This window comes from Miscanthus floridulus, chromosome 1 (genome assembly GCF_019320115.1).
Source record: "Miscanthus floridulus cultivar M001 chromosome 1, ASM1932011v1, whole genome shotgun sequence".
NCBI lineage: Eukaryota > Viridiplantae > Streptophyta > Magnoliopsida > Poales > Poaceae > Miscanthus > Miscanthus floridulus.
Window position 1 is genome coordinate 102,288,638 of NC_089580.1, and position 72,089 is coordinate 102,360,726.

A 72,089-nucleotide genomic window follows, 5' to 3' on the forward strand; every position below is an offset into this window, starting at 1 on the left:
CCAAGACAGGACGCAGAGCCCGCATGCGTGGTGGTGGGGGGGGGTGGGCTCATCCTCGGCAGGTCGGGCGTTAGAGGGTGGATGTCGCGGAACGTTGCGGCCTCCTCGTCGGCATCGTCGGTGCTCGGAGCCGAAGGCGTTGTCATCAGCGGCGGGGCTTGCGTTGGTGCTTGCTGATCATGCTGGCGCTCGAGCCTCACCGCGCCGGGCACTGCTGGCCGCAGTTCGCCGAGCCTCGTAGCGCCGGATCTCGAAGGGCACCGCACCAGATCCACGAGCTGGCATCGCTGGCCCCGCCCGAATCCACGATCCGACGTACGTCAAGCGGGGAACAGCGAGGTCGACGGTGCGGGGAGAGAATGCGGCGGCGGCACGGCAAGGAGGAAGAGGAGGCGGGGCTTGTCGCGGCAACCTCGATCCGACGAACGACAAGCTGGGGGATGTCGCGTGGAAGGCTGGTGGAGGATGTCCACCCTTTTAGCTCGTTGGTTTCAGACAGCCTAAACCAGCCATTCAACAGTGTTTTTCTCTCACAACAAACCAGCACCAGCCAGCCTAAACCAGCCCAGAAACCAACCAGCGAACATGCCGGTCGTTGAAGCCTAGCGACGTTGGAGGAAGGCCAATTCCTTGCGGTGATTGTGTCCTTTCCATTTTTACCTCCGCGTCGTGCACTTATGGTTGGGATTATTTATATATTTACCATCATTATGATGTGAGTGGTACAAAAAGTATCATGTCAGTGACTCAAGTGTAAGATACCATTCGTAATAATGGTAAATATATAAATGCCCCTCGTGTTTGTGGCCGAGCGGAAGGCGTGGTTAGTTTTGTTCTTTTTAGTTGCAGCAACGAGATTCAGTTCACCGTTGATAACTTCCTTTCAAGCAGAAGTCAGATGAAGAAACGACATTTGTGTTCTGCCCTAAATCTCCAAATGATGCTCAAGTTGATGAGGACATGGCACCTTCGGATACGAACAATGATTATAAGGTGCGCTCATTCCTACATTTGCATAGTGGCTTTGGTTATAATTCACTTGGTTCCACATGTACATGTCACTATTTGATTGTAGTTTCAAATGTGTTTCATAATAGAAGTTCATCAAAGTTGAACTTTCGGTTCGTCGGCAGCCCGACAATGCCTCATTGGGAAGGCCATAACTCATCCATCCGGAGTGCGATCAAGGTCAATGAGCACTTGATGGAAAGCTTGTTTGATAAGCTTTTAAATAGATCTAATCCCATCTCAATATCACGTCAGCAAGGCCTCCAAATCACCAATATATTATGTCGCTATTTCTAGCAGGAGCTACACTGTCGTCATGGGCTTGTTAGACATCCTTGGGACCTAGGCCCAAGTTGGAGCACACCCCAAAAAGATGGAGAACGCATAAGAGATGGCCTTGGACGTCCTCCTCCTTGGCCACCACCTTAGCAGGCCAGCAAGGACGTCCAAGCCAAGCCAGAGGCTCAGTCCAATCCGAGTTCGAGTCTGCCTCGGCCGTCAGGACCAGTCTGCAATAAAACGGACGCTCAGGACGTATCCAAATTTAGTTTTTGATGATCCACATATGGATGGAAAGATAATTTCATAAGGAAACCAATGGAAGTGGTCCCACATCAAAATTCCATCAGAATCAATGAGAATCGTCGAAACAAGTTGTCGTCCAGAATCTGTCATGGCGCTGCGTTGTCGTCTTTTGGGCCGTTGGGCCTTTGTAACGTGTTGGGACACCTTTAGGACGTGAAGAGGGATCCTTGGATGTCCCTTAGGCTATATAATCAGTAGCCACCACCTATATTAGGTTTTGGGTTTTGTTTTAGATCAATCTGTCATTGAACAGTCGTCGTTATCGGTTTGCAAGACCCCAACTTTGAGTGCTTAATCATTCATCTGCAATTGTCACTTCAATTGAGTTGCGTTTTACCTTGTTCTTGCTTGTGTTCTTCGATTCGCAGTAGGGATTAGCCTTCTTGGCGAAGTCAACCAGATTGTGACACGGTTGATAACCAGAGGAGACGTGGTGCTAAGATTGTAGGGTTTGGGTCTTTGTGATCTGAAGCCGGATCGGTGTGTCGCTCTCTGAATAAATCGTTGTTTATCTTGAACCTGACGGAAGATCGGGACCCTCGTCTCCATAAAGTGGTAATCAGAACTAAGGTATACCGTCAGGTTCACTTTTATCCCCTAGTTTTGAGTGCTTCGCATTCGTCCTATAGTCCAGTGTCATACTCGTTTTTCCTGTCCTAGAACCTTCCGCGCCATAGCCTTTGCATATTTCAGTTTCAGAGTCCGTCGTGTTGAGTTTGTGTCCTAGGTCAAAGTCTTGTTGCTGGTTTAGATTGTGTTCTTTTCTAGTTTGTGTTGATCCCTCCACCCGCCGCTATTCCGTATCACCATCGGTTTGCATCTTGTGTCCACTAAAACCTTGATTCGAGCAGCTTCCTTAAAACAGTCATAACTTTTGCATCCGAACTCGAAACAGGAAAAAATTTATATCTACGGAGAACACCAGAAAATTTTAGATCTATTTCATCCCAGCATAGCTGGGTTTGTAAAAATTAGATTTGCATCAGGCTTATGGGCCTATAGTTCGCTGCGGCACTAGCTCCCTCTTTTTCTGGGTATCAATACTTCAATATAAAATAGCTGATTTTAGCAGGCCATTGGTTTGCCCTAAGATTGAAGAGTTGGTGAAGTGCATTGAGTAGGTCCAATTTGACGATTCCCCAACTTCTTTTGTAGAAGAGTCCAATGAAGTTGTCGGGCCCTAGTGCTTTCTCATCTAGAGCCTCAAACACAGCCCGTTTGACTTTGTCCTATGAAAGTTGGTATTCTAGGTGCTAGAGGTCATGTGACAGCAATTCAAGGAGGTCCCATTGACGGATGTCGCTCTTGGTTGCATTATCATGAAGATCATTAAGTAGTAGTTGTAAAGAATTTAAGCCTTGTCTTGGTGTGCGCAGCTATGCGATCCTCGTGGTTTAGAGCCGGATGAAATTTTTCCATCTCCACCCATTTGCTCTAAGATGGAATGGTCGGGTGTTGGTGTAACCCAGCTATATTCTGACTAACTGCGATTGTGGCTGAAAGCATCTAGGCCCCTAGTTGGATTTCGGTGATTAATGTCAATACAAGATTACTATGACTAACGTGTGTTTTGCAGAGGCAATTAAGTTAGGTCATGGTAATGGAGATCGATTGGGCAATCGAGGTTGTCATGCCCCTACGATGGAAATCGTTTCGGTTTTCAAAGGATGGACGACAAGGTTAAGGATAACTAGTTCTAAGTGTCGATTGGAGTTGGAGAGACACTTAGAGTAGTTTAGGACTTTGTTTTTCCTTTGGCCGTACTATGAAGGGGGGTATGAACGAGTAGCTTGACCTAGTTGAGTCTAGTGAGTTAGGTGTGGTGCACACTTGTTAAAACTAGCTCTAGGTAGCTCCTATGAATGCCTAAGATCCTTTGGAGCAAACTTCATTCACATATGTTCGAAAGTTGAAAGTGAATGGAGGGTCAAACACTGACCGGACGCTGGCTCCGGTGCGACCGGACGCTGGCCGCAGGGTCCGGTCAGTTCGTTTGACTGAGGTGGTTAAGTCTGTTGTGACCGGACGCTGGAGGGTCGTGTGACCGGACGCTGAGAGCTAGCGTCCGGTCGACTCCAGTAAGGGTCCAGACTTGGAAAAGTGTGACCGGACGCGTCCGGTCAGTGCGACCGGACCCTGAGGGTTCAGCGTCCGGTCGAGTCCAGTAAGGTTCCAGTAAGGGTTTTATGCGACCGGACGCGTCCGGTCAGTGCTGACCGGACCCTGCCAGCGTCCGGTCGACTCTTTAAATACTGGTTCGCGGGTAGAACTGACCGGAGCGTCCGGTCATCACGACCGGAGCGTCCGGTCACCCCGCAGAAGCTCATAACGGATAGTTTTTCAGGCTGCCTTATAAATAGAAGCTCCACTCGTGAGTGGAGTGACTTTTGCTCATTCCAACAGCTGAGAAACACGTTTGTGAGTGCCAAGAAGAGCAAGGTCCTAGTGAGGTGTTTGTGATTTGAGAATCCAAGAGAGTAGCCTCACTAGCAAATCAAGAGTAGCAAAGTGTGCATCCATCGTCTCATTAGGCTTCGCGTGGTCAAGTGAGAGTTCGTGCTTGTTACTCTTGGTGATCGCCATCACCTAGACGGCTTGGTGGTGATTGGGAGTTTGGTGTTCACCCGGCGGAGCTTGTGGGTGACCCAACTCAAGTTGTGAGCGGCTTTGGGTGATTCGCCGCGACGGAGTGTCGAAGAATCAACCCGTAAAGAGCACTTGATCCTTGCGCGGATCAAGGGGGAGCTACACCCTTGCGCGGGTGCTCCAACGAGGACTAGTGGAGAGTGGCGACTCTTCGATACCTCGGCAAAACATCGCCGCATTCCTTTCTCTCCCTATTTACTTTGAGCACCTACTTTGAGTATTTACTTTGAGCAATTCAATACTTGTTTTACATCCATAGAATTGCTTGCTAGAGTAAGGTTGAAATATAGGTTGTGAGTTCGTTGTGCATTAGTTTGATAGAAACACTTTTCTAGGCACAAGGGGTTAATTGGGCTATCCGTAGGATTTGTTTATTGCAAGAGAATTTCGAATTAGCCCAATTCACCCCCCCTCTTGGGCATCTTGATCCTTTCAATTGGTATCAGAGCCTCGTGCTCACGTTTTTAAGCTTAATCGCTTAGAGCAAGATGTCTCACGGGGATGGTCCTCCTCCTATCTTTGAGGGAGATGATTTTCCATATTGGAAAATCCGCATGGAAGCATACTTAGAAGCTCTAGATATTGGAATTCTTAGAGCCGCCTCCCAAGGGTTCCCCGCACCTAGGAATGCCGCACAACTTCAAGGCGATGAAGTAAATTATGAAAAATGGAATGCAAAGGCTCGCAACACCATTTTTAGAGGCCTTTGCAAAGAGGTGTTCAACCGTGTAAGGAACCACAAAGACGCCCATGCACTATGGTCGGACGTTTGTGCGCTCCATGAGGGAACCAAGAGTGAGCGTGAGGAACGCTATCATCTTGTGATTAAAAAGCTAAATTCTTTTGAGATGTTTCCCAAAGAAAGTGCTAATGAGATGTATTCTCGCTTAAATGTTCTTGTAGAGGAAGTCAATGGGCTTGGACTTACTCAAATGTCACCATCCGACGTTGTGAGAAGAATCTTGAGTGTCCTCCCCATTGACAAATATGGGCACATTGTGACCGTGCTACATCAAGGTGATCTTTCCGCCGCTACACCGACACAAATCTTGGGAAAGATCAATGCTCATGAGATGTACATGCACATCACACCACAAGATGGCTCATCCTCTACAAAGAAGAAAGAGAAGGACTTAGCATTCAAAGCTAGTCAAGACAAGGGCAAAGCAAGACTTGAGTATGAGAGCTCAAGTGATGAAGATGATGAAGAAAGCCTTGCCCTCATGGTGAAGAAGACCACCAAGATGCTAAAAAGGCTAAATAAGAGTGGCATCAAGTTTGATGGCAAGAAGAAGAAGTTCTTCACAAGCTCAAGAAGAAAGCCAATCTCCGAGATGGATTGCTACAATTGTGGCGAACTTGGCCATCTAGCTCATCAATGCACAAAGCCCAAGAAAGACAAGTTCAAGAACAAGGGCAAGAAAGATGAGTCAAGTGATGAAGATGAAAAGAAGAAGAACAAGCCATACAAGAAGAGAGATGGCAAAAAGAGGGACTTCTACAAGAAGAAGAAGAGTGGCAAGGCCTACATTGTCGGTGATTGGCTCACGGACATTGATTCATCAAGTGGATCATCCGATGATGACAGTGACGATGAAAAGGTGGCCGCCATTGCTATTGATCTTGCATCTTCACCACCATCATCGCCATCATCCTCTACACACCTATGCCTTATGGCCAAAGGTGAACGCAAGGTAACTAAGAGTGATGATAGTAGTGATGATGAACATGCTAGTGATGATGATAGTGATAGCGATGATGATGACTCACCTACATATGATGATCTTGTCAAAATACTAAGAAAATATACAAAGATCATTAGAAAGAGTAGAGCTACAAATGAAAAACTTGATGCTAAAAATGATTCACTCTTAGCTAAGTGTGATACATTAGAAAAGACTAATGATGAGCTCAAAGAAACAAATGATTCCATATCATCCAAACTTAAGGAGCTCAAATCTTCTAAGAAAGAGCTTAAAGATAAAAATGATAAACTTGAGTGGGTGCACAATGAGCTTATCACTAGTCACAATAAGCTAAAAGATGAATATACAACTCTAAAGATCAATTATGATACTCTTATTATTGCACAAGAATTCTTACCAAATGAGCCACATGATGCTACTAACCATGTTGTTAAGATTGATATAGCTACCTCATGTGATGATTTAATTGATGAAAGCATTGAGCATGGATCTAGTAGCAAGGGCAAGCAAGTGGTTGAGTGCAATGACTATGATGAGTTTGTCAAGCTCAAGAGTGAAAATGAGAAGCTCATGAAAGATCTTGAAGAGATGAAAAGTCACAACACCATTGTGCTAGAAACTCTTGATCATGACAAAGAGGTGATCCTTGAGAATGAGAAGCTAAAAGAAGAAATCAAGAAACTCAAGGAGGAGAAGAACAATGATATTCTCAAGGAAGAGAATAAGAAGCTCAAGATGGAGAAAGAGCATCTCAAGGTGGGATTGAGCAAGTTTGCTAGAGGCAAGCATCTCCAAAGTGAGCTACTCATGAATACCGTCATGAAGATGGATAGAAGTGGCATTGGATATATGGCAAGTGTAGAGAAGAAGAAGGCTCAAGCTCAACACCAACAATCAAAGCCAAAGCCAAAGCCAAAGAGATGTTTTGAGTGTGGACAAGAAGGCCACTTTGCTCATGAGTGTCAAACTCCACCACCACAACCCTTGCCCAAGCATGCTAGACCCTTTGCCTTCAATGCTCACTACATGCTTAGAAAAGATTCGAGTGGAAAGATGAAAGTCATGTTCTTAGGTCCCCCCAACAAGAGTAGGCCTAAGAAAATTTGGGTGGCTAAGTCACTTGTTGAGAAGGTGAAGGGCCCTCAACAAGCTTGGATCCCTAAAGCTTGAATCTCTTGTGTGTAGGTGAACTACAAGACCGGTGGAAGTCATTGGGTTATTGATAGTGGTTGCACTCAACATATGACCGGTGATCCTCGTATGTTCACCTCACTAGATGAAAAGGTAGATGGACAAGAGAAAATAACATTTGGAGATAATTCAAAGGGCAAGGTTAAAGGATTGGGCAAAGTGGCAATATCAAATGATCATTCCATTTCCAATGTACTCTATGTTGCTTCATTGAGCTTCAACTTGCTATCCGTTGGGCAATTGTGTGATCTTGGATTTCAATGCTTATTCACCGAAAAGGAGGTTGTTGTATCCAAAGTAGATGACAATCAAGTGATATTCAATGGATTTAGATACAACAACTTATATCTAGTTGACTTCACCTCCGAAGATGCAAACTTGAAAACTTGCCTATTCACCAAAACAACACTTGGGTGGCTATGGCATAGAAGACTTGCTCATGTTGGGATGAGCTCACTCAAGAAGCTTATGAAGAATGATTTGGTAAGAGGATTGAAGGATGTGAAGTTTGAGAAGGACAAGCTTTGTAGTGCATGTCAAGCCGGCAAGCAAGTTGCAAACACTCATCCAACCAAAGCTTTCATGTCAACCACAAGAGTGCTAGAACTCCTACACATGGATTTATTTGGACCAACAACATACAAGAGTTTGGGAGGAAATCTCTATTGTCTTGTGATTGTGGATGACTATTCAAGATATACATGGGTGTTCTTCCTTCATGACAAATCCGAAGTTGCATCTTGTTTCAAGAAGTTTGCCAAGAGAGCTCAAAATGAATTTGAAGTGAAGCTAAAGAAGATAAGAAGTGACAATGGCAAAGAGTTTGACAACACAAATATAGAAGCTTATTGTGATGAAGTTGGAATCAAACATGAAGTCTCCGCAACCTATACTCCTCAACAAAATGGTGTAGTTGAGAGGAAGAACCGGACTTTGATCACTCTTGCAAGAACAATGCTAGATGAGTACAACACTCCCGAAGCTCTATGGGCGGAAGCAATCAACACCGCATGTTATGCATCCAACCGCCTATTTCTTCAAAAGTTCCTTGTCAAGACACCATATGAGTTGCTCAATGGGAAGAAGCCGGACGTTTCCTTCTTTAGGGTGTTTGGTTGCAAGTGCTACATCTACAAGAAGCGGCAACACCTAGGGAAGTTTCAAAGGCGTTGTGATATAGGTTTTCTTGTTGGTTACTCATTGAAGTCCAAAGCATATAGAGTATTTAATCATGCCACCGGCTTGGTTGAAGAAACATATGATGTGGAATTTGATGAATCTAACGGCTCCCAAGGAGCACATGAGAATCTTGATGATGTAGGTGATGAACCATTGAGGGAGGTTATGAAGAACATTCCGGTGGGAGACATCAAGCCAAAAGATGATGAAGATGATGTACAAGTCATTAACCAACCTTCTTCATCAAATGTACCACAAGATGGTGAAAAAGTTGGGAGAGTAGAAAATGAAGATACTCATATCTCCCATGAGCAAATGGTGGTACAAGCACAAGATGTTGATGCTCCACAACCTCCTCCTCAAGTGGTCAATAGAAGAAATACACCTCTCCTACAAGATCATCCACAAGATCTCATCATAGGGAGTCCAACAAAGGGGGTGATGACTCGATCTCAAAAACTTACTTCATTTATTGCTCATCACTCTTTTGTCTCTTGCTATGAGCCTACCAAGGTAGAAGATGCTCTTAAAGATCCGGATTGGATAAATGCCATGCATGAAGAGTTGAACAACTTCACTCGCAATGAAGTTTGGAATCTTGAAGAGCGACCAAAAGATGCAAGAGTCATTGGAACGAAGTGGGTGTTCCGCAACAAGCAAGATGATCAAGGTGTTGTTGTGAGGAACAAGGCAAGACTAGTAGCAAAGGGGTTCTCTCAAGTTGAAGGTTTAGATTTTGGAGAAACCTTTGCACCGGTTGCAAGATTAGAAGCCATCCGTATCCTTCTTGCATATGCATCACATCATGAAATGAAACTATATCAAATGGATGTGAAAAGTGCATTCTTAAATAGCTTTATTAATGAACTAGTCTATGTTGATCAACCTCCCGGGTTTGAAGACCCTAGATATCCTAATCATGTTTATAGGTTGTCCAAGGCACTATATGGGCTTAAGCAAGCCCCAAGAGCTTGGTATGAGCGCCTTCGGGACTTCCTCATTGAGAAGGGCTTCACCATTGGGAAGGTCGACACCACACTATTCACCAAGAAGCTTGATGGGCATATCTTCATTTGTCAAGTATATGTTGATGATATCATCTTTGGATCATCAAATGAAGACTCATGCAAAGAATTTGGTGAATTGATGTCTAAGGAGTTCGAGATGTCAATGATTGGTGAGCTTACATTCTTTCTTGGTTTTCAAGTCAAGCAAATGAAAGAAGGCATCTTCATCTCTCAAGAAAAATACACAAAAGATCTTCTCAAGAGATTCAAGATGGATGAATGTAAGCCAATCAAGACCCCAATGCCCACAAATGGACATCTCGACCTAGATGAGGGAGGTAACTCGGTTGATCAAACTCTCTACCGTTCTATGATTGGTAGCTTGTTATATTTAACCGCATCTAGGCCCGACATCATGTTTAGTGTGTGTATGTGTGCTAGATTTCAAGCAAGTCCTAAGGAAACACATTTAATTGCCGTAAAAAGAATCCTTAGGTATCTTAAGCACACACCAAGCATTGGCCTTTGGTATCCCAAAGGAGCTTTATTTGAATTAATTGGCTATTCCGATTCGGACTACGCCGGATGCAAAGTTGATAGAAAGAGCACATCCGGAGGGTGCCATTTGCTTGGTAGATCTCTTGTGTCTTGGTCCTCCAAGAAACAAAATAGTGTGGCTTTGTCCACCGCCGAAGCGGAATACATTGCCGCGGGTGCTTGTTGTGCACAAATATTATACATGAAACAAACTTTACTAGACTATGGAGTAGTTCTAGAGAAAGTACCTCTTTTGTGCGACAATGAAAGTGCGGTAAAACTTGCAAATAATCCGGTTCAACACTCTCGCACCAAGCATATAGATATCCGCCATCACTTTCTAAGAGATCATGTAGCCAAAAATGATATATCACTAGAAGGTGTAAGATCCGAAAATCAATTAGCAGATATCTTCACTAAACCGCTAGATGAAGCTACATTTTGTAGATTGCGGAACGAGCTCAATGTACTTGATTTTAGTAACTTCACAAAAAATTGAGCTTGTGTTGTCCCTTGCATTCATTGTAAAATACAACATGTTTAATTTGTGGCAATGCATATAGGGCTTGTCTAACATGGTTAAGATAACCGCCGAAAAGCGTGTGAAGAAGCTTAATCTTGGATCAAACTTGACAAGCAACTAGATTTACTTACAAGCATTACATATGCATGAATGTTGTTTTGTCGTTTTGTTCCATTTGCCCTCTTGTTGCCTACTTTCTTAAAAAGAATTATAGCCTAAGGCAAAATATTTTGAAAAATATGAGGGTTTGAGAGAGGTCACTCACATCAGTCCCAATTGGTGTTTATTTGGATCTTATTCAAGTTGGGACTTGATTGGGAACAGGTAGCGCGAAGGTATGTTGAAGAATTGCTGAAAAAGGTGCACCGGACGCTGCACCGGACGCTACTGTCCAGCGTCCGGTCAGTTCACAGGAGGTGAACTGCTGTTGAAGGAGTGACCGGACGCTGCGTCTGTGCGTCCGGTCAGAAAAGGGCTCAGCGTCCGGTCGATCGGAGGATGACAAAGTTGTACTGACCGGACCCTGCCTGCGTCCGGTCAAGGACCACCGGACGCGTCCGGTCGCGATTCCAGAGGATTTGGACCTCTCTGGAATCGACCGGACGCTGGGTGGTAGCGTCCGGTCGCTACCACCGGAGCGTCCGGTCAGTGGATCTCGCGCGTCTTAAGGACTCTTTTCCCGTTTCCTTCTCTGTCACGTGTTGGGGGTTATAAATCCGGATCTTCTTTTCTCCTTTGACCTCAGCCCGAGCCGCCGCCGTACCCCAGCCCACGCGCCACCAAGCCGCGCCGCCGCTGCCTCGCCGGAGCCGCCGCCGTAGCCACCTGCGCCGGTCACTTCGCGCCTCCGCGCAGCTGTGCCCTAGCCCGAGCCACCGTCGCAGCCTCGCCGCGCCACGCCTGCCCAGCCGCGCGCCACCACGCCGTGCCCTAGCCACGCGCCGCCACTGCCCAGCCGCGCGCCACCACGCCGTGCCCTAGCCACGCGCCGCCACAGCCCAGCCGCGCGCTACCGAGCCCCGCGCCAGCTCATCTCGGAGCACCGCCCGCGCCACCTCGCCTGCTCAGCTCCTCGCCGGTTTCCTCTCGACCAACCTCGCCGGTCACCTCGCTGCCCAATCGTTGCCCAGGGCTATCCTCCCATTTGATTGGTATGGCAATCTTTGTACTTCAATCTTGATCTCAAATTGTGATCTCGATCAATTCTAAATACATTGATTCCCCATTGCATTCAGGGCGTTTGAGTAACCCTAGCCGGTTCTGAGATCCCCCGCGTGACAACTTACCTCTTCTCGGTTCGCGTTTCGTCAGGTAGAAAGCCATACGATTCAATTTCGCATCTACATTGCTTTCTCTATTAGGATTTCGCATCTATTAGATATATTGTATTTATTTGTATATCCATCTATTCCATCGTGCAGCGAGTCGGTTCCGTTGTGTTTCGTCTGACAGTTGGCAGCAAACTCGGAGCCAAGCTCGCGAGTAAGGATCGAGGCCAAGCCTCGAAAGCAGCAGTATTGACAGTTGATCTTCATCAGCGGCAGTTCACCATCTTGTCAGCTCAGATGGCTCGCACCAAGAATGTTGGTGGTGGCCCAGGCGATGATGATTGGAGGCCCCCGCCTCGTCAGCCAGCCGGATCCAAGGGCAAGTCAACCAAGCAAGTAACATCCAAGAAGCGCAAGTACCCCGATGCCGAGACAGCGAGAGCAGCAGCTGTTGCAGAGGCCGCAGAGCGTGCAGAGAGAGGTGGTACCCGCAGCGGAGTTGTTATTGCAGATCAGCCAGTTTCACCCGCACTCAGAGCTGCGATTGAGGAGGCTGAGCGTCGTCATGGTAGTCCAGCTGGGACTGCCACGTTGGCAGGACGACGGGTTGCCATTGAGGAGGGTCCGTCAGCACAGCAGCAGCCCCTACCAGCAGAGCCTCAGCCAGCCCAGGAGACTCAGGAGAGTCAGGAGACCGAGCCGGCACCTCAGCTACGCCGCTCGAGTCGTACCAGTGCTACAGTTCCACCGAGGCCAGTTACACGGCGCAGGGGTTCACGTCCCCCGCTCAGACCAGAGGGTCCGCCTCCAGTGGTACACCTCGACTTGAGGGCCGCTACAGCCAGGCAGGTTCAGCAGCTGCGGTTTGTTGAGTTCGAGATCTGGTTTCCTCCGAGGAGGGATGAGAGAGCAGCTGAGGGGTTCTACACGCCACTGCATGAGGATTTCTACAATGCATATCTTAACAGTGGGGCAGTGTTCAGATCACAGAGGGTTTGTCAGATAGAGTCCATTGTGGCAGCAGCCGGAGAGGGCATTCGGCAATACTTGTCATATTTGCCAGGACTGTCAGATCTGATTGGACGGACGGGGATATATGTACCATCTTGGGTCCGTCAGTTTTATGCCTCGCTCTATGTTGATCCTCATCACAGATTCATTCACTTTGCCTTCAACGGCAAAGACCATAGAGTGACTAGTGGCAGAGCCAGGGAGATACTGAGACTACAGGAGCAACCCATAAAGATGCATGAGGTTTGCTATGGACAGCAGGGACCTCCCAGGCGTCCCCATGGAGGGTTGGTGCCCCCTACAGACTTAGTGCGGCATTGCTTCAAGGAGCCGTTTGGTGAGGGGTCGAGCAGGAACCCCAGTGACTTGACTCCTACAGCGAGGATACTAGAGGCCATCATCAGGAGGACACTGCTTCCCAGGTTGGGATACAGGGAGGGCCTGACTCGCTTACAGCTCTGGCTTCTCAATGCCATCATGCAGATGACAGTGTTTGACATCTGGGACCTCCTTCTTTCTGAGATGGAGGATACTATAGCTGAGGGATTCAAGGGTCGCAGGCAGCTTCCCTATGCTCACTGGATCACCTTCCTTATTCGCAGAGTTGTGATGGATAAGCCCCCTGGCATGATGGATGAGTATACAGGAGCCACCACAGAGTTCCCAGCTTACAACCTGTCACAGCGGATCAGACACGCCACTCCTCAGGCACCCAGTCAGCCTAGCCGTCGCCCCGACGTGCCAGAGTCTACAGCTCAGCAGGATGAGATCATCAGAGGGATTGCAGCCACTGAGGAGGCGGAGCTAGAGGCACAGCAGGAGGTGAGCGAGTACAGTGATAGCTCCGACGACGACTATCAGCCTATACCTCAGATGCCTCCACGCAGACACGATGCAGAGGCCGGTAGCTCCAGTTCTGCTCCACCTGCTCCACAGACAGACCCCGCTCTCATTGCTATTCTTGAGCGGATGCAGCAGGATCAGACACGACAGGCACAGGAGACAGCTGCCAACTTCGCACAGTTTCAGGCTCGTCAGGACGAGTTCCAGCGGCAGCAGCAGCTCCTTCAGCACCAGCAGCTACTAATGCAGCAGCAGCTCATGGGATTCATGCAGCATGTAGTGACAGCTATTGGGGTCCCAATGCCACAGCCTTCGCCCCAGCTTGCACAGCCTCCTACCACCTCGACGACTCCAGCAGTACAGCCCATCGGGCTTCAGAGTCAGGGACAGCCTCCAGTTCAGTTCACGTCACCTCCAGTACAGGTGTCCCAGTGGTTAGCCTCACCGGGTGTTGCCCCGCAGTTCACGCCCTTTCAGACGGGCTTTACACCAGAGCAGTCTTCCTCGCTGTTCGTGCCTGAGTCGTCAGTCTCCAGGAGTCTTGGAGCATCATTCAGCGAGTTGACCGGCATGCCTACTCCGCCTCACATGCATACTGCCGGTCCGTCTACAGCAGCTCCAGCTATCATGACCACTCAGAGGCTCCCCTCGTCTATCGCCTCGTCAGATCCTACGACAGACTTACTTGCAGCGTCACAGGCAGCACCAGCCCCAGCTCAGACCCAGACCGCTTCAGCGACACTTCCTGCTTCAGAGGGTCAGTCAGTTCAGAGCTCAGGATCTGATGATGATGGCGCCCAGTTCCATCTTGCTCCACGTACTTCAGCGCCCGACTCGTCCGCTGCAGCCCCGCCGTCCGACCCTTAGGTTTTGGTGTTTGACGCCAAAGGGGGAGAGGGTTTGAGTATGTAGACTTAGGGGGAGCGAGTTTTAGGGGGAGCTAGTTATCTAGTATTAGCCTTTTATATACATTTGGAGTTTTATTTGTGTGATACACTATTACTTATGCATTCGTGTGTTTACTTTCATGCATACTATTATATATATGTGATAGTGCTATCTACGTGATTGTGATATTTGACATGTGTGATTCCTACTTTGCTTTATCTCTATGTCATATCACTTGAGTAATGCTCATTTGCCCTTTGCTTCCGCGGTTATACTTCGAAGCAAATGAGTTTTGTTTTTTGTACTCATGCTTAATTCATATCCTTTGAGTACATTGTGTTGGCTTGGGTCATATAAGCTTGACTAACTATTTGTTCTTATTGACAAAAGCTTATATGAACCAAGCCCGTCAAAAACCTCACTCCATAACATACTCGAGGTAGTATTGTCATCAATCACCAAAAAGGGGGAGATTGAAAGCATCTAGGCCCCTAGTTGGATTTCGGTGATTAATGTCAATACAAGATTACTATGACTAACGTGTGTTTTGCAGAGGCAATTAAGTTAGGTCATGGTAATGGAGATCGATTGGGCAATCGAGGTTGTCATGCCCCTACGATGGAAATCGTTTCGGTTTTCAAAGGATGGACGACAAGGTTAAGGATAACTAGTTCTAAGTGTCGATTGGAGTTGGAGAGACACTTAGAGTAGTTTAGGACTTTGTTTTTCCTTTGGCCGTACTATGAAGGGGGGTATGAACGAGTAGCTTGACCTAGTTGAGTCTAGTGAGTTAGGTGTGGTGCACACTTGTTAAAACTAGCTCTAGGTAGCTCCTATGAATGCCTAAGATCCTTTGGAGCAAACTTCATTCACATATGTTCGAAAGTTGAAAGTGAATGGAGGGTCAAACACTGACCGGACGCTGGCTCCGGTGCGACCGGACGCTGGCCGCAGGGTCCGGTCAGTTCGTTTGACTGAGGTGGTTAAGTCTGTTGTGACCGGACGCTGGAGGGTCGTGTGACCGGACGCTGAGAGCTAGCGTCCGGTCGACTCCAGTAAGGGTCCAGACTTGGAAAAGTGTGACCGGACGCGTCCGGTCAGTGCGACCGGACCCTGAGGGTTCAGCGTCCGGTCGAGTCCAGTAAGGTTCCAGTAAGGGTTTTATGCGACCGGACGCGTCCGGTCAGTGCTGACCGGACCCTGCCAGCGTCCGGTCGACTCTTTAAATACTGGTTCGCGGGTAGAACTGACCGGAGCGTCCGGTCATCACGACCGGAGCGTCCGGTCACCCCGCAGAAGCTCATAACGGATAGTTTTTCAGGCTGCCTTATAAATAGAAGCTCCACTCGTGAGTGGAGTGACTTTTGCTCATTCCAACAGCTGAGAAACACGTTTGTGAGTGCCAAGAAGAGCAAGGTCCTAGTGAGGTGTTTGTGATTTGAGAATCCAAGAGAGTAGCCTCACTAGCAAATCAAGAGTAGCAAAGTGTGCATCCATCGTCTCATTAGGCTTCGCGTGGTCAAGTGAGAGTTCGTGCTTGTTACTCTTGGTGATCGCCATCACCTAGACGGCTTGGTGGTGATTGGGAGTTTGGTGTTCACCCGGCGGAGCTTGTGGGTGACCCAACTCAAGTTGTGAGCGGCTTTGGGTGATTCGCCGCGACGGAGTGTCGAAGAATCAACCCGTAAAGAGCACTTGATCCTTGCGCGGATCAAGGGGGAGCTACACCCTTGCGCGGGTGCTCCAACGAGGACTAGTGGAGAGTGGCGACTCTTCGATACCTCGGCAAAACATCGCCGCATTCCTTTCTCTCCCTATTTACTTTGAGCACCTACTTTGAGTATTTACTTTGAGCAATTCAATACTTGTTTTACATCCATAGAATTGCTTGCTAGAGTAAGGTTGAAATATAGGTTGTGAGTTCGTTGTGCATTAGTTTGATAGAAACACTTTTCTAGGCACAAGGGGTTAATTGGGCTATCCGTAGGATTTGTTTATTGCAAGAGAATTTCGAATTAGCCCAATTCACCCCCCCTCTTGGGCATCTTGATCCTTTCAGTGGCCTCACTTGAGTGCGCCTTACCGTTGCAAGCCTCACTACCCTCTGCTTGGCTAGTCTTCTCAATGATGACGGATCGCTAGTCAGATGGCGTTGTTCCTATGCCTGGTCTAGCCTAAATATGGTCTCATTTGCAATGTTTGCCTGTTGTTTCAGCATGCCCACCTGTTTTTTACTCCAAACCTTTAACACTAGGGCTGTTCTCCATAGTTTTATATGTAGCATTCTGATCTTATCGTTTGAGTGAACCTGTCATGTCCAAGCTTGTGGAACGACTTCTTTGAAGCCAGGCATCTTTGTCCAGAAGGATTCAAATCTGAATCCTTTGTTTATATGTTAAAAGAGTGAGCAAGTGTTTCGCATTCGGTAGTGATCAAACATGAAGGTGCTGACTGCCTGAACAAAACAATCTGTGTTTGCCAACACCCAATCTTTGGTGCAGAAGATGTGGTCTATCTTGGTCATGATTGGATTCCCCGTCTCGTTTGTCCCGGTAAATCACCATCCATGGAGGTGAAGCTCCTTGAGCTCAAGGTCATCCAGCACTATTTGAAGCGGCTCATCAAGGTGCGGTTGACAATTGTGTCATTCTTGTCCCTGGCTCTGTAGATTAAATTGAAATCTCTGAGTAGCAGCCATTTTGGTTGCGTTGTAGGTCTGAGCACCATTTAATCTCGTCAACATCATTTTTTCTGCATCTCCTTGGGGTCCGTAGACTCATTTAAGGGTCCAGATTCTACAGTCTGATTTATTCTTGATTTTGACTGAGATCGAGTGTTGTGTAATCTCCATTTCCTGCAGGAGGAAGAAATCCACCGAGGACACAGTTATGCCCCCTCTTGTATGATCAGCAGGGAGGGCTGCGTATTCTCCCACAAACTGAGGCCCAATTGTTTCTGTGATGAAGTGATCATCTACTCCGTCAACCTTAGCCTCCTGCAGACATACTAATTGTTGTCCTGTGATCTCTCACCATCTCTCAGACCACTTGTCTTCTTGCCAGTTCAGATTTACTAGCCGGAACCCCGCAGGTCACGACAAAGCAAGCTTTGCTAATTAGGATACATAGGCTAACAATAATTTGATTGAAATGACAACAGTGATGTCCAAAAGATATTTATAAAAGCAAGAATGGTCATTACACAATGAAACATGAGCCACCTGCAGTTCATGAAGTGGCATAGTTTAGGCAAAAATAAATAATTGGAGGGCCTAACACCCATGTTGATGAGATTAGTCACCACATCAAAAGTGACATCTGGCTAGCTTCACACTGACCATGTGTTAGAATAGAGAAGCAGAACCACGGATGGACTGATAACATTTGGTGTTGTAGAAAAACAATTGAGTGCCTATTGAGCAATACATATCGCAGTCAAGCTCAGTGTTAGGTGATGAATGCAAGCAATAGGTAGAAACTTTGTAGGTTTCTTAGGTTACCTTGATGGAGGAAAGGGCAAGATGCCATTTGTGGACAACCTGGTGGGCAGCAACATGGATAGCAGCAAGAACAGGATGGTTATTAGCTGTTGCAGGTTGTTGTAGGGTAGCACCGACTCTCAGAAACTATGGACCTAAACATCCAAGAACCTGCAGATGGCATATCTGTACCGCAAAGAGTTTCATATCAAGGAGAGCTGGTACATATAAATCTGCAAAAGTTTTCATATTGCAAGATGGCATAACACATGGTACATTGCATAGCAAAACAGAACGTAACTCTTTGGAGACTGCTGGAGCATACTCCCTGATGCTCGAAATGCTTGTATGAGGTGGCCACTCACTGATACAACATTCATCCTCGCTGAAAGGAGAAAACACATGTAAAGCAGCAAAATAGAGCAAGGTGGATAACGAAAAAAAGTTGAATGTGAAGCATACCTTTTTGAGCTTCATGATTCACTTCCTGACAGTTGAATATAATATCAAATTAGAACTCGTTAGCACTGGTATGTAAAAAACATTGGCTTCCTAACATGGTACCACAACTATTACTATACATGGAATCTCAGATACTAGCTTTGAGCCTACAGTCAGTAATCAGTGGCCCTTGCGTACTACTTTTTTTTTTTTTTGAAACAAACTGTATCTTTATGCATATAAGGTCGGTCAGTACATTCCATAATGCAAAAGGGTTACTGAAATCAACTAAGATCAGAGTAAACCTATATTTCCAAATTTAGAGGAATAAGTAGTAAATTTTCGCATCAAGGCATTTTTAGTAAGGCTATGCCATTTTGTATTGAGTTTTTCCTGAACAGTGGCTTCATATTAACATAATATGAAATTGATTCAATAAGCAAGGTTAGGAGTTTCTTAACATGAATTTGTATGGTACAAAAAGGTGGAGGCACGAAAATCATGTAGCATCATTTCATTACGATTAGTAAACAGAACAACGAAGCTGGAGTACATTGATTTAAACATGAGTTCTTACATTCCATAATATGCTATTAAGCTTCTCAATAGATCTATCCAGCAGATCATACTGTTGTCAAATATTAGCAGTAGCAGTTCCAACATGAGTTTGGTAGCCTGAGAAAAATCGAAAGCATATGGAGCAAAGTAATGCGGAAATTGTGTGAAATCTAAATGAGCACAACATTTTTGGATATCTGCATCTTTCATTGACATGGAAACGGGGGGTAGATTGAAAAAACTAACTGTAGGTACCTAGAAATTTGTTTCCCAATTGAAGAGCATATAGTGATGCTTGTGGCTGACGGGTTATACACTCACATGTAGTCATTAATGAAGTTTGCATCCGATTAGCCTGAGTAAAAACAAAAAAATAGGAGTTACTATAGGTTTACCTTTGAAACAGGTGGCAAAAGAATTCCACTGATAAGGAAGTTTCTAATCTGTGTTCCAATCACCCACGAACTGCACCTGTGACGTAAGAGTTGTTCTTGTATCATCAGCGAGAGTTTAGTTTGCTGTCGATGCAGCCAATAATAGATAGATTTCTGTTGGCCAATAAGCTGTATTCCCTCGTCGCTGTACCTACTTTTTTTCCAGCGACTGCTACTGATTCCTTTATTTCCCATGTAACCTTTACCTCTATCTGGAGAAGATCCATTACATAGCTCTTATTCCGGCATGATGAAATCGATACCAACATGAAAGAGCGGATAAGGCTAAAAACAGAAAAAGCAGGGCTTAGGGGGAGGAATCCATTTATTATTTATGTATTAGCCTTAGCCTAGGCCCAACTTTTCACGGGGCCGCGTGTCTAAAATACATCAGCAGAAATTTAAAAATTGGTAATTAAATAAAATCATCGGTATAAATGATTCAAATCAGTTCCAATATGATGCAGAGCACTAAAGGTGACAGGTTTGGTCACATTGCAAAGGAAGTTCCAAGGTCTGTACCTGACATTGTAGCTGCGCCCTCAGAATGTGGAGCAACCCCAACCGCATCATGCCTAGCAAGCGCGGAGCAAGTCTTCATGGCGGCCATATCTGCCCGGCGTAGTAGCGAAGTCGAGTGTCATGGCAGCAAGCTGCAAGGCAAAGAAAAGCAATTCGAACTTCGAAATGAAAAGGCTATGACATTTTGAAATCCAGTAGCAGGCAAACTGAGAAACCAAAACTGTGTCATCGCAGACTAAATCTCATGGGAAACCAGGGAATGGAATAGTCCATCCAAAAAGCAGTGTTCACATCTATATATATGGCATGGCAAACAAAGAAAAGGAACATCAGTTAGACCTGGAGGAAATCTATATGAGGGGCACGCCTGAATAAGTCAAGCGGATGTGCAAGTTTGGCTTAGAAAACATAGAACAATAATCATAACGGCTGAATTGCTAATCTGTGATGAATTTTTGACCTTCCAAGCAATAGAAATTTCGCAGAGCCAAGGTGTATCAATCACTGTAGGTAGGTTCAATTCAGGCTTAAATAAACTAAGCCGTAGCAAACACACCATAAATGAAAGGAAAAGACATTGAACAGGAGAGGCATTGGTACTTCAGAGAGACTGACATAGAATTTCCATTTAATTTCAAAACACCATTCAGTAACGCTATGGCGTTTCCTAATAAGTTTTTGCTGAACAATGGTACGCTGTTAACACTGACATGGAACTGATTGAAGAAACCTAGGCAAAATTAGCAACTTCTAGGTCAAATCTGTACGGGAAAATAAGGCTGAGGCATGAACATGATGGAGCATGTCATTGAAGTGTTAACATTGACATCCTAAGTGAGAAGTAGGTGTAATATTATAATCGATGTAAACATCAGGAATCCCTACCATTCCAGGAGTGCCTTAAATAAGCCTGTCAATGCATCCACTCAGTAGAGCATACTCTTATCTAGATACTACACAGTAGATCTGCAGGTAGTTCCCAAACTAATTTGGTAGACTGGAAAACTGCACCGTCAATGAGTTTTTATTCACCTGCTTATCGGTAAGAGAGGGTGGAGGCAGAGAGAGGGGGTTACCTGAGAAGTGTCTCCTCAGTTCGTCATCCATGTGGGAAGCATCCATTGCTTCGTGGTGGTCGCCTGGCCTCCGTCGCTGCAAGGAAGAGGAGGGAGGAGGGCGGATCCCCGCAGTAAGGAGAGGGATTTCAGGAAGGGGAGCGGGAGAAGGAGAGGCGACCTTGTTGGCTGCAAGTGTACGCCGCCGACCGGAGGCGGCGCGGAGGCAGGTGCGGCGACCAGCGGGGGTGCCGGGCTAGCGCAGTCCGGCGGCGGCGCAGCGGCGCCCTGCGGGCCGGGCCGCGGCCGGCGGATACTGGCGACCCGCACTGGCTGCTTCGACACGGACGGCGGGACGGGGACGGCGCTCGGGAGAGGCCGCGGCAACGGTCGAAGGCGAGGCGGATCATGCGGCGTTGCTGCCCCTAGGGTTTCGACGACGAAGAAGCACCTGGGGGCGGCGGGAGAGCGGGACCTTGTCAGCGGCGCCGCCGGTGGCCAACATGTGGACGCCCTCGGCGCCAACGACGATGTCCTCATCTCCGTCTCTCCGATTAGGGGCGGAGGCGGCGTGAGCTGGTGGCGTGGAATAGGAGCCGCGAGAGCCGTGGAGACGCTTCCGTCGGTTTAGAGGATAAGGGCTGGCTGCGAACGGCTGCGATGGAGGAAGGCAGGAACGAACGGCCAGGAGAGAGCGACTGTAGGTGGAACAGTCAATGAACAGTACGTGCGGGGAAAACTAAAGATTTCATATGATATGATAATATGATGAGGATGATATGATTAGCAATGAATAATGAATAGAAAAGCTATAATACATCCGAGTAAAAAAATATCCCTACCCTACACCCATTTCCCCCCTGTTTAAAAGGAAGTATACTTCTTGGAGTTTTAATTAGAATTGTATATACTATAATAAAGAATATACAAATTTACAATTTCATAGGTAACGTGAACAAGAAATCCAATGTACCATGTTTGGATAGGAAGAAATCTTTGCCCAATTCCTGTTATCTCCAATCGAAGGAAAGGTAGACCTGATCCTCCATCCAACGAGGCTCGGGATGTCCTTGTAACAGCTAATAAGTTTGTCTAGGTGCTACGAAGCACATTTCTCGCGTGTTTAGTTGGAGGGAATTTTGGAATTTGGCTACTGTAGCACTTTCGTATTTATTTGGCAATTAGTGTTCAATCATGGACTAATTAGACTCAAAACGTTCGTCTCGTAATTTCCCACCAAACTATATAATTAATTTTTTTTCGTCTACATTTAATGCTTCATGCACGTATCACAAGATTCGATGTGATGGGTACTGTAGCACTTTTTGGGAAGTTATTTTAGAACTAAACACGGGCTGCTTATGCATGACGAAGAACATGAAAGAAAATGCTTAGTACTAGAAAATCTGGTTTTTCTTCATGCATAAACTGATCATAACTCAGTTGATTGGTTTTTCTTGTGATGAAACATGTCCACAATAAATCTAAACTTTAACTTGTCATAAATGTTAGCATTTTCCTAACTTTATTTCACAAAGAAACAATGTTATTCATTTAGTGGTACGCAGCTTGCTCATAAATATTGAGACACTTGTGGTGACTTATCAATCTGAAGATTTAGCATAGCTAATCAAAGATGCATATAAGGATGAGCGTGCGTACAAATATGTAACTGTATATACGTATATTATGTTCAGGGGAAAAAATCTTATTACGTGACATGATTACAAAAGTTTGATGTATCGTGTATATCTTTCTTTTGAATAATACATTTACAGATTGATGGATTATGTATTCCCTTCTACCGAACAAACTCTTCGCACATCCACTATCAAACCAAAAAAAACTCCTGACACATCTTACTATACTACGCTTCTTATCACACGGGTTACTGAGATCGGTTGCTGCAGGATAGCCGTGCAGTACTAGTCTACACTACTCGAGTGAAAGGTTTCTAATGTCGCGTTGCTGACCAGCAATTCCTTTGGCTAACCGCGAAGGTAGTGGAAGCAAGTCAGCTGGCGCGGCAGCAGAGGATTTGCTATTCAGTTTTGGATTGAACCACCTCCTTAACGTGAGGCCATTGATCCTCATCCTCCCATGAGACTCCTCCCCCTGGTATGAAATTCCTAATCGCCTCAGGAGAGAGCCAACTGCTTGACCAATTCTGCACAATGTAATCCAAATCAATCTCTTCAAAATGCTATCAGGTTATTTAAATGAATAACTGAGATATATTGTTTTCAGTAAAATTCACAGAGTGTTCCCTAAACTTATACGCCAAAGTCATCTAGATCCCAGACTCGAATTTTGATATTTAGGACTTTGAACTTATACACCAGTGTCATCTAGTTATTGGTACAAACGGGCTCTGACTATATGCCACATCAGCACATATAGCAAGTCAAAGCACATTTGGACCAATCCTAACGCCAAAAACAAGTTCATAAGTTTAGGGACAGAGATGACACCACCATACAAGTTTGTAGATCTACATATCAAAGTTTGAGAGTTAGGAACTCAGACGACGCCATCATAAAAACATGGGAGATCAAATATAAAATTCGAGAGTTTGAGACCTGGATGACACCATCATGCAAGTTTAGGAACTGCTTGTGAATTTTACTCTATTGTTTAAAAAAAATTAAACCAGGATTAATTTGCAAAAGTTAAGCCACAAAATATAAATATGTATAGTACAAGTATCCATATAATAATGGATACAATTTCACCTTCCAGCAAGTTTAAGTGTTTTCTCCTTTTCATCAATGTCAACTTGTTTCTTTTCTGTGGGTAACAAGATTGTCACGTTTGGTAACCTTGAACCTGCATCACTAAGAAACATTAGAACAGAAAAACTAATGTAATATCATACATGAGTACAAAATTCTCCATTTTCTTAATGGTGTTATAGCCTGTGAGGAAATCATAGGATAACCATTTAGTTAGTTACAAGAAATCATAGAACCATGCACATGTGACTAAAAACCGTGTCTACTGTGTTCGGATAATTCAATTGACCGAAATAACAGTCAGTAGTTATACTCATAAAAAATATCCAGATTATATTTGTCTGCTCGCCTTATCAGGAAATGGCCAATAATCTATATTTATATAGTTTACAATCTAAACAAAATTCACAGGAGCACAAATAATCCATTGGCCCTCCATATTTATTGTTTCGCACCATTTGTCCAATGTCAGTGGTGCAAAGCATGAATACTTTGTTTTCTTGATTCACTAGAAAATAGTAGCATAAACACACTATTTGATTTTTTTTTTAATAATCTAGCATTCACCTGCAGCCAGTCGATGCTTCAAAGATCTTAATGTTCTAAGAAGAGATACCTGCAAAATAAAAAATATATATACATAAGACATGCTATCAGCTGCATAAACTGCCTCAACCCCAGCAACAACACAAGTCCATACCACATACTCAAAACTGGAAAAAACAAACACTTGTACTTCTGTCCTCTACGTGATTGGTCCAGAAACTTTAGCCAAATGTCCATGCCATCAGCAGCAACAGATCCATAATTTTAATACAGGGGCTTGCTTTTATATTTTAGATTCCTGAATATCACTGTTTTTATAAACTCTTGATGAGAAAATTCTGAAATAAATAACATGAAAAATACCAGATTGTTGTGAAAGACGACTCGCAGGAGGCCATAGGAAATCACGGTTAGATTAAAGCAACTTGTGTTGATCTAATGGCTACAAACTTTTGATGACGTGGCTAGAAGAGGGGTCTAGGCAACGGGCATGACCAGTACAGCAGAAATCACCACAAAGAAAAATCTAAAAGTGAACCTACAGTAAGCTAACATCTAAGGAGCTGTTTGAGAACACTCCCAGCTCTCAATTTGTATTGAAAATTACTCCTAGGCAGCAAAACGAGTAAAGCACAACTAGATTCTGGTTGGGATGTGACATGAATTGCTTCTCCATTTACACTGCGAGCTAAGGGGTGAAAGCGGTACGAGAAAATCTGATACCGTTTTCTAGTATTATGATACCATTTACTGACCGTTTCTGTTTTTATCAAAAGATGAAAGTTGACATTTTTTTTTAACTCCGTCTATGTTGTCTCAACATAGCAGGTCCCAAGCCCTGGTAAAGGAGGAGGGTTGTGTTAGGCGTGGCGAGCCAACGTTAAATCTAGCCATTCTAATGGAGATGAAACCCGAAAGAAAATCGTTGGGGCGTAACCCTCTTAGCGACGCGCCATATCGGAACCCGGGTATGGTGTTAAATGAGCAAGGGCCGGGTCGTCACCCCCGTGACACGCCGTGTCGCGATCTGGGCACGGTGTCAAGTGATCAAGGATCGGGTCGTCACATCCTTAGTGGCGCGCTACATCGGCGCCCGGGTGTAGTGAAAAATGAGCAAGGGTCTTCACATCTGATTCGACGAGTGCGAAGGGTAAGGAAGCTAGTCGAACCAACTAGGATCCGTTTAGGCAGTTAGAATGTAGGGTCGCTTACAGGTAAGTTAAGAGAATTAGTTGATACCGCGACTAGGAGGCGTGTAAATATATTATGCATTCAAGAGACTAAATGGAAGGGTTAGAAGGCGAAGGAGGTGGACAATACATGTTTCAATCTTTGGTATACAGGTACAGTTGCGAATAGAAATGGAGTAGGAGTTTTGATTGATAAGAGCCTTAAGAATAGTGTGGTGGGAGTGAGAAGGCAAGAAGATAGTATTATCTTAGTCAAGCTGTGGCCTCACTTGAGTGCGCCTTACCGTTGCAAGCCTCACTACCCTCTGCTTGGCTAGTCTTCTCAATGATGACGGATCGCTAGTCAGATGGCGTTGTTCCTATGCCTGGTCTAGCCTAAATATGGTCTCATTTGCAATGTTTGCCTGTTGTTTCAGCATGCCCACCTGTTTTTTACTCCAAACCTTTAACACTAGGGCTGTTCTCCATAGTTTTATATGTAGCATTCTGATCTTATCGTTTGAGTGAACCTGTCATGTCCAAGCTTGTGGAACGACTTCTTTGAAGCCAGGCATCTTTGTCCAGAAGGATTCAAATCTGAATCCTTTGTTTATATGTTAAAAGAGTGAGCAAGTGTTTCGCATTCGGTAGTGATCAAACATGAAGGTGCTGACTGCCTGAACAAAACAATCTGTGTTTGCCAACACCCAATCTTTGGTGCAGAAGATGTGGTCTATCTTGGTCATGATTGGATTCCCCGTCTCGTTTGTCCCGGTAAATCACCATCCATGGAGGTGAAGCTCCTTGAGCTCAAGGTCATCCAGCACTATTTGAAGCGGCTCATCAAGGTGCGGTTGACAATTGTGTCATTCTTGTCCCTGGCTCTGTAGATTAAATTGAAATCTCTGAGTAGCAGCCATTTTGGTTGCGTTGTAGGTCTGAGCACCATTTAATCTCGTCAACATCATTTTTTCTGCATCTCCTTGGGGTCCGTAGACTCATTTAAGGGTCCAGATTCTACAGTCTGATTTATTCTTGATTTTGACTGAGATCGAGTGTTGTGTAATCTCCATTTCCTGCAGGAGGAAGAAATCCACCGAGGACACAGTTATGCCCCCTCTTGTATGATCAGCAGGGAGGGCTGCGTATTCTCCCACAAACTGAGGCCCAATTGTTTCTGTGATGAAGTGATCATCTACTCCGTCAACCTTAGCCTCCTGCAGACATACTAATTGTTGTCCTGTGATCTCTCACCATCTCTCAGACCACTTGTCTTCTTGCCAGTTCAGATTTACTAGCCGGAACCCCGCAGGTCACGACAAAGCAAGCTTTGCTAATTAGGATACATAGGCTAACAATAATTTGATTGAAATGACAACAGTGATGTCCAAAAGATATTTATAAAAGCAAGAATGGTCATTACACAATGAAACATGAGCCACCTGCAGTTCATGAAGTGGCATAGTTTAGGCAAAAATAAATAATTGGAGGGCCTAACACCCATGTTGATGAGATTAGTCACCACATCAAAAGTGACATCTGGCTAGCTTCACACTGACCATGTGTTAGAATAGAGAAGCAGAACCACGGATGGACTGATAACATTTGGTGTTGTAGAAAAACAATTGAGTGCCTATTGAGCAATACATATCGCAGTCAAGCTCAGTGTTAGGTGATGAATGCAAGCAATAGGTAGAAACTTTGTAGGTTTCTTAGGTTACCTTGATGGAGGAAAGGGCAAGATGCCATTTGTGGACAACCTGGTGGGCAGCAACATGGATAGCAGCAAGAACAGGATGGTTATTAGCTGTTGCAGGTTGTTGTAGGGTAGCACCGACTCTCAGAAACTATGGACCTAAACATCCAAGAACCTGCAGATGGCATATCTGTACCGCAAAGAGTTTCATATCAAGGAGAGCTGGTACATATAAATCTGCAAAAGTTTTCATATTGCAAGATGGCATAACACATGGTACATTGCATAGCAAAACAGAACGTAACTCTTTGGAGACTGCTGGAGCATACTCCCTGATGCTCGAAATGCTTGTATGAGGTGGCCACTCACTGATACAACATTCATCCTCGCTGAAAGGAGAAAACACATGTAAAGCAGCAAAATAGAGCAAGGTGGATAACGAAAAAAAGTTGAATGTGAAGCATACCTTTTTGAGCTTCATGATTCACTTCCTGACAGTTGAATATAATATCAAATTAGAACTCGTTAGCACTGGTATGTAAAAAACATTGGCTTCCTAACATGGTACCACAACTATTACTATACATGGAATCTCAGATACTAGCTTTGAGCCTACAGTCAGTAATCAGTGGCCCTTGCGTACTACTTTTTTTTTTTTTTGAAACAAACTGTATCTTTATGCATATAAGGTCGGTCAGTACATTCCATAATGCAAAAGGGTTACTGAAATCAACTAAGATCAGAGTAAACCTATATTTCCAAATTTAGAGGAATAAGTAGTAAATTTTCGCATCAAGGCATTTTTAGTAAGGCTATGCCATTTTGTATTGAGTTTTTCCTGAACAGTGGCTTCATATTAACATAATATGAAATTGATTCAATAAGCAAGGTTAGGAGTTTCTTAACATGAATTTGTATGGTACAAAAAGGTGGAGGCACGAAAATCATGTAGCATCATTTCATTACGATTAGTAAACAGAACAACGAAGCTGGAGTACATTGATTTAAACATGAGTTCTTACATTCCATAATATGCTATTAAGCTTCTCAATAGATCTATCCAGCAGATCATACTGTTGTCAAATATTAGCAGTAGCAGTTCCAACATGAGTTTGGTAGCCTGAGAAAAATCGAAAGCATATGGAGCAAAGTAATGCGGAAATTGTGTGAAATCTAAATGAGCACAACATTTTTGGATATCTGCATCTTTCATTGACATGGAAACGGGGGGTAGATTGAAAAAACTAACTGTAGGTACCTAGAAATTTGTTTCCCAATTGAAGAGCATATAGTGATGCTTGTGGCTGACGGGTTATACACTCACATGTAGTCATTAATGAAGTTTGCATCCGATTAGCCTGAGTAAAAACAAAAAAATAGGAGTTACTATAGGTTTACCTTTGAAACAGGTGGCAAAAGAATTCCACTGATAAGGAAGTTTCTAATCTGTGTTCCAATCACCCACGAACTGCACCTGTGACGTAAGAGTTGTTCTTGTATCATCAGCGAGAGTTTAGTTTGCTGTCGATGCAGCCAATAATAGATAGATTTCTGTTGGCCAATAAGCTGTATTCCCTCGTCGCTGTACCTACTTTTTTTCCAGCGACTGCTACTGATTCCTTTATTTCCCATGTAACCTTTACCTCTATCTGGAGAAGATCCATTACATAGCTCTTATTCCGGCATGATGAAATCGATACCAACATGAAAGAGCGGATAAGGCTAAAAACAGAAAAAGCAGGGCTTAGGGGGAGGAATCCATTTATTATTTATGTATTAGCCTTAGCCTAGGCCCAACTTTTCACGGGGCCGCGTGTCTAAAATACATCAGCAGAAATTTAAAAATTGGTAATTAAATAAAATCATCGGTATAAATGATTCAAATCAGTTCCAATATGATGCAGAGCACTAAAGGTGACAGGTTTGGTCACATTGCAAAGGAAGTTCCAAGGTCTGTACCTGACATTGTAGCTGCGCCCTCAGAATGTGGAGCAACCCCAACCGCATCATGCCTAGCAAGCGCGGAGCAAGTCTTCATGGCGGCCATATCTGCCCGGCGTAGTAGCGAAGTCGAGTGTCATGGCAGCAAGCTGCAAGGCAAAGAAAAGCAATTCGAACTTCGAAATGAAAAGGCTATGACATTTTGAAATCCAGTAGCAGGCAAACTGAGAAACCAAAACTGTGTCATCGCAGACTAAATCTCATGGGAAACCAGGGAATGGAATAGTCCATCCAAAAAGCAGTGTTCACATCTATATATATGGCATGGCAAACAAAGAAAAGGAACATCAGTTAGACCTGGAGGAAATCTATATGAGGGGCACGCCTGAATAAGTCAAGCGGATGTGCAAGTTTGGCTTAGAAAACATAGAACAATAATCATAACGGCTGAATTGCTAATCTGTGATGAATTTTTGACCTTCCAAGCAATAGAAATTTCGCAGAGCCAAGGTGTATCAATCACTGTAGGTAGGTTCAATTCAGGCTTAAATAAACTAAGCCGTAGCAAACACACCATAAATGAAAGGAAAAGACATTGAACAGGAGAGGCATTGGTACTTCAGAGAGACTGACATAGAATTTCCATTTAATTTCAAAACACCATTCAGTAACGCTATGGCGTTTCCTAATAAGTTTTTGCTGAACAATGGTACGCTGTTAACACTGACATGGAACTGATTGAAGAAACCTAGGCAAAATTAGCAACTTCTAGGTCAAATCTGTACGGGAAAATAAGGCTGAGGCATGAACATGATGGAGCATGTCATTGAAGTGTTAACATTGACATCCTAAGTGAGAAGTAGGTGTAATATTATAATCGATGTAAACATCAGGAATCCCTACCATTCCAGGAGTGCCTTAAATAAGCCTGTCAATGCATCCACTCAGTAGAGCATACTCTTATCTAGATACTACACAGTAGATCTGCAGGTAGTTCCCAAACTAATTTGGTAGACTGGAAAACTGCACCGTCAATGAGTTTTTATTCACCTGCTTATCGGTAAGAGAGGGTGGAGGCAGAGAGAGGGGGTTACCTGAGAAGTGTCTCCTCAGTTCGTCATCCATGTGGGAAGCATCCATTGCTTCGTGGTGGTCGCCTGGCCTCCGTCGCTGCAAGGAAGAGGAGGGAGGAGGGCGGATCCCCGCAGTAAGGAGAGGGATTTCAGGAAGGGGAGCGGGAGAAGGAGAGGCGACCTTGTTGGCTGCAAGTGTACGCCGCCGACCGGAGGCGGCGCGGAGGCAGGTGCGGCGACCAGCGGGGGTGCCGGGCTAGCGCAGTCCGGCGGCGGCGCAGCGGCGCCCTGCGGGCCGGGCCGCGGCCGGCGGATACTGGCGACCCGCACTGGCTGCTTCGACACGGACGGCGGGACGGGGACGGCGCTCGGGAGAGGCCGCGGCAACGGTCGAAGGCGAGGCGGATCATGCGGCGTTGCTGCCCCTAGGGTTTCGACGACGAAGAAGCACCTGGGGGCGGCGGGAGAGCGGGACCTTGTCAGCGGCGCCGCCGGTGGCCAACATGTGGACGCCCTCGGCGCCAACGACGATGTCCTCATCTCCGTCTCTCCGATTAGGGGCGGAGGCGGCGTGAGCTGGTGGCGTGGAATAGGAGCCGCGAGAGCCGTGGAGACGCTTCCGTCGGTTTAGAGGATAAGGGCTGGCTGCGAACGGCTGCGATGGAGGAAGGCAGGAACGAACGGCCAGGAGAGAGCGACTGTAGGTGGAACAGTCAATGAACAGTACGTGCGGGGAAAACTAAAGATTTCATATGATATGATAATATGATGAGGATGATATGATTAGCAATGAATAATGAATAGAAAAGCTATAATACATCCGAGTAAAAAAATATCCCTACCCTACACCCATTTCCCCCCTGTTTAAAAGGAAGTATACTTCTTGGAGTTTTAATTAGAATTGTATATACTATAATAAAGAATATACAAATTTACAATTTCATAGGTAACGTGAACAAGAAATCCAATGTACCATGTTTGGATAGGAAGAAATCTTTGCCCAATTCCTGTTATCTCCAATCGAAGGAAAGGTAGACCTGATCCTCCATCCAACGAGGCTCGGGATGTCCTTGTAACAGCTAATAAGTTTGTCTAGGTGCTACGAAGCACATTTCTCGCGTGTTTAGTTGGAGGGAATTTTGGAATTTGGCTACTGTAGCACTTTCGTATTTATTTGGCAATTAGTGTTCAATCATGGACTAATTAGACTCAAAACGTTCGTCTCGTAATTTCCCACCAAACTATATAATTAATTTTTTTTCGTCTACATTTAATGCTTCATGCACGTATCACAAGATTCGATGTGATGGGTACTGTAGCACTTTTTGGGAAGTTATTTTAGAACTAAACACGGGCTGCTTATGCATGACGAAGAACATGAAAGAAAATGCTTAGTACTAGAAAATCTGGTTTTTCTTCATGCATAAACTGATCATAACTCAGTTGATTGGTTTTTCTTGTGATGAAACATGTCCACAATAAATCTAAACTTTAACTTGTCATAAATGTTAGCATTTTCCTAACTTTATTTCACAAAGAAACAATGTTATTCATTTAGTGGTACGCAGCTTGCTCATAAATATTGAGACACTTGTGGTGACTTATCAATCTGAAGATTTAGCATAGCTAATCAAAGATGCATATAAGGATGAGCGTGCGTACAAATATGTAACTGTATATACGTATATTATGTTCAGGGGAAAAAATCTTATTACGTGACATGATTACAAAAGTTTGATGTATCGTGTATATCTTTCTTTTGAATAATACATTTACAGATTGATGGATTATGTATTCCCTTCTACCGAACAAACTCTTCGCACATCCACTATCAAACCAAAAAAAACTCCTGACACATCTTACTATACTACGCTTCTTATCACACGGGTTACTGAGATCGGTTGCTGCAGGATAGCCGTGCAGTACTAGTCTACACTACTCGAGTGAAAGGTTTCTAATGTCGCGTTGCTGACCAGCAATTCCTTTGGCTAACCGCGAAGGTAGTGGAAGCAAGTCAGCTGGCGCGGCAGCAGAGGATTTGCTATTCAGTTTTGGATTGAACCACCTCCTTAACGTGAGGCCATTGATCCTCATCCTCCCATGAGACTCCTCCCCCTGGTATGAAATTCCTAATCGCCTCAGGAGAGAGCCAACTGCTTGACCAATTCTGCACAATGTAATCCAAATCAATCTCTTCAAAATGCTATCAGGTTATTTAAATGAATAACTGAGATATATTGTTTTCAGTAAAATTCACAGAGTGTTCCCTAAACTTATACGCCAAAGTCATCTAGATCCCAGACTCGAATTTTGATATTTAGGACTTTGAACTTATACACCAGTGTCATCTAGTTATTGGTACAAACGGGCTCTGACTATATGCCACATCAGCACATATAGCAAGTCAAAGCACATTTGGACCAATCCTAACGCCAAAAACAAGTTCATAAGTTTAGGGACAGAGATGACACCACCATACAAGTTTGTAGATCTACATATCAAAGTTTGAGAGTTAGGAACTCAGACGACGCCATCATAAAAACATGGGAGATCAAATATAAAATTCGAGAGTTTGAGACCTGGATGACACCATCATGCAAGTTTAGGAACTGCTTGTGAATTTTACTCTATTGTTTAAAAAAAATTAAACCAGGATTAATTTGCAAAAGTTAAGCCACAAAATATAAATATGTATAGTACAAGTATCCATATAATAATGGATACAATTTCACCTTCCAGCAAGTTTAAGTGTTTTCTCCTTTTCATCAATGTCAACTTGTTTCTTTTCTGTGGGTAACAAGATTGTCACGTTTGGTAACCTTGAACCTGCATCACTAAGAAACATTAGAACAGAAAAACTAATGTAATATCATACATGAGTACAAAATTCTCCATTTTCTTAATGGTGTTATAGCCTGTGAGGAAATCATAGGATAACCATTTAGTTAGTTACAAGAAATCATAGAACCATGCACATGTGACTAAAAACCGTGTCTACTGTGTTCGGATAATTCAATTGACCGAAATAACAGTCAGTAGTTATACTCATAAAAAATATCCAGATTATATTTGTCTGCTCGCCTTATCAGGAAATGGCCAATAATCTATATTTATATAGTTTACAATCTAAACAAAATTCACAGGAGCACAAATAATCCATTGGCCCTCCATATTTATTGTTTCGCACCATTTGTCCAATGTCAGTGGTGCAAAGCATGAATACTTTGTTTTCTTGATTCACTAGAAAATAGTAGCATAAACACACTATTTGATTTTTTTTTTAATAATCTAGCATTCACCTGCAGCCAGTCGATGCTTCAAAGATCTTAATGTTCTAAGAAGAGATACCTGCAAAATAAAAAATATATATACATAAGACATGCTATCAGCTGCATAAACTGCCTCAACCCCAGCAACAACACAAGTCCATACCACATACTCAAAACTGGAAAAAACAAACACTTGTACTTCTGTCCTCTACGTGATTGGTCCAGAAACTTTAGCCAAATGTCCATGCCATCAGCAGCAACAGATCCATAATTTTAATACAGGGGCTTGCTTTTATATTTTAGATTCCTGAATATCACTGTTTTTATAAACTCTTGATGAGAAAATTCTGAAATAAATAACATGAAAAATACCAGATTGTTGTGAAAGACGACTCGCAGGAGGCCATAGGAAATCACGGTTAGATTAAAGCAACTTGTGTTGATCTAATGGCTACAAACTTTTGATGACGTGGCTAGAAGAGGGGTCTAGGCAACGGGCATGACCAGTACAGCAGAAATCACCACAAAGAAAAATCTAAAAGTGAACCTACAGTAAGCTAACATCTAAGGAGCTGTTTGAGAACACTCCCAGCTCTCAATTTGTATTGAAAATTACTCCTAGGCAGCAAAACGAGTAAAGCACAACTAGATTCTGGTTGGGATGTGACATGAATTGCTTCTCCATTTACACTGCGAGCTAAGGGGTGAAAGCGGTACGAGAAAATCTGATACCGTTTTCTAGTATTATGATACCATTTACTGACCGTTTCTGTTTTTATCAAAAGATGAAAGTTGACATTTTTTTTTAACTCCGTCTATGTTGTCTCAACATAGCAGGTCCCAAGCCCTGGTAAAGGAGGAGGGTTGTGTTAGGCGTGGCGAGCCAACGTTAAATCTAGCCATTCTAATGGAGATGAAACCCGAAAGAAAATCGTTGGGGCGTAACCCTCTTAGCGACGCGCCATATCGGAACCCGGGTATGGTGTTAAATGAGCAAGGGCCGGGTCGTCACCCCCGTGACACGCCGTGTCGCGATCTGGGCACGGTGTCAAGTGATCAAGGATCGGGTCGTCACATCCTTAGTGGCGCGCTACATCGGCGCCCGGGTGTAGTGAAAAATGAGCAAGGGTCTTCACATCTGATTCGACGAGTGCGAAGGGTAAGGAAGCTAGTCGAACCAACTAGGATCCGTTTAGGCAGTTAGAATGTAGGGTCGCTTACAGGTAAGTTAAGAGAATTAGTTGATACCGCGACTAGGAGGCGTGTAAATATATTATGCATTCAAGAGACTAAATGGAAGGGTTAGAAGGCGAAGGAGGTGGACAATACATGTTTCAATCTTTGGTATACAGGTACAGTTGCGAATAGAAATGGAGTAGGAGTTTTGATTGATAAGAGCCTTAAGAATAGTGTGGTGGGAGTGAGAAGGCAAGAAGATAGTATTATCTTAGTCAAGCTTGTCATTAGTGATATGGTCTTGAACGTAATTAGTACGTATGCCCCCCAAGTAGGCCTCGACGAGAGTGCTAAGAGACAGTTCTGGGAAGACTTAGATAGCCTGATTAGAGCTGTACCCAGTAGTGAGAAGCTTTTTATAGGAGGAGATCTTAATGAGCATGTAGGTACTACAAGCGCAGGTTTCGAGGCAGTTCATAGAGGTTTTGGGTATGGTAGTAGGAATCAGGAGGGGGAGAAAGTTCTAGACTTCGCGGTAGCTTTTGACCTGATGATAGCCAATACTTTCTTTAGAAAGAGAGAATCTCATCTAGTGACCTTCAGTAGCGGACAACACTCTAGCCAGATTGACTTTGTCCTCACAAGAAGAAAGGACAAACGAGCATGCTTGGGTTGCAAGGTGATACTAGGGGAGTGTGTTGTTTCTCAACATAAGCTTTTGGTGGCAGACTTTCGTTTTCAGGTGCGTGCCCGTAGGGATAAACAAGCTAAGATTGAAAGAATAAAATGGTGAAAACTAAAAGGGGAGACGTCAGAGGTATTCAGGAAAATGGTTATCAAAGAGGGTTCTTGAAAGGAAGAAGAAGACATAAACAACATGTGGGAGAAGATGGCAACCAACATTCGGAATGTGGCCTCAGAGGTGTGTGGAGTAACCAAAGAAAGTGGAGGCGAGGCTAAAGATACTTGGTGGTGGAACGAGGAAGTCCAAAGGGCTATTTAGGAGAAGAAAGAGTGTTATAGACGCTTGTACCATGACAGGAGTGTGGACAACATAGAGAAGTATAAGGTGGCAAAGAAGACTGCAAAGCGAGCTGTAAGTGTGGCAAATGGTAGAGCGTACGAGGATCTTTACCAACGTTTGAGTACAAAGGAAGGAGAGAAGGACATTTATAGGATGGCTAGAGTTCGTGAGAGAAAGACATGGGACTTCAACCAAGTTAAGTGCATTAAGGATGAAAGGGAGCATCTCTTGGTGAAGGAGGATGAGATCCGACATCGATGGCAAGAGTATTTTGACAAATTATTCAATGGTGAGAATACGGACACAACCTTTCAGTTGGATGACTCTTTTGATGACACCAATAGGCGCTTTGTGCGGAGAATCCAAGAATCTGAGGTCAAAGAGGCGTTGAAAAGGATGAAATGAGGTAAGACGATGGGACCAGATGGTATCCCAATCGAGGTGTGGAGATGTCTCGGGGACATAGCTATAGTATGGCTAACCAAGCTGTTCAACCATATTTTTCGATCGAACAAGATGCCTGATGAGTGGAGGAGAAGTATATTGGTACCGATCTACAAGAATAAAGGGGATATTCAAAGTTGTATTAATTACCGGGGAATTAAGTTGATGAGTCATACTATGAAGCTATGGGAGAGAGTTATCAAGCATCGCTTGAGAGCAATAACGCGGGTCTCTATGAACCAATTTGGTTTCATGCCCGGAAGGTCAACCATGGAAGCCATTTTCTTAATAAGACAAGTTATGGAGCGGTATAGGGAGAAGAAGGACCTACACATGGTTTTTATTGACCTTGGAGAAGGCTTATGATAAAATACCAAGGAATGTTATGTGGTGGGCTTTGGACAAACATAAAGTCCCAACGAAGTACGTCGGGCTCATTAAGGACATGTACAACAATGTTGTGACTAGAGTTCGAACAAGTGATGGAGACACGGATGACTTCCCGATTAGGATAGGACTACATCAAGGGTCAGCTTTGAGCCCTTATTTGTTTGCCTTAGTAATGGATGAGGTCACAAGGGACATACAAGGCGACATCCCTTGGTGTATGCTTTTCGCGGACGATGTAGTGCTAGTTGATGAAAACCGAACATGAGTGAATCAGAAACTAGAGTTATGGCGGGAGACTTTGGAGTCCAAAGGTTTTAGACTCAGTAGAACTAAAACTGAGTATAAGAGATGTGACTTCGGCACTTCTATTCGGGAGGAGGAAGATATTAGTTTGGAAGGTCAAGTAGTGCCTAGGAAGGATACCTTTCGATATTTAGGATCAATGCTATAGAGAGACGGGGATATTGATGAAGATGTTAGCCATAGAATCAAAGCAGGATGGATGAAATGGCGGCAAACATCTGGTGTCCTATGTGACAAAAGGGTACCACAGAAGTTAAAAGGCAAGTTTTATAGGACGGCGATTAGACCTGCTATGTTGTATGGTGTAGAATGTTGGCCTACGAAAAGACGACATGTTCAACAAATAAGTGTCGCGGAAATGCGTATGTTGCGTTGGATTTGCGGTCATACAAGAAGGGATCGAGTTCGGAACGATGATATACGTAATAGATTAGGGGTAGCACCAATTGAAGAGAAGCTTGTCCAACACCGGTTGAGATGGTTTGGACATGTCCAACGGAGACCTCTAGAGGCACCGGTGCGTAGTGGAATCCTAGGCCAGGATAATAACGTGAAGAGAGACAGAGGAAGACCGAAGTTGACTTGGGTAGAGGCAATAAAAGGAGACTTGAAAGGATAGAATATATCCAAAGACTTAGCCTTAGATAGGAGTGCTTGGAAGACAGCTATTCACATGCCTGAACCTTGATTGCTTCTGCTAGGTTTCAACTCTAGCCTACCCCAACTTGTTTGGGACTTAAAGGCTTTGTTATTGTTGTTGTTGTTGATGAAAATTGACATTTTTTTATTTTAGCACAACTATTTTTTGAGTGTTTTCCATTAGTTATTTTGATAGAAACAGGAAGTCTCGATTCTGTATACAGTTTCCAACCATTTTCATCCCTAGCTGGGAGCTAAATAGACCTGCTCATATTTGATCACCACCAGAATCACTTCCCAACTGCTCCCCACCCTGCGCCCCCACCATAATCACTCCAACTCAAAAAAAATATCCTAAAATACAGAAACAAGAAAAAGGACACATCCATGTGTCCTTGAATTGCATTCAGATACAGTTCGCTTATGTGGCATGTTCCAATCAGCAATAGTACCTCGGCTGTGTAGATCTTTAACTTTCTAGCATCAATAAGAATTCGGGTCTCTTTCATGGAAATACTTCCAACTGCTCCTAATGAAGCAGCCTCCTGTGACAAGAAGCCATGCGACTTTCATTAACCTGCATATGTTGAAACAGAGCCATTTTTAATTAAAGATAGCATAATTACCTCCAGTATAGAAAAAGCTCGAATGTCATATTCACCGAATCCTTCGAAAAGTGAATTTATATTTGGGTGTTGTGGAATATCACAACTTATCCCCATGTTTTCAATGAAACTACTCTTCAGAGAAGAGCCATGAGGAAGCCTAAGGCACCCCAACACTTGAGATAAAACATCACTTGAGGGTAGTAGCCCAGCTGAAACTGCCTCGCGATACACCATAACTGCTGAGGAAGTCCTACAGAAAATACAAATATGACTTAGAAAGAACATTGTAAAGTTTTTTTATATAACGAAGAACATTGTAAAGTAATTATTGTAGAGAATTAAGGAACACCTCACACCAGTTAAGGGAGGGGTGACTTCCATATATATAGTCAAGATACAACTTGGAGTACAAGTAAAGTACATACATATCTCTAGTCTATGCATATCCCTAATAGGCACCCACAGTCACAGCCACTAAACAACTGTACACGTAGTCCCTTAGTCATGATGTCCATGAACTGATGTGCAGAGGGGACATGTAGCACTCGAACATAGACGAAGTGGATGTCAGTCTCAATGTGCTTCGTGTGATGATGATGAACCGGATTGGCGGACAACCGTTGCTGAAGGAATCGGGACGTGAAACTCCTGATGCAACTGTCGCAGCCAGCAGCACTCGGCAACTGCATATGCAACAGCCCAATACTCAGCCTCTACACTGGGACGGGACATTGTAGTCTGCCACTTTGAAGACCAGGAGACCAAGTTGTCGCCGAGGGAGATGCAGAAGCCCGAAGTAGAACCAGGAAGATGCAGAAGCCCGAAGTAGAACCAGGAGTCTGGGCAACCTAACCCAGTCGGCGTTGGAGTAGGCAGTGATGGATGACACACCACCAGTGCCTAGGTGGAGACCAGCGTCGAGGGTGCCCTTCACATAGCGTAGAATGCGCTTGATCAGGGCAAGATGTGGCTCTCGTGGGTCGTGCATGAAGAGGCAGACTTGCTGAATGGCGATGTGGCTCTCGTGGGTCTTGCATGAAGAGGCAAACTTGCTGAACAGCGTAGGCGAGGTCAGTCCGAGTCAGCGTGAGGTACCACAGAGCACCAGCCAGACTCCGCTACTCTGAAGGGTCAGCAACGGGGTCGCCTTCAGTAGCGCAGACAGCTTGGACCGGGAGTCAACCGGAGTCGCTGTGCGGTGACACTCAGCCATGCCGGCCCATTGGAGTAGATCGATGGCATACTGTTGCTGCGATAGGAGCAAGCCATCGGCGGAGCGCGTGACGGAGATGTCGAGAAAGTGGAGAGTGCCAAGGTATGTCATGGCGAACTCAGAGCTAAGATGACCGGTGATGCACCACATTAGAGCAATAGAGGATATCGTCGGTACAATGTCATCGATGAGTAGATTGGCAACATCATCTCGATCTTTATAAATAGAGAGACGTGTCGGACTTCACCGTGGAGAAGCCATGCTTGCAGATGTAGTTGGCTAGCACGAATGGTGTCCGGCTTGACAACTAGACTGAAGGTCTCGTCGTAGTCGACGGTCGTGCTGCTGAGAGAAGCCTTGAACAACCCATCAAGCCATGTTGTGGCAAGAGAGCCATCGAAGTGGAACTCCCGTCACGATGTTGGTGCTGAGGGGCCGAGGTATGAGGCGCCAGGTGCCGTTGTCGATGAGCGTCGGGTACTCGTCTGCCATGGCATCACACCAGTTGGGATCAGCCAGCGGGCTGCGGTAGTTAGTTGGTAGTGGCAAAGTCAACATAGCAGAGAGATTCTAGTAGTTGACAGGCGGCGCTACCCCCATTTGTAACCGAGTCATCCGATCAAAGATGGGGTTCGAGGATGCTCTGCATAGGTCACCGCTCTGGAGTGGGTGGCTGGACGACACTTGTCCTAGGGCGACCGGGCCAACAATGGGGGCTAGCTGGGGCGCGTGAACAAGACGAGCCAGCGGAGACAGGCAATTAGCTGAACGGAGCTGTCGGCCTTCTCCAGTCGGCTCTCAAGTCGCTGGCGAAGCTCTGGTAGTGGGGCTAGTGCAAGGAGGCTCCCAAGCATGCAGCTGAAGAAGAACCAGCCCCAGCCGGTCTGTTGGAGAAGACTGCTGGGGCAGGCAACGCTGGTACACCTTGCCGAAGCAGCAATCGTCGGCTGTAGGAGGAGACGTCAGGCGCACCGGTTCCAGTGGATGGCGCAGGTCGGGGCGAGATGTCCAGCAGGCTGAACAACAGGGGCGGCCATGATGATGGCCAGGTCGTCGAGCAACGGCTGCTCGACATCCGAAGACAAGGAAACAACCGAAGAAGAGGGTGGCTACTCTACTCCCAAAGGTGGAGCAACCGACACAGCAGAAGCATCCTGCAACAAAAAGTCAAGTCAAGACGCACCATATGGTGCGGTAGTGAACGAAAACACTGACTCGATGAACACGACATGTCGTGAGATGATCACACGCCTCGTAGAGATATCGAGGCACCGGTAACTGTTGTTGGAAGAGGGATACCCGAGAAATAGGCAAGGTGCGGAACGAGGCACTAGTTTGTGGGGAGTTGTGGCACTAAGGTTAGGGTAACACAGACAGCCAAACACGCGAAGGTGGGAGTACTCAGGTAAAGAGCGATGAAGAAACTGGTACGGCAGTTTGTTGCCAACAGAAGAGGAAGGGCGCCGGTTAAGCACATAAGTGGATGTAGCAAGCGCCTTGGCCCAGTAAGCCAGCGGCATGGAAGGAGGGAGGAGGGTACGGTTGGTGTTGTTGATGGTGCGAAGCATACACTCAGTTTTGCCATATGCTGAGAAGTATAGGAGCAAGAAAGGCAAAGCAAAATGCCACGACAAGACAAGAAGCTAGACATGGAATTATTAACGAACTCAATGCCATTGTCGGCCTAAAAGCACTTGGGAACAAAACCAAACTGAGTCTGAACATAAGCAACAAAATCAACAAAATGACCATAGACTTTGGATTTTTGATGCAATAGAAAGGTCCAGCAAAAATGACCAAATAATATTTATAACCTGAGTGCTAAGGACTGGAGATGTCCACACATCACAATCAACTAGAGCAAAAGGTTCTGATATAATGGAAACTGAGCTAGCAAAGGGCAAGCGCGTGTGTTTGCCTAATTGGCAGGCATGACACAAGAAGCATGCAGCTTTATTAAACGTGATAACTGGCATGTTTTAAGAGAAGTGACAACGGAGTCGACTGGATGACCAAGACGATGATGCCATAGGGTAGACGAGACGGCAAGGTTGCAGCTAGCAGTGGTGGAGGACGAAGTGGATGGTATAGTGTAGAGGTCGCCATTGCAGTGAAGAATCATGTGTCCCGTCCATGGATCCTTAACAGAAAACCAAGGTTGTCAAATTCGATAGAACAATGATTATCACATGTAAATGGATGAATAGAAAGAAGATTGCGCACAATGTCAGGAGCAATCAGAACATTATTGAGATAGAAGGTGTCCGTTGTAGGAAGCATGGAAGTACCACGACTAACAACATGTATAGAATGACCTTTGCCCACAGTGATAGATGGAGGAGGAAGGCGGGTGAGTAATATACCATCCGAAGAAGCCATGTGAGATGTGGCACCGGTGTCCAGGAACCAGGGACTAGTACCCTGAAGTGCCATCTGGTTCAAGGCGGTGATGAGACCGCCTCGTTCCAGCCACCAGCTTGAGGACCCGACTGAAGAGTAAACTGTGGTCGGATCAGCTGGAGCGAATGCCGAGTGTGGCTGCGGAGATGCCCCACGCAGTCCCTATCCACGCCGCTATGGCTCTTGTTGAGGAGGGCGGAACCATTGACCGGCCTGGGGAGGAGCGCGCAGTCCTCCTCGCTGCTGGTGTTGCTACCGACCCCCACCTTTCTTGTTGTTGTGGTTGGAGTTTCTTCCGCCGCCCCCATCGCTGCTACGATGATGGCGGGTGCTCTGCCCCTATGCTATGAGCAGAGGCCCCGCGACATGATATGCCACAGAGAGACAAGCTGGCGACGAGGAGTGTGGACTCACAGGAAACTTTGCCTTCATTAGCTAGGAAAAGTTCCTTGAGGACAAGCTTCTGGGGAGTGGTGTTTAAGTCAGGCAGCAGAGTAGTGTCGGCGATGTTGTTCGCCATGCTAGAGAAGTGCAGGTTGAGGCCACGGAGGAGATTGAGGACCAGCTAGGATAGCGAGATTGCTTGGCCGACATCACTCAGGGCATTAGCGACGGTCTTCATGCGTTGGCAGTACTCGTTGATGGAGAGATCCCCTTGCCTCATAGAAACTGCTCATGCAGGAAGATGGCACGGGGCTCCTTGTTGGCTAGAAAGAGGCCCTCAATGGACCCTATAACAATGCAGCCCATTAGAAGCCTATAGTAGTTGTGAAGGTGGCCGATGTGGCACATGTGCGGCTGTGATTGGTGAGTTTAGTACCAACTTAAAAGTTTAGGAGGGTGAGGGCCAGATTATAATCCTTGTCGCTACAAATGTAGCACCTCCGGGTTAACTCTTTTACACGAAGCGAGGACGAAAGTGTAAGAAAGGTGTTACACGTATGCAGGCCCGTTCCACGTGCGAAACTAGACCATATAAGCAGATTTTGGACGCGGGGTGTTACAGACGGTACCAAGTGGTGGTCTTGGACATCTGCTGCGTATGTGATGTGCCGTCGAGGGCGTCCGCCCTTAAGGGGGGTGAATGTAACACCCCAACCCGTTAAAGCCTGCAGTAGTTGTAAAGTTGGCTCATGAGGCACATGTGGAACATGTGTGGTTGGTGAGTTTAGTACCACCTTTGAAGTTTAGGAACGTAGGACCTTCAAGTTAACCCTTTTACACAAAGCAAGAACGAAAGTGTAAGAGAGGTACTATGCGTATGTAGGCCCATTCCATATGCGGAGCTAGACCTATAAGCAAAATTTGAACACGGGGTGTTACAAACCTAGAGTTTGCATGACGACTGGTTGCCATCCATGGGGAGGTCCTGGACGTCGAGGGTGATGGACCCGAGGAGCCAATTGTGGACACATGCATCGTCCATGACCCCTGGGGGATCATTGCGATTAGCCGGAATAGTCCCGACTATGTGGCCGTGAAGGCCAAACTTCCCCAGCAGGAACTTGAAGAAGGGCACCCACTTGTGGAAGTTTGGATGTTTTAGCTCAAGGACGACAGGGACGTGAGAGCAGACTGCGATCGTTGCATAGGGAGCGACGATCGGCCTGGTGGGAAGGTTGCCCATGGCGCTGCTGGTAGCAGATCAAGTCGTAGAAGAGGTCGACATCACGGCTAATAGGCAGGCACGCACGTAGAAGCAGAGCAGGTAGAGCAAAGGCACACACGCGGAAGACGCACGCGGCGTGGCGGAGGCGCGCGTGGGAGGCCACAGAGGCGGCATGGGAGCAGAGGAGGTGGGCGAGGGCCACTCATGGGAGCAAAGGAGGCCTCGCCCGCAGGAGAGAAGACGTGCGCTGCTTGAGAAGCGCGGAGGTGGGGGCGAGTGCGCGAGCAGAGCGCGTCACACGGAGGCGGCCAGTGGACGCACGGGGGTTCGCACGTGCGGAAGATTGCGAGCAGGGACGCACGGGAGGGAAGCTAGGGCAGAGGCCAGAAGGGAACCCGAGCTCTCGATACCAAAGAATTAGGGAACACCTCGCACCCGTTATGGGAGGGGTGACTTTCATATATATAGTCAAGATACAACTTGGAGTACAAGTACATACATATCTCTAGACTATACATATCCCTAATAATTATAGATACATCTATACAGATCCCTTTCACACGAATTTGTTCAAAAACTATGATCCAATAAACAACGATAAACTCCATGTCTGAGGAAGGATGTGTTAGAATAAGAAGAGTGAATTCTTTCAAATGATAATACAGTCAAAACAGCAACACCAAAATTCCTTCTTCATGGAGACCTTCACCATTGCTGCCTGGCATATCTGGAAGCAGAGAAACAACTTCATTTTTGATAGAGGCCGGCCTTCTTTCTCTTCTTGGAAAAACCTCTTCTGTGAAGAGGCCAAACTTCAAGATTTTAGAATGAGAGATGACAAACGTGCAGCTTTTCTCCTCTCTTTAGATCTTCTCTTAGACCCAAATCCTAGATTAGCACAATGACTATAATACCGTTAACCCCCCCCCCCCCCCCCCCCCCCCCCCCCCTCTCAAATGCAAGGTATATGCAATTGTGTTGCATCTGAAAGAGAGAACACTAAGCACTAGACTTAAGACGCATTACAACACTAATATAAGTGATACATCCAAATTCGAGTCTCTGATATGTTGAGTAAGTCATAAAAAACCTTGCCAAGCCAAGGAGCTGCAAATAGAAACACAAGGATAGAGTCATGACGACGGGCGTGCATTTAGTCAAGAGTCACGAGCTCGCAGAGGAGGCGACAAAGAGTAGCAAGGTTCAAGCGGACATGCAATGCCGCTCAGATCCAGATGGGGTCATTGCCACACACATCCATACAAATCTAAGCCACACAGATTCAGACAGGGTCAGTGCCACACACATCCACACAGGTCTAGGCCGCTCAATTGAAGCAATAGTAGCAGTCAAACGCTACAAGAGGACTAAAAAGGGAGAGCCGCATCGACAATGACACGAAGGTGATAAGTCAAATGGGAATGGTCAACCACAAAGGAAAAGCAGCATTCCGCTGTGTGAAGTTTTGTGGACTCAAATGGTAGAGACAAGTTCAAGGAGAAAGATTAGCGGACTTGGGTGGACGCAATGGGGAAACAGATACTCTGGAGCAACAAGCAACCAGCCAGTACGCATGTTCCAAAACGCAGGCTGAATTCAAATCATGGCCTAACTAGCCCAAATGGAAGAGCGGCACTGCACAATGAATAAGGACTGGTCACTGCAGCAATGAATAAGCACTAGTCCCTAGCAAAGACAGTAAGGAACATGAGTCCAAGGATATGTGCAGGCCCATATGTGGCCCGGAGCAGACCCCATCAGCCCCAAAAAGAAAGCTGCAGCCTCACATGCATACCTTCACAAATGGGGGGGGGGGGGGGGGGGGGGGCAGCTCACAGAATGTGGTGGCGGCGTTGCGTGCAGAGGATGTGGAAACAACGGAAGAGGACTACAGGAGTGCAGCAGAAGGTTGAACTCGATGAGGTCACAAAGCTGGAGCTGAGAGGAGACACAGCACGCAGGGCCGCAGTGTGGCACTGGCGGCAGGAGACCATGGAGCTGAGGGCGAGCTGCTCCGGCCACAACATCGTTAGTGGATGGTGAGCCACGGCCAGCGGCTCCCTCATAGAGAGGCGCAGCACAAGGCCAGGTGCACGCAGGACCGGCGTGGCTGCTCACCCGGATAGCCACTGGGGTGGTCGATGCTAGAGATGGGCCGTGTGTGGAGGTGAAAGGCCCTGCGCTTGTGAGACCAGCATGGCAGGTGCCACGGACGAGGGCGAGCATGGTGGCCACGGGCGGGTGCGTTCTCAGGGAGGCGCAGATCTGGCACTGGTGAGAGCAGATGCCCACAAGGGGTGCGAAGGTGGCAACAGTGGCGGAGTGATGAGGGACATAAATTAGATGATTCATCAACATTCAAGTACCAAGACTCAAACCAGATTTTGACATCAAGAGTTAGAAGAGAAAACTTATTTTGCTTCTAAGAACAAGAAGTCAATTTGAACTTTAGCACTATAGAAATATCACTTCGTCTCAATCCACTTGACGCAATAGAGACAAAATTGGTTTTTACTACTATATTACTAGTTTGATCAAGAAACATCTTGAATCTTAGTTGTCTATGAGATACACATGAGTTGTTCCAGAGTATCTGTTTCCCCGTTGCGTCCACCCAAGTCCGCTAATCTTTCTCCTTGGGTTGTCTAATATGAGTTGTCTAGTTGTCATATTAGTTGTATATGAGTTGTGTAAGGTTTGGAGTCTATAAATAGAGGCCTATAACCTCTAGTTTTGTAACCATGACTTATGTACTCTTTACCATATGAAATATAACTTGTTGTTTCTATTGTAAATCTTGGACTAGATCTCTTCTTTGAGCTTTGGATTCAGTTCTTGCTGTCCATGGATTCAGACTGCCCTAAGGGCTTTGTTTATTAGCACGTTGAAGCTGTTCCTTCAACATATTGTGCTAATTCTACACAACAGCACCTTCGAGTTGTTCCTCCAAAATAGTGTGCTGCACCACAGAGCTTGGACAGAAGAGAGGGGGCCAATACTTCATGAAATGGAAGTAGAGGGGGCCAGATTAGTATTTTATTAGCACTTAGAATGAAATTAAGCACTCCATTAAGAATTTGTCTAGCTTAGGCGTGACCAAGGCCCTCTCTGGTCCAAACGTCACTAGTGGCGAGATAGAGCACAAGGGAGAATGAATGTGGAGTTCGATTAATGCCCGACAGCGACAGACCTGCTCCCAAGGATGATGGATCAATGCCTGACAGCGTTCGCCCTGAGCTTGGGGGCGACGAATCGAGGACAACGTTGAGCACGGGGAGGATCTCTTGCTGCTGCTACACAAACAGGAACAGAAATGGAAAGGGTTGGGTTGGGCTGGGTTTGTTGCTGTCCCTAGGAGTGGAGTTCATCAGTTCGATCATCCCAGTGGCAGCACAACAGAAGATTTTCTTGGACCTAGAGAAGAACCAAAGCTCTTGATACCATGATAGAATACGAGAAGAGGAGGAATGGATGAAAAGTCAGTTGTATTGAACAGCCCCAAATGGAGACCCTAGACTAGTATAATGACTATAACACCCTTAAAAGGATGATTGATTCATATGACATTCATGTATGTAGAAAGACTAGAATGTTTAATGTAGATGAGTGAATGATTCTACTGCTTGATTACAGTCAATCTTAATCTACCACATGGAGATTTCCCATATACTCTTAACAATGTAAAGGTGTGGTTTTTGCTGCTGCCATGCTGATTGAGGATGATGCATGACATTCATGAGGGATGACAATTGACTGCGGCCCATTTTTAAGGACTAGGCTACTCGAAAATCACATTGCACTACACATCTAGTGGTAACTACACTTGATCGCATATCAACATGGCTTCCTGGTTGCTGAAACCTTTTTAGTTTGCTCCAGCATAGCCTATATACTCCTCAACATCATGGACCTCATCCTAGACTAGCTGCAAAGGCCAACCAGAACTTGTTTTACAGCAAAAAAAAATATTTGAGAAAGTAAAACAAGTTTTCATCTACTATGTAAAGGCTCTGTCAACTATGTATGGTTGTTCCATGTCAATTTAGTTTAAGCGGTAATCTAAACAACTGAACCAAGCATTAGGTTCTGAATACATATTAGAGACTATAAGACGGTCTAACGAGACCGTGAGAAGCATACCATTTGTTGTCAATCTGTGGTTTCCCTGAGCTGAAGTTGACAATAATATTTCCAAGTGAGAAATCATTGTCGAACATTTGAAGACACAAACCTGAAGAGAAGTCATGTCAGTAGGAAGACCGAAAGACAAGAGTAGTTCAATTTCAAATATAGCAGCAGAACCAAGGTTCTTAAGGCGGTAAGGTGAGACATGGAGAACCACCCATTTCCAATCACCTAGGTGACGCGTCGATCATAAAGTGAGGCAAGGCAACGTCATATGATTATAAGAAACTTCAGAGCAGCAGCATGGAGGAAGGAAAAAAGGAAAAGAAAAAAGAAAAAAGAAAAGAAAAGAAGGACAAGACACTAAGAAAGGCCCAGTCCACCAGCCAGCCCATATATCTTTCCTGGCATGTTGTCTGACCTATCTGTTACCCGTAGCCCTCTCCAAATCATCAACAAGCATTCCAGCACCACAGCCACTGCCCCTCTCTGCGTGACTCTACCTCCATCCCTCCTTCTCCAGTTCTTATGCACTGCTGCCGCACACAACAATTCCCTCTAATCCTACCTCTCCGGCTCTCCCCCTCCCTTTGCTCACTCCTGGTGCCGCCCCACTTCCAGATCCCCTGCAATCGTCTGCAGATCACAGATCAAGAGCTTCTGACTGCTGCTGGCTGCTGCACCTCCCAGATGTCCGAGGTTGCAGAAGTTTGCGATGGCCATAGCATCTGGAGTCAATGGGGATGGGAGAAGAGAAGAGTGCTTGGCCTTCCCAGTCCTCCTCCAGTTCATCCCCTATCTCTTCCGCCTTCCCTCCTCTCGCATTTTGCTGATTTTTTGTCATGGCAACGGGGACGCCCAGGTTTTATTAGCACTTGGATGCCTGACAACTAGGCTACGCCATAAAATCCTTGAGCACAACAAATAAAAAGACTCCCAGTAGACGGACACAAAATAAAAAGGGCAAATAAGTAGGTTGAAGAAACAAAAAAAAATGCAAGTTCTCCTATAATATAACATCAAAAGGTGGGGAAACAACCTTACCAGTAAGAGAACCAATAATGGTGGGATTGATGCCAATGCCATCCATTTTTAATTGTTCAAACAAATCCAAACCTAGTTGTGCTTCACCATTTCTACATGTCAGCTGTTAGTATCTGAAGAACACAATAAATTAAATTGAAAGGTGAAGTTCATGCTCAGAATTATTACCTTTCGCAAGCAACAAATAAGACTGAGTACGTTATCTCATTTGGATGGACCCCTAATCTGTTCATCTCATTAAGGATATCAACAGCCTTTAAGACCTGATCACCATCACCTGTAGTTTCATTTCATGGTCAATAAAAAACATGGAAACATCATTATTTGCACACATAAAGGACAAGATTCAAATGAAAAGGACAACTAGCCATTATGCGTGTTCATGCAATGTAAATCCCATGGATTCTCCTTAATTTGTGACTCGGACAACTGAACTCGAAAACTAACTCAGTATATCCTTAAACTTGAATGAAGCCACATTTAGGTCAGGGAAACCCTCGCAGACTATAGCGAACAGGTCTGTGGTCCAGTGGTAGGCCTGTCCAATGGGACGCTACCCACCAGGTTCAAACCCTGGTGATCGCACCTTTTTCTGGAAATTTTCCAGAAATTTCAGGGTACACGCATGCGTGCGCGTTCAGGTGCTGGAGGCGACGTCGCCTCCCAATCTCTTCTTTGCGTGTGTACGGACACGCACGCTTCTGTGTGCGTGTGGTGTGAGTGTGGAATGTGTGGGTTGTGTACGTCCAAAGTTGTACCCGATCAAAAAAAAAAACTCGCTGACTATAGCAGTTATGTATAGAGAATTTTCACTAGATAATGTGTAAGTTTGTGATGCCACTTTCATATCTCTACTAATTTGTCACATCAGCTTTTTTAGATAACTGAAAGATAGATTAGGTATAAATGCTTAAAATTTGGTATAGCTGGCCTTCTAAACAGGTAGTGGCGAGAAGCTAGGCTACTGCCTATGTGAGGTCAAATCAACTTAGGAGCCACTCCTTTTCTTAGGCAAGCTAGGGGCTAGGCTAACCCCAACCAACACACCAGTGCCTGGTGATTTGTTTACATAGGAGAAATTTAGACATACACAGAGAGGTGATCAAAGCATTCATCATTGAAACTGATGGGGTCAATTTAATAGACTTGATCTCCTCATATAGCTGCAGTGCCTTCTTCCAGTCCTCCGCCTGAAACAGCAGTCCTCAAATCATGATGTGCTAAAAGGAATATTGGTAATATATCAGTGAATTAGGAAGGGGGAAAAAAGGAATGTAACATGCAAGTAACAAGACAGAGTTACCTATGCAAGTTATACATTACTTACAAAAATATAGAATTATTGAACAACATGCATGTCAGTTAAAATCCTAGATGTGCTTTCCATGCAACAGTATACACAACTTACATTACAGCAAGCCCCCATTAACGAACTGTATGCAATTGTTCCAACAAGTAAACCTTTTGCTCTTGCATCTTTCATTATTTCAAAGGCAGCATCTGCCCTCCTAGCATGGCCAGCTACATCGACTAGAGCACTCAAAAACATCTGTAGTTCACGAAAATAAAAAAAAAAACAAATAAATAAGACAAAGGGAGCACATTAGTTTTTTCATACTTTAAGGTTATCAGCAACAAATAGCACCTCATCAGGTTTTACTCCAATCTTGTTCATATCTTCATATATCTTCAGTGCAAACCCTAAATCACCAGTCAAGCTACAGCTTCTTAATGCGATTGTGTAAACTTCTGGGGTACCCTTTATATTATACTCCTGAAGCATTTTGTACACCTCACGAGCTCTATCAGCCTATAGGAACAAGATGAACACAACTTGATTTTGGATACATATACTACATTTCCAATTTTGCATTTTCAAAACAATGTTTAATCTGTAAAGAACCTGGCCCGCCTGAATACATGTCTTCATCAGCGCTCCAACAGTAACATGATCAGGAATGATTGGTTTGGATCCTTTAGATTCCGAGGATTGTGCTGTCATTTCTGATAAAACATCAAATGCCCGAGCCACAGCTCCAGATTCACCACATGCACTGATCAAAGCATTGAAGACAACTCGATCTGGCTTCACCTTCTACTGCAGGTACGACCCAGTAAGTTTAACAAGTATGAAACCCTTATAGAGGGTTATAGACTGCTATAGCTTCAGTAACATTTATATAGCCAAAGTGCGAGCACATCTAACATCAAATCCATCAGACAAAACAGTATCACCTTTGAACTCATAATCCCATATGCACCAAATGCTTTAGCCACTTGCCCAGCTCTAGCACAGCCATCAATTAATGCACTGTATGTGTTAACATTTGGCTCTATACCAGCACTGACCATCTCATGAAATACCTGAAATATAAATATAGAGTGTCTATTACTAAATTTTAAAAGGAAATCACCTGTATCTAACTATGTGGCTTAGTTACCTCAAACATGGCATCAACTTTTCCACACTTTGCGCAAGTTGATATCAGCGTTGTGTAAAGTTTACAATCAGGTTTTAGCCCAGCTTCCTTTAGGAGCTCCATAACTTGGAGCGCTCCTATATAAAGGTAAAAAATATTTGGTCATGTTCCATGCTTCCGTGCCAACTCTGGCACATTTGACAAGAAATGCTAAAACTTCAAGGTTAGAGAAGTTACCGTCAAAATCTAGTGAACTAGCACACACTGACAAAAGCATATTGAAGGTACTTATTTTGGGGTTGCCAATCAATCTGCAAAAGCGAAGAGCTTCCAAGACAGCTCTTTCCTTCTTACACATACTGAAAAAGCTGGCATGGTGTATCTAAAAACAAATGGAAATTAGAAGTTTGAAGACATTTATAGGAAAAAGAGTAAATCATCTCCTCCACTCTTTGAAGTTGTGTCATTTTGACCATGAGCCCCACACCCCTCCACCCTACAAACACAAAAAAGGAGCCTAGTTTTGGACGTTGTACTGTCCTAGTAGGCACTAAAATACTAAATTGCTGAACATGGCATCTTGGTAGACAGTGGTCAGCATCAAATGTCTAGTCCTACCTCCATCATATCTTCGTCCTCTTCGTCATGAAAGGCAATTAAAACTCCATCACCGGGATGTTCCAGATCATGGATTCTGGGAACCAACAAAATAGATACGCAGCCCAACGAAGATCTGGAGCTCCTATTTCCTTCTCACGAGAATAGGACCTCCCCAAACCTGGCACGGTGGTTTAACCAGCTTCTCAGAGATCACCAAACCTGAGCCCCCATCCCAAATGGTAAGCATTGCACCTGGTATCCCCAAGGCCAAACCCTTCGCTCAAGAGAAAGCAACACAATAGCACTCGCCAGAGCCTAATAAGCTGCCACCACTGAACTCAGTAGGTAGTGGCAAGCTGGCAGCAACCAAATAGGCAGAACTGAGAGTCTGAGACAAGGCTCAATCATGAATGACACTTCAGCTCAAGCACACAGAGAAAAGGAGATGAAGGTAAAAAGACAAGAAAGAGAGAAGAGATGAAAAATAGCCTGGCATGTGGTTCTAAACATGTTCCGAATTGAGTTCCTTCCATTGGAACTGACCTGTTGCCATGTCACATAATCAAGATGATTTAAGTTCAGGGGATTATTTGTTCCAGAATCAATAGTTGAAGGATGAACATTAGACGGTTCCATAGTGCATGATTAGAATTAGAGAATCCTTATGTTAAAAAAAAGAATTAGAGAATCTTAGAATTGGATAATATATACTTTTATTTGTTACAAAAGGCCAATTGTAAAACTAAAAAAGGGCGTACCCAGTGCAGAGAGCTCCCGCTTTGTGCAGGGTCTAGGGAAGGGTGTTGGCAAGCCTTACCCTCGCCTGTGCAATGCGAGGAGACCGCGACTCGATCCTGGGACCTTCCGGTCACAGGCGGTAAGACTCTACCGCTTGCACCAGACCCGCCCTTCGCCAATTGTAAAACTCATGCCCATAAAAAAATAAACTATCAGAAAAGGTAATTTACCTTCTTCATATCAAGCAGTCCATTTTGTTCCATGCTTTCTAACAAATCCATGCAGTCCTTCAACCTGAAAATACCAAATAGATGTTTAAACCAGAAAATTTGCATCATCAGAAATTAACACTGCATAGGGTTAACTGGAGCTCCAGGCATAGAAGTGTCACAATGATTATCCATAAAATATGTTACCTTCCATCAATTAAGAAACTATTGTATATCCTCAAGTAATCTAATGTATCCTTTGTGCCCTTCGATCCCCCTCTCTTTACTGGAGCGAAGTTATCTGGATTCTCCTTGTTTAGCATGTTAGAAATGTTCCAACCACCATCATGGCCCTTCACAGCTTTCACTTGTTTACTCACTGGAACTTCCCTTAAGCATGCAACTGGAGCAAAGCATCCTGAATATAGAGTATGCTTCAGAGGAAATAGGCCAAAATCATTCCAGAGGAGATATGAAAAATAAATAAATTATTTCAGCAGACTAAGTACCAAGAAGAATACATGAATTCAAAAGTAAAACCTGCTGGCAAATAAGAGCTCCCTGCATTAGAGTAGGTCAATTCGATCACTTTCCCAGGTTCAAGTAAATTGCAGTAGCTGGCCAGGGGAACAGAATTAAGATGATCTTCTTCTACTCTTTCAAAGGATGAAAGGGATGTAAAATCAAGATGTTCCTCTTGATCACTCTGAGGGCATCCAACTAAATAAGCATCCTTGGTATCCATTTGCTTATCATTATGACCTTGACTATTTTGTGCCTCTTTCTTTTGTCCTGAAAGGGATAAAAACTGATATGGTAGCCCAGCTACCCGGCCTGTTCTGTTAGATAAATACTTGGATTTATCTTGCCCTTGTGATACAGAATGTGGCATCACAGGAAGACTTGTATCCATTTCTATGGAATCTATTTGCAGTTGGAGTTGAGCAACTAACTTCTTCAGGTCTAGAAATATATAACGGTATATCCGGAGATATCCCAGGAGTAATTACAGAACAAGCCTGTGTTTCTTTATGTACAGTGTTTGCACAGGGAAAGTTACCAGCCTTGGGATGCATTTCATCAACAGATATTCTTCCAGAAACACAAGGCTCTGAAAGCCAGTGACTATCCTGAGTTAGTTGTGCTTCCAAATTACTGTTACACATTGCTTTTGATGGACCAAGGGCCTTATTTACATTAATTTTGCCATGTTCATGTAAAACCTGCGAAATTAGAAGATCGATCCGAGTTAGCAAATAGTTTCTGTAATGCAATGCTCAAAAACTGATGTAGTGTTCCGTTAGCACAATTCTCAAAAAAAAGGAAAGGGAGAGAGTTTTTAAAAGGCAGAAAACACTATGTTGCAAAATCAATTCAAGCAACTCTGCCTCCAGACTATGTAACATTAACTAAATAATTGTGCAAAAAGCATTAATCCACGAAATCGCTACTACAAGCTCACCTCCGGGAAATCCCCGTGCCTCGCACTGCGCCACCGCAGCCATATCAGCTGCAGAGCGGTGAGGAGAGCAACCGCCGCCAAGCTAACGAGCGAGGCCCCGCCGAGCAGCACTTCCGCCTGCTCGGGGCTTGACGCGCAGCAGGTTGTCCTACAGCGGGCGCGGGAGCCGGGTCCCAGCAGCGGCGGCTGGAGCAAAAGGCAACCCCCACCCCAAATCGCGAAGCCGTGGCGGTGGCCAGAGGGACGGCGAAGAGGGAGGTGGAGGAAGCGCGGCGGGGCAGCCAGCAGCGGGAGGAGCGCTGCAGGGGCGGAAGCGTAGGAGGCGGAGGCCTCCATTGCCGGGGAGGAGTGGCCGAGTGAGTGAGGTTTAGGATGATGATGATGATGATGAAACGTTGGTAAAGCGTATATATGGCTCAAGCTCGTGGAATTACTAGGGGAAGCTGCGTCCACAGGAGAATGAATTTTGAGATTTTTAGCAGTCAAACGGTTTAAATTTTAGCTAAAATTATATAAAAAAATACTAACACTCACGACACAAAATAAATATCATTAGATTAGTAACAGAAAATATCTTTATAATAAATTATTTGTAGACATAAATGTTAATACTATTTACTGTAAACTTAGTCAAACTTGAACTACCAGTACTATTCCTATAATTACATTTTTTTACGGACGGAGATAGTATTTTTAGTTAACACTAGCAAATGTGTCCATGCGTTACAATGAGTCACTTTTTCTCGAGACTTCCAAGAATAACCACGAGACTTAGGGTCTACTTGATTTATAACCACAATTTTTCACGTCATAAGTTTGTCACTTTATAGTTTTTTAGGTAGTTGTTCGGTTCACTGTCACCACTATGGTAGTGCCACATTTTCTTAGCTGTAACAGAATCGTTCAATTTATAAGAGCACAAGTACAGCCCGTAAGCAGTCGTACTATCATACTTGAGCCCATATATAATCCGGCAGTCCGTCGAATACCACGAAGGATCTCGATTCATTGCCAATATACAACCAAGATCGTATATGATTCAACATATATGTCACATGTTACATAGAGTTCACAAATACATTGCCATACATGAGATTGCGATTAAAGTTATTATAAATCAAGTTTAAATAAAATAGTAGCGGAAGTAAAGTAATTTTTAAACCAACATCTCACACCATTGTTCAAATACATGCCAGTCCGTGATCACAACCAACAAAAGCATCATAGATTAGATATGTAAATAGAAGTGTCTTATCCGAGGCCTACTCCTCGTCCACAGCGGGACAGAAGCAATTATTACAGTAGGCATGAAAGACTGTGTTACCTGCAACAAGTGGTAAAATAAACCCTGAGCATAAGAAGATACTCAGCTAGACTTACCCGTCATAAACCAAAAATAAAGTGACTACAAGGATCATACAAGGACTTTATAAGTGAAGCTAGATTGACAATATTTTGCATAAAAAGCCACTAATTCAGCTATACATTTTATAATTCAATCACCAAGTTAATTATAGCTACTAATCTCTAGATTAGCAACTAACCTGTGCCAAACATGTGGTATATCATTGAGTAGCATAACAATAGTAACCATAGCCGGTGTAATAATTCTATATTCATTATAACCATCAAATTTCATAGTTCAATTACTATGATGTTGGAGCTAGTCAAGTTTCTCACTATCTGAAGAGACGGCGATTCGAATCGGTTGCAACCAGCTGGGTAGTTATTCCTAACATAAACCCAGGCCTACCAGCCACGGTAGCCTTAAGTCATCTTTGGTATAATTCAGGTCCACATTTTATGGGTTTGATCAGCACCGCACAACCAGGGACAACCAGCTGCTAGGACGATCAGGACTACCCTGCCCTTGGGCTCACGTCTGGCTCCCCGCACATCCTTACTACCATCTAGACTGCACACTTTAATAGAACAAGGCCCGATCTGAGTTGAGCTACTCGACTTCGCGATCGGAACGAGTTATCCTGGCCAGCTAAGTGAGAGGCATGTGTTTAATCTCGATAGAAGTACCAACAATGGTACGGTCCTTAATCGATACGGACAGGACCAACATAGCCAACCCAATACCATTGCATATAAGTTCTCGTCCGGTCTCCACTTAATAACACCCCATGGTTATTTTTCACGATAGAAAATATAGCTTACTATGCTCCGGTATCCACCTGTATCTCGCAGGTGACAGGAAATCACCCGACTTCTATCGGTCTAAGCATGGCTAAGCATATGTTCACTCCTAGACCTACATAGGGTTCAAGGTATATTTCTAGGCAAGGTAGTTCTATGCATTAAGTGTTTTTAATCAACTCTTATAACCTAATGCATCAAACATAAATAACTTAAGTGATATTTGTAAAAATATAAGAGGCTTAGAATGCTCCGGGGCTTGTCTTTCAGGAAGGATGTAGGCCTATGATCGGGGCTTTCCTTTTCAACATATTTTGCAACCACTTTCCCACTGCTGTTGTTCCTCAAAACAAAGCATGATGTCAAGCTTTGTCGAGGTGCATGTCTTTGGTTGATAGGCATATTTATTCCTGGTGGCCCACACTGATTCCTTAGGCTTTTAGAAAACCTATTTCTCCTAGTACACCTTCTTCTTGGGCTTAGTTTGATCAGGAGCAGAATTGGTAGCCTTCCCATTTTTATGGGGCACAGCACTGCCGCCCTTCACTACGGCACTGCCGCTGCGCGACGCTGTCGCTCGAGTACGCTGCATTGTCATGGTCTATGTAGGCTGATCTATACCAATTTTGCCCTTCCTCTCAAACTACACACACTCATAGCCATTCACTATCCTTCTTCCTTTTGTCTTGGCTCCTTTTGTGTGACCGAGCCCATGCTTAATTGAGGGATGTCTTTCTTGCTTGAATTGTGGCCCTTTTGATTCATCAACCTTATTGTCATTAGATTGGGTCACACTTATCCACCCTTTTTCAATGACTTCATTGAGCCTAGCAATCTTATTTCTCATAGCTTCCATTTTTGCAAGGTTAGTGGAGTAGGCATTCAAATTAAGATTAAAACATTTTCCACAACCTTGACTAGTGGAGGGAGTAGAGGTTTCCTTTGCCTTAGGGAGATGTGAGTTGCTATCCCAAAGAATGCCATATTGCATCTCAAGTTCTTTGTGCTTTTCATCCAAGTCACAATGCTTTTTCTTGAGAGCTTTATTTGCTTTCTTTGTAATAGCATGATCCTCTTGCTCTTTGGCCAAAGCCTTGCATAAGGATTCCACCTCACTTCTCTCTAATGCAAGAGCTTCTTTTCTAGCATTGTAGAGATCCTCTTGTTGGATAAGAGTCTCTTCTTTAGATTCTAGCTCAGCTTGGACACTCTAAATCCTCCATTAGCTTAGTGATGAATAATTTGGTCTTTCTATCCAAAATTTTAGTTATCATATTTATTCTTCATCACTAGATTCATCATCACTAGAGCTATCACTAATATCACTACTTGAGATATCACTAGGAGGTGGAGGAGATTTGGCCTTTGATTTGGATTTTACCTTCTCATGCTTTGCCATATGACAAATGTGAGGGGAGTAGTAGTCATCATCGAACATGTCATTGAAAAGCCTTGGTGTAGGGGATGACTTGTGAATAGCAATAGTTGCAACCTTCTCATCCTCTTCACTTGTGCTCTCTTTTGTTGATTCTCATTCATGCCCAATGTGAGCCTCTCCCATGTACTTCTTGCTCTTTCTACGGTTGGCCTTCTCCTCTTTCTTATCCTTCTTGTATTTGTTGTCCTTGATCTCATATGGACACTTGGCAATGAAGTGATCGATGCTTCCACAATTGTAGCATGTCCTCTTTTTCTTGTTTGGAAAGCTTCTCTTCACTACCTTGTAGCCTTGCTTCTTTAGCCCCTTGTGAAGTCTCTTCATAAAGAGTGCAATATCATCAATCTTCTCATATTGATCATCATCATTTTCACTTTCACTTGAAGATGATGTGGTCTCTACTCTTTCTTGAACTTGCTTGCTTGCTTTGGGCTTGCTAGTTGAAGCTTATTGGTTGATCTTGGACTTTCTTGTAGAGCCTTGCTTGCTTGATTTGTTGGCCTTGATAGCTACATCTTTGATCTTGATACCCTCTAGCTTTGCTTGCAATTCTCCAAGTTTATTCCTCTTGTTTGCTCCTTCTCTTTGCATGTCAAAGGTCAAGATCGTCCTAAGTACATCATTTGGTGTGAAGTACTCAAACTTCTTCTTATCTCTAATTAGAGTCACTATGGTCTCATTTCTAGGTGAATAAGCCTTCAACATAATCATGACAACTTTATGATCATCTAGCTCATCACAACCATAGCCTCTAATCTTGCCCACCATTGTTATAACCTATTAAACATGTCTTGTAGCCCCTCTCCATCCAAGATTACAAACCGGTTGAGCTTTGACATCAACAAGTCAATTCTTGCCTTTCTCACATTGTCAACCCCTTCATGTGCTAGGTGCAAAGTGTCCCACATTTGCTTGGCAACATCAACTCCAATCACTCTATTGTACTCATCACCATCCAAGGCACTAAGCAACACACTTGTGGCTTGACTATTGAGGTGAATGATTCTCATCTCTTCTAGTGTTGGGTTCTTAGGATCAACCGGTGGCTCAAATCCATTGTAAACAATCTCCCAAATGCCAGGGTGAAGACCTATAAGATAGGCTCACATCAAGTGCTTCCACTTGGCAAAGTTAGTCCCATTGAAATAAGGTAACTTGCCCACGGGCACATTGATGAAAGACCTCCGATCATGGTTAGTCATAGGAATAGAAGAATAGTTAAAGGATACGGCGACATATTTGTAGTTCTTGGTATTGCCCTTTCCTTTTTTCTCCTTCTTGTTCCCCTTCGACACTTGGTATGACTCATCATCATCTCCATCTTAGGAACCACAATTCAAAATCCATGAATGAAAACTAAGATCGGAGAAATTTCCTACCTTACTGTAGGTATGACAATCACAGATCAAGAGCTAGAAGTGGTAGGAACACCACACACAAGTAGATCGACTAGAAACCTTAGAAATCAACTCAACCACAATATGTCATGCAAGTAATGTAAATCAAGCACAAGTGACACAATGATTTATCCCATGGTTTGCCTCGCCACCAAGGCTTGCCTATCTCCACGTTGTTGAGGTTAGCCACTAAGGCTGAGGGCTTTCCAACCCTTCCTCATTCTCAAATCAAGAGACTCAACTCTTGAGATGAGGGGTGAGTTTACTAACTTCAAGAGATGGTTACAAACCTCCTAGGGCTGCCACACAAGTTGGCAAGCTTCACAGGCGACGCTCTAGCTGGCTAGGAGCCAAGCTCTAAGAGTAATAAACACAACCGTCGGCTAAAACATGAACTAAGTGCTCTTTAGAGTTGGGGAATCAATAGAGCAGCACTCTAATCGTGTTTAGGACCCTTTTCCCTGAAGGATTAATGGGGAAATAAATGGATTTGCTTGGGGGCTTAAGGTCAACAATGGAGGGAGAGAGAGAGAGCTCATGCTCTATTTTGGGCATGCTGAAGTGAGGAAGAAGAGGCAGAGAGCCATCAGGGAGGAAGGGAAAAGGTATATATAGCCCGACCCCCAACGGTCATCGTACCCATGGGGTCGGGCGAGACGAAGCCCACAGCATCGAGGTCGGGTGAGATGGAGACTGTGGCCTAGAGGTTGGGCGAGATAGAGCCTACGACTTTGGGCAAGATAGAACCCGCATCCTTGGGGTTGGGCGAGACGGAGTCTGCACCCAAGGGGTCGAGCGAGATGGAGCCTGTGGCCTCGAGGTCGGGTGAGATGGAGCCACGACCTTGGGTCGGGCGAGACCTTTTAATACATCTTGAGCCATCTAGGAAAGTTAGCATGGGCGCTAACTTCCTTGTGCCATGACTCAAGTATGGCAGTGCCATACAATGCAAGACATCAAGAGTAATAGTGAAGAGTAGACTATCTTGGCTATGAATCTCAGGATGCATGCATATTAGCTTAAGCATTGTGTCCTCCTTTATAGTAAGGCTTTTCCTATACTCAAATTCAAAATATAAAAGAATTTAAACCTCTTTTGAGTTTGAAGCCATCTACATTTGTAATTGGGGGCTCCTCCGTTTTGTGTAGCATCCTTAAATATATATTCCCTGCTTGTCATCTTGATAAATCTCATTAGTTCTCTAATTATGTTGTCATTATAAAACCCATAATTAGGGCTTGATTGCACTTTCAGATTGGCCGGTGGTGCAGCGAGAACGACGAGCGAGAATGGCAGTGGTGCGGAGGTGGCGACGGCGGCGTGGCTCAACGATGGCGAGGCCAAGAGCAAGAGAGGCAGGGCGAGAGAGTGGGAATGGGAGAGAGCAGCAGCTACGCTTCCCTTTACTCACTATGCTGGCTAGATTGGCTGGGCCGACACCAACGAGCGGCCACCACACAATGCATGTGGCCTGGCAGCGGTCGGCCACAATGCACTCGTCCGACCTATTCAAATCGGACGTCAGGCCAACTAACAAGCCATCTTCGTACCATTGTTACTCCTAATCTAAATTAGTAAAAAATCCATTATTAAGAATTGTAGAGCTACATGTGATCTCCAACTTTGCTTAAATGAGCTTGGTCTAATTAGTCATGGTTTGCAAAATGCAAAGCTCTAAAGTGTGCTACTTTGAAACTGTAATCAACTAATGACTTAGCAAAATTTTCTAAGTTTGAAAATAACATTTCATTGCTACTTTGGAGCTATTTTTGACTATGTTAGGCATGGAATTAGCTCATGACCCTTAAATAAAGTTTGTTACCCATAAGATGAGCTAGAACCTTTATTAAGGGTACACTGCCATGCAAATACTCTAAACTACTGTTCAACTTTGGTCAAACTAGCATCATGAAAAATGACATTTTGAGTGAACTAGGACTTAGAAGCAAAATTGGCCCATGTCATGAATACAAACATTTTTCCATTTACCATCCTAGATATGTCTAAAGTGTTTTTGTGACCCCACAACCATATCTTGCATTGGTCACACATTATCATAAGCATATGCATGTATATAATATACATATAAAGAATGAGATGAAATTTCATATGCTCATGCTCATGAATGAATGGATGATGCCTGTGCTCATGAAATGAAAGTGCCAAATGCATGCTTAACACTAGGGTGTTACATTAGCACTATTCCCTTATGTCATAGTCACATTTTCTTGTCAAACTTTTGCAGCAAGTATGGCTTTGATTTTGCTTGCCACACTTCGATCATGTTAGGTTCGGCTTGTCCATGCCCACCATGCAGTGCGGTATGCCATCTGTGGTGTGAGAGTCATGGTACCAAAAATTAGGAATCCAATTCAAAGTCCCACAGTCCGTGGCCTGATGCGGGGAGAAAATCACCATAACCATGACGCATTTGCGTGATTGTCATCATCTGCAACTAAAATCCACTTTTAAGCGATTTCAAACTAGGATATTTCTATATTTGCCTATGATTATACATAGCTAACTATGACACTAACTAACCCTAAAAGTTTGTTCATGTCAAGATCCTTTATGAACTATAATCAATTTAGTTATTGTAGTGCCGAATCAAGATGATCATCAAGCACTTCATGATTATTTAGACCTAATCATTTCTAACATTTTATCTGATATTATTCCACTGACTGAGGTGAAATAAAAAGGAAATAAAGTATTTATGTATCAACCATTTTTTAAGTCTACAGATAAACTATCAAACCTAATAACCTAATAATGTGCAAACTAAAATTTCCAAACTGCTCCATTGCTACTATCGACGTCGAGAAAGTGACAGGGTCGATTCCCTACCACCGGCACGCAAGCAAGCCTGAGAGAAACCACATGGAGCATATCCCAAGCTCTCCTTAGACTTAGGAGGACATCCAGACCAGATGATCGTGACCTAGGGCATGCTAGTCAATTTGACCCTACAATTGATAAGGAGACAAGATTGATCAGTAATTTAAGATGGAACATGCCTGGTGTTTGTCTAGACAGTTCCAAATGTGTGGCTAAGTAGACGATGATACAAGGCTATCAACTAGAGAGTCGATATCTAGCATGTTCATGATGTATGATAAACAAAATGAGCATATCAACAATTATCAGTTAGTCAATTGCATAGATCTAAACAACCGATGATCATGAAAACATGCAAAAAGGTGTAAGAAGTAGACTGTGGAGGCATTAAATGAGAAACATACTAGCTTTTAACCAAGACAAAAACAAGTAAAAGCATGTAAATAGCCAATATATTCTCAATGTATGGACTATCGGCTAAAACAGTCGATTCCAGTGAAAATAAAGTCAGTAGCATGCAAACATTCATTCGTTGAACGGTGGATAAGTCCATACACTTGTCAGATCCAATCTGCCATCTATAACAGTGGGGATATGAGCCAGACCGATGCAACCATGATAGAGATAATAGGTTAAACCATCAAAGCATACAAATCTATATGCGCTCAACATGGAATCGTGAAAGCATGCTATGATCGTGGAAGCGTAGGTGATCGACTAAATAGCCGATGCAGACATAGCATGCAGCCAGAGGCTATGTTTGACCATAAGCAAGACTTGCTATTTAACAATCTCTGATCTACTGTGGGGGTCGACCGGATCGATAGCAGTTCTAGACTAGATTTCATTAACTAGCAAGCTTTACTTAGTGTTAAACACGTCCTGACCGCATGCTATCTTTGATCAAGATTGGATCAAAATGGCTAAGTTAACTAAAACCATCGTCAAAGTGAGATGTAAACAGGGAAAAGCACCATGGCGACTGATTTGAAGAGATATAAAGCTGATCCGTTCCAATCTTGACCGGGCAAGGGGTGATTTTGTTACAAATAGTAAGAATACCAGTTATAATAAGATCGATAACTAGCAAATCTATTAAAAATAGCAAGGAAACCCTACCAATCTTAATAGATTTAGCTGATAACTAATCCGTATCAAAATTTGTTTGAGATACGAGCCAGACTAATGCAACCATACAAATTTTGATAAGATCAAGGATAACTTGTATTAGATAATTGCAAGAGATATGAGCCTAGGACTGATACAACCATATAATTGACTGATGATAACAAACTTATACCGTGCTTGTAAGAGATCAAACTTAACCAAGGGTAGCCTTACAAACAAAATATAAGTCATGACAGATACTCATAGACAAACCAGAGGTTGGACTTAACCGATGGCAGCCCTAGTTGCTGAAGAACTCACCGAGATCTACTCTACTCCTACTCCTAGGGGGTGGCATAAGTCAAAAAGTAAAGGTACTAGTTTTTGATTAATCGTTGAGATGTCTATTACAATAGCCAGGGTTCAATATTTATACCCAAGGCTTGACTATGAGTTCTGGTCGAATAAGTCTAGTTAAAAAACTCAGGAAAGAAAACAAAATTTCCTAGATTATGATAACTTGGACCTCAATCTTTCCTTTCTGTGAAGTCCGACGCGTCTTCATGCTTTATGTCTTTGTTGTCTCTTGCCAACAGGGCCCATCCTTTTGGGATGATGACGTTACCTTATCGGTTCGATCTCGTTGGCAATTTAGCTAGCCAATTTGATTGAATATTTTAGCTTTCCTGATCTAGAGTCTTCCACCCTGAACTAAATTTTGGTGTCAACACATGCCCCCCTAGTTTTGGGATAAAATAATTTTATTCCAAAATTACCTCTCATGACCATTACATGCGTCACGCACCCACTCTAAAACCTCCACTCGACTTCTGATTCTAGGCTAGAGTTCTCATCATATTCTCAAAATTGCCCCTATCATCTTCACTTGGTCGTTTTGGTTGTATCCCCCTTTTTGCTCCCAATCTTGGCAAAGCACCCTTCCATCCTTCATAGAACCTTAGGATGGTAGTTCAACTTAGTGGCGCAGCACTAACGTTTGCACAGAGATCTAGATCTACTCCCTCAAGCTTTGATGGCAACTATCGACTTTGTTCTGGAGGTATGACTCAGAGACCTTCTTTACTAATTGTTCTTCAGTCCCTGCCTAATTTTTAGCTCATAGATTCATTGTCCCTAGTTTTAGGATCTCAAAAATGAAATTTTGATCCCAACCAATGTTGAAAATGCATAATTTTTGGGTCCAATGGGTGACCCAGATCCAACCGAGTTCATTAACCTAGAGACAAATAGGCTTCCTTTCAAGCATTCCACCATGAGTCCCCTGCTGTGGGATAAAACTTTCAGGGCATGGTTGCTTCCTCTTGATGGATGGAGGGATTGGTATCTCAGACTAGGCCAAGACTCACCAAGCTAGATGGGTGACTTACGACCTAGACCAATGTATAGCTCTTTCTTTGTTGAATATAAAGAAGAATGAACCTCTGCTGAGATCTGCCTCTTACTTCTAGTCCAATGCTTTCAACGCCTTCATATTTGGTCATGGGCCAATGACAGTTACTCTGGCCAACATTCATATGCTAACCTGGCCTTAGAATCACATGGCTCCTCCAACCTTACAATCTCATTGGCAAACAAGAGCATAAGGTCCATAGCATTAGATCTAGGGGTGGGGAGGCTACATCTTTGCCCATAAATGGACTCAGAATAAGAATGCCTGATCCCAAGGAACATGCCACCTTTTTGAACATGTATATGGAAAAGTATGTCTTCTATAGTTTCCATGTGAAACCCAACTGCTAATTATTGGTACCTGGCAGAGCAGTTGTCCCGTGGCTGCCGACATTCTCTTGGGAAAATGCTTGCTTGGATCCTTGTACCACTTGATGCATCAGGTATCATCAAAATTAATGATGAATGAGCCAATTGGCATAATTAGTGGACCATGGTGGCTTTTGCAGATGTGGCTGAATCTACACATGTAGAAAGTTGTAGTTAACGATCTTAGAACTTTGAGCTTTCCTTCTTTGAACTACTCATATATCCATGGGAAATGGCCAAGAAACACATCCCAAGCCTTCTCCACCATTGATTGCAAGTCAGTGCATGATCAAAGGCTGAAAAGAGGCATCACATGGATTGATGACTCACCATCCGGTATGTCAAGTGCTCAATTGGACAAATGGTGTTCATACCCACACTCTACTACATTCCAAGAGGTCCCACACCGAAGGAGGAGGGCCCACTCCATAGTGGCACTCTGGTCGGTGCCCTACCTATGCCGCCCGATGCCCCACTTTCACTCCACCGCCTCTCCTTCAGACACATGCAAGGAAACACACTTGGGAGCAATCCTATGTGTCAGTATAAAATAGTTCATTAGTAGTTTGATCTAAGGGCAAGGAGAGGATGTCATGTGGATCACTGACATGGCGATGGAGTAGCCCCTACTCCACCTTAGGCTATAAATAGGACCCTCACCCCTCACTTGTAACACACACCTTCACTCATAAGAGATGTAGCTCTGTCTCTACTCTCTCAAGATGTAGCTCTTCTAGTAGTAGCTAGTCTTGGTGGGAGCTCTAGAGCAGTCTTAGGAGTCTGGTATAGCTTTGTCTTTCTCTTGTAAGTACTGTATTTATTTTAGTATGTTACTTTCTATGCAAGTATTATTTCAAGTCTTTTACTTTATATAGTAGTCTTGTTCTCTAGTTATACTTTGGGTTATGCTTATATTCCTTTGATAAGTAGGTTCTCTGTAGCATGGGTTGTTCATCACTAGTTGATGCTTTAGTCTTAATGTGAGGCTAGGATAGTATCAAAAAGTGTAAGCATGGTGCTTATACTATCGGGTACCTTGCATTGTGGCTAGGCCTCTGGATAGATTAGGGTAGTTGGCAGGTGGTGATAGCCCTGTCCTTCCTATGTATTCCCCCACGATAGGTCTAGTTGTTAAATCATAGGGCTCATGGTGCTTTGTGCCCAATCAACCCTCTAGGGTGTGTTTGGGGTAGGTACGCCTCAAGTGCTATTGCATCCTACCTTGCACTATCTTGGTTTGTCAGTATAGCCATAGTCACTAGCTAGAGTAGTGCTTGAATAGAATGTAATTTAGTATTCTCTTTATTATTGTCCTGCTACTTAGTTATATTTCCAATTTACCTTTCCATGATTGGCTCTTTATGTGTCACCCCACTTTATTGTATATCACTTACCCCCACTTTAGTCTAGTCAGTATACTAGTTAGTAGATATGTGATGGTTAACTATCACTATCTTTAACCCTTGCTTCCGTACGGTAAAATATAAATAACAATAGTCCTAGAATACTCCTAGGTGAAATGCTATAATGATATTCTGTGCGCTTGTGGAATTATCTACTTGAGCATAAGACATATCAACGAGCATTTTTGGTGCCATTTCTGGGGATTACAAAACCTGGTAGTGACTGCTAAGGAATGTCAACAGTAATGAACAATTCTTCATGCTTGCGACCCAAAACTGAGTGATACCGTAAAGAGCCTTAGTAAAATGAAAATCCCACATTCGTGATTCCTACAACCGCCAGTCTTATCACTTGACCAGTGCGTGGCCTCCTTGATCCTCAGAATGGCCTCTTGCCTTCCATTAACCATGCTTTAATCCAACAGTGGCTCAAGAAATCTACCAGCATCTTCTTTGGTTATAAGTACACCCTCAAGGGGTAATCAAGGAACCACATTTGCACTTGCCTTTGCCCTCTCCATTATACAACTCCTCCTTCTTGCCTTTAGATCTAATCTTGTTTTCTAGAGGGATGGATCGTGGCAAGCACTGAGCCGATGATGTCCTAGAGGAGGAACTTCCCATGCGCCAACACCTCTGCCTTTAGGGGTAAGCTTGAATCATACATATCTTCTGATTTTTCACCTTAACTGACTTGTTCCTAGGTTTGTAGAGCTATCTCCCATGCCAACACTCGTCGCTTGCCGATGCATCCCTCTAGTGCTGTTAAGGACGCCCAGTCAGCAGCGAGCTCATTTTCCAACTCCCTCAACTCCTACAACGGCGATGACGGTCAACATTTTTGTCATGAGTGGAACATGGGTCGATCATTATTTTGAGGTGACTTGGGTGAATGGCTAGTTGGAGTTCACCTTGAATGCCTCCTAGGCCGCCCCTGCTCCCATAGAAGGGGAGGCCAAAGCAGTCTAGGCACAGCTGATAGAATCTAACGCTAGAGTTGTCGGTAAGATCTTCAAGAAACCCTAGTCTTTTGATAATCTTGTCTTGCTGGCTTTTCTTGATAACTCTGTTTTTATTGCAGTCTTGACATAGCAACTGGAAGCCCTCCAGTTGGTGGCGAATGATGCCACCGGCACCCTAAATGCTTGGGGCGATAGGCTAGAGATCTGCCTCGGTGACATCCCTATCCATGCTAGGGAGGTGGCCCTTCACAGTGTGTGTCATGGTGCTATTGTTGCTCTAGCCAGAGCTTAGACATGCTCGGGTCACGATCTCCATCAGCTGCAGCCTGGCTACCCAAACGGCGAGAACCCAGATGATTACCAGGAGTTGGTGGAGGATTTTGAGGGAGCCACCGACACCGTGGCATGCATAACCTAGGCCAAAGAAGTTGTAAACAAAGTTTTCTTCAGCCCTTAGTTTGTAACTAGGTGTCGATAGAATATCGTCGGTAGTCCTCTGAGGGGTATCCCATGAAGGTAGATTGATCGGCAGAGGAGCGTGAGATCAAGAACAAGAAGGCAATAGAGACACATGAGTTAGACAGGTTCAGGCCATCAGTATGACATAATACCCTACTCCTATGGTCTGTTGGTTTGTATTGTCTATTGTCTGATATTGTGTGAGTTTGGAGAGGGTCCCTGCCCACCTTATATAGTCCAAGGAGTAGGGTTATAAGTCGGTTAGATCTAGGAGATAACCAGAAAGTAATAACTGATTACAAGAATCTAGGGATCATACATATCCTAACGGATCTCGTAGTATCTTTAGGATATCCTCTAGATGTCTTGCGGGAGGCGCCGAGCAGAGCCGTGCCTCGCAAGGCTTCGTCTTATGGGCTGGGCCACCCCTAGGGGCATAGCCCATGTGGTCTGCCATGGGTATCTGAGGTCATACCCCCCATAGCTAGTCCCTGAGTGCCTTATACCCGTTGTGCAACGCCATCTTGAGCTTGTCCGAGAAGGTGCAAACAAAGCCGAGCAGTATGGACTCATGGTCCGACCACCGTGATGAGTTGTCGAGCAGTCGTGAGCAGTTGCTGAACATCATATACTGATGCCAAGCAGTGCGACCCATAACCGAGCAGCATAACCCAATCACATCTTGCCATAAGGGTGTAAGGAGCTCAAGTTTAGAATAAAAAATTTCCTCACAGTAGATGAAGTGTGCCCACTTAGATTCCAACCATGAGTGAAGGAGATATTCTTCTTTAGCTTCAAGTGGCACGGAGTCTTCCAGAACAAAGCAAACACATTCACCACGAGGTGAAGTGTGCCCACTTAGTCCCAAAGCCTAACAGTAGATGACGTAGTCATGTGGTGCCAGGGTCAGAAAGTAGAAAACTAGCCAAGCAGGCAGCCAGTCCCCGGGCGTAGCCTTGAGATGAGAAGAGCACACATTCACTGCAAGGTGAAGTGTGCCCACTTAGTCCCCGAGCCTGACAGTAGGTGATGCAGTTACGTGGTGCCAGGGTCAGAAACTAGAAGAAAAGCAGAAGACTGGCCGAGCAGGCGACCAGTCCCTGAGCCATACGCGAAGATATTGGAAAAATCCAACCATGGAGAAAAAACTTGAGTAATGGCTGTACAGTGTTAGTTACTAAGCTTCAATAAATGGTGGAGAAGTCGGTGATTATTCGGTGAGTAGCAACTGATGGCGGTGATACATGGGCGACATGGGCTGCGGTTGCGCAAAAGCCCACGTTACGGCCCACCTTGCTGTTGTGGAGGATTTGGAGAGGCGTAAATTGTTGGAACGGTTTCCCAAAAACCCACAATTGTGAAGAGGTGGGGAAAGTGCTTTATAACTGCACCACCGCATCCCAAGTTTCCACCTTCGCCACTTTGCCATTTCATCTTCCTCCATAGTCCTCACACTTCTAGATTTGCACCCATGCACGCTACCGGCACCAGCCCCCATCCAGATCCAAAAGATGGCGCCAAAGAGGAGAGCTGCGAACTCGAAGAGAACGAGCCCAAAGAGAGCAAGTTCCAGAGCCAAACGTGACGAAGAGTGGGCATCATCGCACACGGGAGAAACAGAGCTCGAGAGATTGGTGGCAGTGGGCGTGCTTCCTGACCGTGTCACCGCCGGATGGTGGCCAACTAGTGGTGAGCCCTTCCCAATGCCTAACACCGATGAAGTTGTAGTCTTTGAAGATTATTTCTAGTGTGGGTTGGCGTTCCTTGTTCATCCTTTCCTTCAAGATCTACTGGAATTCTGGTCGATTAGTCTGTGCAATCTCCACCCCAACACCATATTACACATTTTGATCTTTATTCATTTCTGTGAGACATTTCTAGGGGTTCTGCCGCACTTCAACCTCTTTAGACATCTCTTCTGTTTGAAGAAGAAAGGCAGCGGTGGCTCCAAGGTGGTCGATGGTGTCTATTTGTAGCTTCGGGATGGAATGGCCAGCGAGTATATTAATGTACCGCTGAACACTTCTCTAAAAGGGTGGAATTCCATGTGGTTCTACATGAAACAGAGCCACCCTACAATCCTTTGTGATGTCCACCATATCCTAGAGAACCAGAGGAGCTGGTCGGAGAAACCGAATAGTGCTAACATGGAACAAGTGATGGAGCTCCTCGACCTCTTTAGAGGTGTGGAAATTAGAGGCAAACTAGTGGCAGCAAGCTTCATAGTGCGTCGCGTCCAGCCCTGCAAGGAGAGGGCCCACCCGGGCTTTGACTATAGAGGTGATGACGATGGGACCTAGGAGAAGATGGAACGACTGACAAAGAAGAATGTCCTAGAGTGAGCCATAGAGCTGTTCGCTTCTAATATTTTGTTCGCCTGGCCAAAGCAAATGAGGGCCTTCAATTGCTCATATCCACCCCCGGAGGTAATCATCTCGATTTTTATTCTCGAGATTTTTAATCCTGAAACATCGATGAGCAGTGAACTGATTTAATTATGCAAAGATCCATTCGTAGGAAAGAGCGGTGTATTTCTCCGGTGTCTCGAGGGGTGATTGGCCGAGGGGAGTAGATGCCCAGCCACCAGCTCGGTCTAAAGAAGATGCGACTAGCGCCTCATTAGAAACTGGAGGCACTGATGCTGGTCGGACAGAGACTCCACCCCCGATGATGGAGAAAGTTTAGGGAATGAGGGCAGTGGTAGACGAGCCGGCCTAGAAGAAGAGAAAAACAGCGGCTGCTGCTCCCTTCCAACATGGTGGCATCTCGCTTGGTGGTGACCAGACCACTCGACCACGAAGGACCGCGGTGCTCGAGTGGTCTAATGATGACGAAGACTTAGTTGCTCCTCCTCCGAGCACCCAAGCAGCTCCAAGCAGCTCACACATGGAGGAGCAACCAAGGGGAAGCGAAGAATTCCCCGAGCACTAGGCGATAGAGGTTCCCATTGGGCAGGCGACGGGAGTCTCCGAGCAACAGGCGGAGGTAAATCCAGAGCGACAGGCGGAGAAAACCCCAGAGCAATAGGTGGAGCAGAGGGCGACTGTGGAGGAGGCGAGACCTTCACCCCAGAATAATGGAGTCGACCCCACAACCGCGCCTAGGGGCTTGAGCAGGCATTGTTGATTCAAAAAATTGCACCCGTAGACCAAACAGTAAGTATTCTTGTGTTGGAGTTACTTGGTTGTCTTGTCTTAGCTTTTTTGCCACTTGACCAAATGATCTGATGCAGTGCAAGGCATACGGAGGGTCCGAACCTATCCACCCAGACTGATGAGTAGCCTCAGGCAGATCTCAGAGCGGAGGTAACATCGTTAGCTCCCATGTCGGGGTCCTTGGGTGCTCGGCAGCCAGTGGAAGAGTCAACCACCGCTGCGGGTGGCCTTGGAGATGGTGAGAAGTCGGCGTCGGTGGGGGATAGGTCGGCGACAATACCTGAAGCGACGGCGGTTACTACTGGGCCCTTAGGAGCTAAAGCTGGAGTTGCCAATGAAGCACCAGAGTCTAGGTCGGCAAAACCAATGGCACCCGAGGAGCTAACGGCACCCTCGGAGGCATCACAGGGCATGGTCAAACCTGCTATCTGGCCATAGAGCCCCCCCGGTAGTTTCTCCCATTGCTGCGGAAGAGGAGGACAAGGTGGAGGAGATCGTTCATGCGGAACCTTGAACCCAATCCATTTGAATCCTCCACAGGCGTGGTGATGAAGTGGTAGTTGTCGAGGAAGAGGACACCCCTAAGGAGATAAGGAGGCTAAAATCCACCCTCGTTGGAGTAATAAAATAAATCGAGGTTAGTACTGAATCCTGAGTATTCATTTTTGACATTGGAGATCGAATACCATTATTGTCCTTGTGAATTTTAGGGAATAAATCGGACTACCAAGCAGCGGCACCAGTTGATAAAGAGGATGGAACCCCTCACCGAAGAGAACCAAAAACTCAAGGAGGCGATGAACCTCTTGGAGAGATACACCGAGAGGGCCTGACGTGAGCGAGACCTCACTGAATCCAACGCGCGGGACCTAGAACACCAGAAGGGAGTCCTATCTAAAAGCTGGCGACTGCGAAAGAATAGCTACAGAGCAAGTCCAAGCAGCTGGCCACTGCCTCCACATAATTGAAGGATGCTTCCAAGCATTTGGAACAACTGTAGAAAGTCTCTGAGCAGAAGAAAGGTACGTGTGATCGATGAAGGTGCTTTGCAAAGTTGGATATGCTTACTTTTCATGCTGACTGTTGTACTTGTAGAACAAGATGTAGAGCTCGGCCAGCTACGCCAGGCCCTTGAGCAACTCTGAGAGGAGAAAGCAAAGGAGACAGGGCGATCCAACAAGCTAGTCAAGGAGCTAAATGGTGAGTATTCCCTAGTCGAGGTTACCGCTGAAGTAACTTTCTCGCTTGATGGAACTTTGTAATGCTTGTAGACTACCGCCGGAGGGTCAAGGCACAATTCGATGTGCTGGAGTAGGACGCCTGGACCCAAAGGGACAAGTTTGATGCCCTAGTTACCAGAATCAAACCAGTGCTCGACTGCATCGAACCAGAAGTGGCTCCTCAGCCTGTCGCCAGGCCACCGCACTCGGACATCGTCATCGAAAGATGCAAGATGGCGTGGGAGAGCTTCAAAGGCTTCAACTGCAACACCGTTGTTACTGCCGCTACCCACGCCCTTGCTATGGTTCGGTCCCACTATCTAGCCACTGACCTTTAGGTGATAGGGGGTGGGTTCACTGAAGGACTGAGCGAGGTGAAGACCCAGTAGCTAGAGGATGAGGTGGAGGACGCAGCGTAGAAGTTGGCAAGCGATATAGACCTGTTCGGCGAAATGGATGGCGATGGTGGAGCACAA

General features: G+C 44.7%; 1 protein-coding gene and 3 long non-coding RNA genes across 12 annotated transcripts; all 4 read right to left on the reverse strand.

The window, feature by feature from the left end:
- Window positions 1-17,554: 17,554 nt before the first annotated feature.
- LOC136538141 (uncharacterized) lies at window positions 17,555-21,868 on the reverse strand. Of its 5 annotated transcripts, none has more exons than XR_010779214.1 (9): window positions 21,854-21,868; window positions 21,062-21,578; window positions 20,902-20,977; window positions 19,826-19,956; window positions 19,125-19,224; window positions 18,333-18,357; window positions 18,172-18,255; window positions 17,892-18,056; window positions 17,555-17,803 (listed from the first exon to the last, which is right to left on the reverse strand). It is a non-coding gene; the product is annotated as an uncharacterized lncRNA (long non-coding RNA). The 5 variants fall into 5 exon arrangements; XR_010779221.1 differs by adding an exon at window positions 18,889-18,986 and having other exon boundaries at window positions 20,902-21,578; XR_010779215.1 differs by adding an exon at window positions 19,341-19,515 and having other exon boundaries at window positions 20,902-21,578.
- A 689-nt stretch (window positions 21,869-22,557) lies between these two features.
- LOC136490190 (uncharacterized) lies at window positions 22,558-24,722 on the reverse strand. The gene is made up of 4 exons (XR_010767544.1): window positions 24,313-24,722; window positions 24,180-24,228; window positions 23,613-23,706; window positions 22,558-23,047 (listed from the first exon to the last, which is right to left on the reverse strand). It is a non-coding gene; the product is annotated as an uncharacterized lncRNA (long non-coding RNA).
- A 1,989-nt stretch (window positions 24,723-26,711) lies between these two features.
- LOC136538159 (uncharacterized) lies at window positions 26,712-31,025 on the reverse strand. 5 transcript variants are annotated; one of them, XR_010779223.1, is made up of 9 exons: window positions 31,011-31,025; window positions 30,219-30,735; window positions 30,059-30,134; window positions 28,983-29,113; window positions 28,282-28,381; window positions 27,490-27,514; window positions 27,329-27,412; window positions 27,049-27,213; window positions 26,712-26,960 (listed from the first exon to the last, which is right to left on the reverse strand). It is a non-coding gene; the product is annotated as an uncharacterized lncRNA (long non-coding RNA). The 5 variants fall into 5 exon arrangements; XR_010779226.1 differs by adding an exon at window positions 28,046-28,143 and having other exon boundaries at window positions 30,059-30,735; XR_010779224.1 differs by adding an exon at window positions 28,498-28,672 and having other exon boundaries at window positions 30,059-30,735.
- A 689-nt stretch (window positions 31,026-31,714) lies between these two features.
- LOC136538178 (pentatricopeptide repeat-containing protein MRL1, chloroplastic-like) lies at window positions 31,715-54,076 on the reverse strand. Its single transcript, XM_066530162.1, is given in 20 exon segments — window positions 31,715-32,204; window positions 32,770-32,863; window positions 33,337-33,385; window positions 37,735-37,827; window positions 37,909-38,140; window positions 47,253-47,343; window positions 48,282-48,373; window positions 48,450-48,558; window positions 49,372-49,471; window positions 49,690-49,830; window positions 49,927-50,091; window positions 50,185-50,376; window positions 50,517-50,645; window positions 50,723-50,838; window positions 50,939-51,083; window positions 52,270-52,333; window positions 52,456-52,666; window positions 52,789-53,173; window positions 53,175-53,471; window positions 53,711-54,076. Coding segments are annotated over 20 exon segments (3,273 nt in total). The 5' UTR covers window positions 54,047-54,076; the 3' UTR covers window positions 31,715-31,972.
- Window positions 54,077-72,089: the final 18,013 nt, after the last annotated feature.